The sequence below is a fragment of the Melitaea cinxia genome, chromosome 24 (assembly GCF_905220565.1).
Source record: "Melitaea cinxia chromosome 24, ilMelCinx1.1, whole genome shotgun sequence".
In the NCBI taxonomy this organism is placed as follows: Eukaryota; Metazoa; Arthropoda; class Insecta; order Lepidoptera; family Nymphalidae; genus Melitaea; species Melitaea cinxia.
The window spans coordinates 11,422,924-11,495,012 of record NC_059417.1 but is presented as its reverse complement, the minus strand read 5'-3'; the positions used below and the strand labels follow the sequence as shown (position 1 = coordinate 11,495,012).

Below are 72,089 nucleotides of genomic sequence, written 5' to 3'. Positions count from 1 at the left end.
CTGATGGTAAGCGATTACCGTAGCTTATAGACGCTTGCAACACCAGAAGCATCGCAAGCGCGTTTCCGACCCAATTCCCAATCCAGGGGAGCTCTGGTCACTAACAGGAACACAATACCGCTTGAAAACAATATTATTTAGCTGTGGTCGTCTGTAAGGTCGAGGTACTACCACACAGTACAGTCAGGGTGCTCCATGTTTTTAAACGGTTTTATTTAGCTCACCCCGTTTGTTTTATTTTTTATTTATTATTTATTCTTGGGTCAAATTTAGTAATTCAAATTTCACCCTCTTCCTGTCAACCGATTAATCTGAAATTTTGTATACACTTTGGATTTTGGTGACAATACAATTATGTTTATTCATTATCATTATAAATTCAAGATGGCCGCCGCTACAAAATGGCGGATAATTTATGTTTTATTAATCCCATCAATATGGGTATCAAATGAAAGGGCTCAACAAGCAGAATACAATATACTATAAAAAATTGAAATCCAAGATGGCGGCCGCTACAAAATGGCGGATAACGTAGGTTTTATCAATCCCATCAACATGGGTATCAAATGAAAGGGCTCAACAAGCAGAATACAATATACTGTTACGTGTTAGGGTTCGAAGGATTTGGAGAGAAAGACCTGCTGACTCTTTTCAAGACTTTATTCACTAGCACTAGGTCCAACACAAAGCACTAGGTTCAAACACTAAGCACTAAGTTCAAACACTAAGCACTCACAATGTCCTCAGTCGTAGCCAATGTCGTAGGTTTCGCTGGTACCACTCTTGATCACTAGTTTTCACTCTTGAAGTCGCCTCGAAGATCGCTCAAACTGAACTGCACTCGCTCGCCTCGCTGCGGCTATTTATATCGGCCGAGACGAGGCCCAGACCATTCTGGAAAGTTCGCGCATGTACCCGGTTTTCGAGACTATACTTCTATATAGTTCCACAATAGTACCTCTAACGCCATCTAGTATTGAGTAGAGAATTTCATGTTATCGCTGTCTTTGTGTGGTTTCGATGGTTACCGCTAGATGGCGCTAGTTTCTTTGTGTGTTCGTAACACTACTCCCCTCTTAGAGATGCTCGTCCCGAGCATCGTTGTTACTGCCATGGTAACGCGCCAGACGGTCTATGTGTACCACTTTGAATGTCCCTCTTGGTTGCTTTTGAATCCTGTAAGTCACATCATTCAGTCGGGTAACCACTTTGTATGGACCCTCCCACTTGGTCTGTAACTTTGGAGATTTCCCTTTCCGGCGGGTCGGGTTATGCAGCCACACCAGTGACCCTTCCTTGAAGCCGCTCGTGTTCGATTTCCGGTCGTATCGGGTTTTCATGTTCTCACTTGACTGTAAACCATTTTCCCGAACCAAGGCGTGTATATAGCGCAATTTTTTCCTTAAATCGCTGACATAGTCTTGTACGGTATTTGGTTCCTCCGGTGACCCTCCAGTCAATAGGTCTACTGGTATTCGTAATTCTCTACCGTAATTGACATACGCCGGGGTAGCTTTTATGCTCTCATGCTCGGCGGTTCGGTACGACAGAAGGAAGAGCGGTATATACTTGTCCCAATCTTTTTGTTTGTCGTCTACCAATTTCGCTAAATGCCTCTCAAGGGTCTGGTTAAATCTCTCAACCATTCCATCAGACTGTGGACGGTACGCGGTAGTCCTCGTCTTATGCATACCCAAAATTCTGCACACTTCCTGGAATACTTGCGATTCGAAGTTCCTGCCCTGATCAGAATGGATTTCTAGAGGTACACCAAAGCGACATATCACTTCTTCGACTAACTTAGAAGCGACTGTTGTAGCTTCTTGGTTTGGTATGGCGAACACTTCGGGCCATTTGGTGAAGTAGTCCATGACGACCATAAAATACTTGTTTCCTGATTCCGTTACAGGAAATGGCCCCGCTACGTCAACTGCAATTCGTTCCCACGGTGCACCGACGTTATACAACCGCAGGTTCCCACGGCTCCTGGTCTGAGGTCCTTTTACAGCAGCGCAAGTAGTACATTTGCGGCACCAATCCTGTACATCATCTCGACAATGCAACCAGTAGAATCGTTCTCGCACTTTTGTTAACGTCCTCTTGACACCTAGACCTCCTGATACGCCAACATGTATTTCACGGAGAACATCTGGTACTCTCGTTCTTGGGACAATTATCTGAAGGTGGAACTCTCTGCCGTTAGTCTTCTCCCATTTCCGGTAGAGTATTCCGTTTTGAAGTATCAGACTGTCCCATTGAGCCCAGTACGCCTTAGTGACAGCGCCAGTGGGTGCAACCTCACTCCAGATTGGTTTTACGTCACCCCGTTTCTTCCATGTGATGATGTGCCGAAGGTCGTCATCTCTTTCTTGAGCTTCCCTCATAGCATCACTCTCCCAGATACCCAAAGGACTTGTTCTTGTTAGCTTTAATGTTACTTCATTAGAATCCTGCTTAACACAATGTTTGCTGACTTCCGAACACTGCCTTCGTGAGAGTGCGTCGGCATTCCCACACAACTTTCCGCTGCGGTGTTTCGTCTTGAAGTCATACTCCTGATCCCGGGCAGGAGGCGAAGCCCTTTGCTTCTTCAGCTCCTCTATTTGTTCCTCGATCCTTTTCATCCTTGCTATCTGGGTCTTCTTTTGCGGACAGTTGAGCTGAAGATGGCCCCTCTCGCCGCACTTGTAGCACATGACTCCAGAACTTTTCTTCGTAGGAGCCTTAACTACCTTGACTTCCTCAGAGACCTCGCGGATCTTAGGGGTCTGCCGTATGTCAAGGCGAACAGCCTCGACCTCCAAAGCATGCGCCAATGCTTCCTTTAACGAGGTGTGGTGACGAAGCCTCACTGCAGCTCTGACCTCCAGGTCTTTGATTCCGTCGACAAATGCTTGAACAATATTCGTGTCTACCATCTTGGTGTCTGCTCCTGGGTGTGCCTTCCTGACGAGTTTCTCAATTTCCAATGCCCATTGTTGTAGTCCTTCTCCTGGGCGTTGAACTCTGTCACGCAGTTGGGCACGGAACACGTGCTCCAGATGTCGATCCCCGTATCGGGATTCAAGTGCTTCCATCAAGTCTTGGAACCCGTTTCCTGTATGTGGCAGTGCTTCCAAAACCGACAAAGCTTGCCCTCTGAGCGCAACAGTAAGAGCGGTCAGGCATTGCTCTTCCGTCCATCCGTTGGCAGTAGCAACCGTCTGGAATTGTTGACGATAAGCGTTCCACGGAGTAGTACCGTCGTATGGAGGCACTTTCACTCTTGGTCCTTGCGCCACTCCGGTACTTCCACTAGACACCGCGGCTCCCGTGGTTTCAAGGCGCACTACTTTCTTCTGTAATTCAGTGAGGCCGGTTTTCACATTTTCAAGATCCAATCCTAACCCGGTAACTCGTTCTTCCACTACGTCGACATCTTTACGAAGCTTGGTCACCGCGTCACTAACAACTTTTACAGCCCCAAGCGTTTTTTCTTGGAGCTCTTTTTGTTGCTCTTGTAATTCTTGCAAAGCACCACGAATTTCTGCCTTTTGTTGCTCTTGTGATTCTTGCAAAGCACCACGAATTTCAACCCTTTGCTGCTCTTGTGATTCTTGCAAGGCACGAATTTCAGCCCTTTGCAGCTCCATTAATTTAATTAAACTTCCTAATTGAAGAGCCACTTGAGAGTCTGTAGAAGTTACGGTATCACTGGTGGGCGCGGTAAGGTGGACGGGTCCAGTGGGCGGAGCTTGGTCCGCAGTAGGTGTGGCCTCCGCAGCTGGTTGTGCCCTTGTCCTGACGCCCTTGGAGTCTTCTCTCGGAGTCAATGGCATCTCCAAATCCCACTTCTGACACCAGTTGTTACGTGTTAGGGTTCGAAGGATTTGGAGAGAAAGACCTGCTGACTCTTTTCAAGACTTTATTCACTAGCACTAGGTCCAACACAAAGCACTAGGTTCAAACACTAAGCACTAAGTTCAAACACTAAGCACTCACAATGTCCTCAGTCGTAGCCAATGTCGTAGGTTTCGCTGGTACCACTCTTGATCACTAGTTTTCACTCTTGAAGTCGCCTCGAAGATCGCTCAAACTGAACTGCACTCGCTCGCCTCGCTGCGGCTATTTATATCGGCCGAGACGAGGCCCAGACCATTCTGGAAAGTTCGCGCATGTACCCGGTTTTCGAGACTATACTTCTATATAGTTCCACAATAGTACCTCTAACGCCATCTAGTATTGAGTAGAGAATTTCATGTTATCGCTGTCTTTGTGTGGTTTCGATGGTTACCGCTAGATGGCGCTAGTTTCTTTGTGTGTTCGTAACAATACTATAAAAAATTGAAATACAAGATGGCGGCCGCTACAAAATGGCGGATAACGTAGGTTTTATCGATCCCATCAATATGGGTATCAAATGAAAGTGCTCAACCAGTATAATCAATGTATTATATAAAATTAAAATCCAAGATGGCGGCCTCTACAAAATGGCGGATAACTTAGGTTTTATCAATCCCATCAACATGGGTATCAAATGAAAGGTCTCAACAAGTAGAATACAATTTACTATGCAAAATTGAAATCTAAGCTGGCCGCCGCTACCAAATGTCTGATAACAATTTTTTATCAATCCCACCAATATGGGTATCAAATAAAAGGGCTTGACAAGAAGAATACAGTGCACTATACAACCTCAATATTTAAGATGGGCCTTGCAATAATGAAGCACTAAATGAATTAAACAGAATGCGAAATAAAAACTAAAAACTAGAAAATAAAAATAGGTAAAAAAACTTTTTAAGTTAAACGGTTTTATGTTAAACATACATTGCAATGTTTAAGATAAATGTACTAAAAACCAAAAAATAATAAAATAGATACAGTCGTGGGAATTATAAACATATGCATAGACTAGACTAAAATAAAACCGTGGGGCACGTCAATTGTCTACAAATTATCGACTTAATGTGCGATAGAAGAATCGTTTAATTCGTCGTTAAAATAGGCAGTTGGCCCGCAGACGGTGAGGAAATTACTTACTATTTTCTTGCTCATGGAAATTGCAATAGTTATACACTCCATGTAAATAAAAGAGATGTTTCAACTAGTTTATCGTTGGACATTCACACTGCTGGCTGGCGAGGAATCGTTTCACTGCTCGTAGTTTGTCTTAAATCGACAAAACATATGATAAAAGTACTACTCGCTCACCACTATGAAACCCTAAAACTCGCTTATAATCGAGCTTGCTAGCTTGTTTCCACATTCTAGCCCTACTTATCACACGTCCATCGTTGTCGGTTGAACAACTGCCTAATTATAGTGTAACATTACAAAACAAACATTTTAATCAACGATTGTAGACAATTGACGTGCCCCACGGTTTTATTTTAGTCTAGTCTATGCATATGTTTATAATTCCCACGACTGTATCTATTTTATTATTTTTTGGTTTTTAGTACATTTATCTTAAACATTGCAATGTATGTTTAACATAAAACCGTTTAACTTAAAAAGTTTTTTTACCTATTTTTATTAGTAAGAAATTTCCTGCTGTGCCCTACCTCAGTTAAAAATTCTCTATGAAACCAGAAAATAAACACTACAGTTTAAAATAATGACTATGCAGCATATAATATTTAACATACAAATACAATTGTTATATTAAGAAATATCAATTGAATGAATACTTAATTTTGTTATAGTAAATTAATATCGAAAAAATAACACCGTTTCATCAAAATTCACTCAGTGGTTTAGGCATTAAAGTGTAACTGAGTGTACTTGAAAATATTTTCAATTTTCTCTAAAAGGTTCCGTTTTCGTTAAAGGCATCATAGGATAAATACTGAAGACATAAAATTAATGTTTCATCTACGTCAGAGACATAAAGAATTCTTACGCTTGCTTGCGTTTTTTAAATTCAATATCCATCCAATTACACACTTCATTTAACATTCTTTGATTGTAGTCTATCTAAAGTAATTAATTATGTATTCATATTAACTTTACTAAGACGATATTATCGTATTTTAATAACTGTGTTGTCAAAATCGAAACCATGCCCCGAAATTTATTGGCTGTTGTAATAGTGGGCACTATTTTCGGAATATGTGCTTGCAAAAATACTTACCTTGATCTAGAAAGGTTGCTAAAAGAAATACATTCTCAAGACGCATTGGGTAGAGATTTGGAATATATACAAAAGTTGAATACCCCACGGCATCACAAGCATCAATATAAAAGCCATCACGAACCGAGCAGACCCAATCTTATGAACATACAAACTATGAACTTATTTATGAAACCAAAAAAACACAACTCCGGTGATTTTCTCAGAATGGAGTCTGATAAGTGTGATTCAATTGGCAGATGCGGTTGCACAGGAACTAGATGTGGTGATGATAAGGAGAGAGCTGATGATGCAAGCAATGAAATTGATGAAATCATCAATGAAATAAATAAACAGATAGCAAGAGATAACATGAAATCTAGTGAAAATAGCAACGTAGCAGATAAAGAAGATATACTTGATTTACGTTGCGATGGAGATAGATGCGAATACAACAGATACAGAAATGACTATGATGATAAAAAAGATTTTAGTCGAGATGATAAAATTGATATTGTAGTTTTAGACGCAGAAAACTTAGAAAAACATGACAGAACGAAATTAGAAGATATTACAAAATCTTTACATCTTGATGAGACAAATGAGAAGAAGTATCCTCAAGAGTCTAATATTTTAGACTTAAAAGAAACTCCTGGAAAAGGCTTAAAAGCTCCGACACCTGACGAGTTCGTAAGTCACTACGAAATTGCCAGAAACGATGTAATACAACAAATAATGAACTACCTACAAAACGACGTACCTATACCCTTAAAACATTTACAGCCAACACAAAAACAACTGCTAAAATCCTTAAAAATTAAATATAAGCTAGGTCGAGTCCGAGAAGACGACTTGAAATCTCAAATTGTTGAAATAATTTTTGGAGAAAAGAGTGGTTCGAGAATTTATCCGCATTTAGAGAACAACGATAATATATACGTACCAAGATGGCATTACAACAGCCTATTACAGTATAAAAAAGATCTTAGAAAGAGAAAAAGTGTTCTGCCTTTAACTAATCAACAGAGACAAAGATTGTTGAAGAAAAATTTAAAACCTGCGCCTAAATCATCATCGCGCAGAAGTCAGGACGTTACCGTTCAACAATACGGTGTTCCATTTGAACTTGATGTTCACGGATTAGGTCAATTTAGTTCTTAATTATTTTCATTTGTGTGAAAATTGCTTGATATTAAATAAATAATTATAATTGCTTAATATTAAATAAATAATATTATAATACTAAATAAATAATTATTGCATTATACAATTTCTTATATAAATGAATATCTAGAAATTCGATATAAACACTTTAGAACTTTGCTTTAATTATGTTTAGATACAATTTTTGGTAAATTAATAATATTTGCCAGAACCCAGAGAGCAATTTTGAACGAATTACAAAATGTTAAATTACAGTGACACTTGACCGTACCTACTTTATGAAATATTGACGTTTGTTCGTTTTATTTTTATGAAAGTCTTATTGACATAGTAAAATACAATTTGTTTTCATTAACTTTGTATACACTGAAATCAAAATACCTTTCAATACTTGTATTAAAAATTAAAACAAAATGGCAACTGCAAACGATACACCTGAAAGCGATTTTTCAATCGAATGCTTTCAAAACTACTCTGCTCCAGAGGTGTTCGTGCAAGGTTTAGCTGGAATGGTTGATCAGACGGACGTGGAAATGATAATAAGAGCGCAAAAAACTATGTATGTTCTATATTTTTATACTTTTAAGTAATCAATTTCCCATTTTTGCTTTTAATGCCTACTAGAATTGATCACCATAATGTTGATACAGCATATTTACCTTAAAACCTACACCTCGAATTCTTCCTCTTCCAGACAACCGAAAATATGTATCCACAAGTAATACAAAAATATTCGAAACAATAATAAAAATCAAATTCATTTGCAATTTTATAAGTAGTGCAATCTTTCAACCATCAAAAGTTAATTTGTTTTTAAGCAACTATATTTTACATAAATATAGTAAGTTGTGTCCATAACGTTTCAGGCTACAACGCTTTGAAAAGACAACAGAAATGCTTACGAATTGCAACCAATTATCTGCAAGTCGTCTTCGCGCGGCTTCTGTTGAGTTTAAGAAGCACACTCAATTGCTGCTGGATATGAAGAAAGATTTGGAGTTTATTTTCAAAAAGATCAGAGCTATAAAAACTAAATTAAGGTATAATTTTTAATATTAATTGAATTCACCTTGAATTTTAGGAGATTATAAAAGTTTTAGACTACACATTCAATGAAAAATGTACTTAAAGTTAATTGTGAAATTCAATACAATTTAGCTTAAATCACAAAGCATCAAAATTACTGTTGAATGATTCCAGAGACTCATTACTTCACGACTTGACAAATATCTATTTTCACGAATTTTCTAATAGTTATATCACTGCAAAAAAAAACCTGAATTAGATCAAAAAATTTGTTACTTTTCCTGATAGCACATTAAAATTACAAAAAGGGTATATATAACTCGACTTATATCACTCATCACAGGAAGCACAGGATATTATTAATTTAGTTTAGTAGTTAGTTAGTTTAGGGTCAAAAAGTTCCTTATTTTGAATGAAATAAATAAAATAATAATAACATCTAAACATTAAAAACTAAATTCTTACAATACAATGATATGCTCGCATTTTGAAAACACTATTTAAATGTATTTAATCATAAGAATGAATAATTATTAATATACAATGTTTTCGAAAATTCCAGTACACAATACCCAGACGCATATAAAAGTGCAGTTGACGCAGCGGCAGATAGTAAAAAACCAATCGAAGAAGAGGGAGACTTCAAAACGGAAACTAAAATAGAATCTAAAATGGTTGCAACAGTATCGACAGAAACTTTAAAGCCAGCGAGCGTTGATGACAAAAAATCTAGAAAGAAGGTTAAACCAGCCATAGATATTAATTGCAATGAAGGTGAAACGTCTAGACCTAGAAAGGTGAAGAGTAGCAGTTCTTCGGAGACTGAAAGCGCTAGTTCCGGTGATGAGAGTAGTACAGACACTGGTTGAGATGAAAGAGTTTTTAGTTATGTTTGGTTATAATTATTATGATAATTTCAATTAACATTAGATAAAAGAGAGATTATAGTTCCAGAATATGAAAGTTGTCTAAAATGTCTATTTATTACAATTTAGCTTTTGACAATGACATCATAGATGTGTAATTTACAATATATTATATTTATAGTTTTTTTTAAATATATATAACTAGATTGGCAAACAAGCGTACGGCTCTCCTGGTGGTAAGCGATTACCATAGCCTATAGACGTCTGCAACAGCAGAACCCAAGCAACACCGACCCTATCCCCAATCCCCCCAGGAGTTCTGGTCACCTTACTCCTAAAGGAACACAACACTGCATGAAAGCAGTATTATGTAGCTGTGATTTTCTGTAAGGTCGAGGTACTACCCCAGTCGGCCTGCTCCATATTTTGAGCAGGAAATTTCCTGCTGTGCCCTACTAGTAGTTATAAATATATTGGCTTTGCTTAGCCATCCCTAATGCTTATTCAGAATCTACCAATCTAAGACAGATCATCTATCAGAATGACACTATCCTGCATTTGCCGAGACAGTCTTAATGCATCAAAATCAAATAGGTTTCAATGACATCCATGAGGTTATACTATTTTAAAATATTCGGGAATATAATTGTAAAGCAAAACATCTCTAGGCATCATTTTGGATTATTTTAATAAATTTTTAAAAAGACGGATAAATACTTAAGAAAATTTGTTTTTATTTTATGTTTTAAATTTTCTATTCTAAAAGAAAACTAACTTTATTTTAATTTTTTTTTTCATATCATTTATGTACAGATAATGGTAAAAATAAATAATTTTATTTATTTTATCTTATATTTTTCATGTGATTTTAGTTATACATATTATAAACATGTACATACATTGGTAATGAACCAGTAATAGATCTCTAAACAATTATGAAATTAATTTATTCTTGATTTATGTAACATAAAAGATTATTAATAAATTAATACATATATTAATAAAATGAATCTTTTATTTTTCTTTAACTGAAGTAAGTGGCTTACAAACGAATAAAAACTTCAATTACATGGACAAGTAATATGAATATGATGTAGTCAGTGAATTGGTCAATTAGGGATATCTCGAAAAGTACTCGTCAGATCTCAATTAAATTTGAAACGGACCAAATAACTAGTACCAGTACCATTTCAAAAACCATCAAAATCGATCCACACAGTAATATGAAGTGTGCAATTCACACACAACAGAAGTGAAACTTCTGAAAGTCGCCGTTGCGATTTCCTCTATCGACGATGGTCACCGTCTCGTGAAAAAGGTCGTAAGCGCCATGCAAAACGCGCCGATTGAACGTTAGCAGTAATTTATTCTATTTCATTGTTTCATATACATTTGTGTTTCTTTATCGTTACGCATTTTCGTTTCATCGAGTTTCAAATCACGATTCTAAAGAAGTTTCACTTAAAAAAAGAACAGTAATTGAGAACCTACTTGACAAAAAGTCAGTTGCTAAATTACTCACTACGCTCGTCATAATTAAATTAAAGAAAGAAAAAACATTTCACTTTTCTTAAATAATTTAATACAAAAATACCACATCTCTTCCTTTCTCCCTCTCTTCCTTTTTCTGGTATTTATCCTTAAAATCATGTTATATATCATAAAACAACTTATTTAACAATGAGTATAGCTACATACATAAATACAAAACTCGTATATATCTCCCTTAAATATCTAAATAAAATAGAACTATGAAACAAAATATACTGTGTATGTCTGTCTCTTTATTATTCAAAATTAACTAACAAACTTTGTACATCCACTTTTTTTGTAAAAATACCGTTTTTTTTTTTTTTCTTATATACTATAACTTTGACTTTTCTGACAGTAAAGACGTAAAAAAGTCTCAAAAAATAATATGAATCATAACATTTCATAAAACTTGTGTAATTTTAAACCAAGTTATATTATATGTGCTTCTTTAATTGTAAGCTAACCTTATAGTCTTAAACTTTATTTTGTTGATATTTAAAACTATTATGTTACAAGTTGACCCAAGTGATGTCTTGTCTTGCAAAGCGTTTAAACATGTGAAGTTTACCAAGAAAAAATTAGGTGATTATGGAGTTTATCTCGACAAATAAACCCTAAGCACTAGGCAGTTTGAAATATACGACATATTTTCATACCTACCAAATATGCACAAAAATATTATTATAAATTGATCTAGCCATTTCGAAGATAAAATGTAAAATGAGTTCGGAAAAACAATTGTTTTTGCTAAAAAAGTAAAATTTATCACATTCATTATTCCTATGAGTATCAAGCCAGACTTACAATTTAATATTATATTTATACAAAAATATTAACTTGAACCTTTTTTTATTTTTAAAATTCGACAAAACGAAAACAACCGGATACAACTTTTATAAAAAAAAAAAAAAAAAAAAATTGAAAAAAACCTAAAAAAATAAATAGAAAAAGAAAATGATTTGTAACAAATACTTGCAAATCTTTAAGTAGCTATTGTTGTAATAGATGATGAAAGATAAGATTTTATGTTTTATAGGAAACTACAAAAATTGTTTTATTTACATAAAAGCACAAAGCACCAAATGCAACTGAAAAATAAAATACTACGAGAAAGAAAAAATGTTGGTATAGACACAAAAAGTATTGGACATGTAACTGTGCATAATGCCAATTTTGTTTTTATATCTGTATTTACGCGAAGGAACATCACACATGTTCCATAAAAAATATTCTATAGAAAATTAAAAAGTTTGCCAGTTCTAAGAGAGCATATAGCAAAATTGAATTACAAACTCTTTTAACATTTTGGGTTATTATCAGCATATCATTTCAGATATGTTCATTTTGGACACATTCCACGTTCTGTACTGAAGTTGTGTACTGAAGTTGGCATTTCAATAATGCCACATTCAGAACTCATCGGAGATGAAGTATTTACTTATTATAACCAGTACTAATATTATAAAGATAAAACTATTAGATTTTTTGTGGTTTATAAAATTTAAAACTATTAAACTGATTTTAAAAACTTTTCACCACAATAATACCACATCAGTACTACTCAGTGATAACGTAGGCTTTATTATAACATGCAAAAAGGAATAGCCAAAAATTGGGTCTTCCTCATGTAAGACTGATAGGAAAAGTTATTATTAAATATCTTAAAATTAACATTCTTAGTTCACGTAAAATATTATATTTACAAACTTTTTTGTAACAAGATCAACCAACTGATTACACTGCATACTTTTTTGTATGGTTTCTGGCATTTTCTAGAAAACCCGAACGATCAAATTTGTACTCTAAAGCCAACTCCATCATGAGTGGATCATCGGTGTTCGGGTTTGCAAGGAGGCTTTGAATAGATATGATGAGTGTTTCAATTGTAATTGTCGGCAGCCAGGATCCTTTTGGTGGCATTTTTAACATATTCATGCATATTCTACCACCTGAAATGAGTTTTAATAAAACATTTATTAATAAGCAATTGAAAATAGATTATTAACTTTTTGAGTAATTTATTTACTCTGGATAGTCAATTGAAGAATAATAAATGTAGTTCAAAAAAAATTCAATTTGAAGATGATCACTTTTGAATATTAACTCCTAAACTATGATACTCATTACAACATTTTCTCACAAGTTGCAATTTTATCTAGATTGTTTAAGACTATTTATAAAATATAAACTAAAGATACAAGATACCAAAAAATAGCGAATGATGTATGAGTAGTGTAGTATTTTTTAATCACCTTTATCAAATTAATGATAAATTTAACAGTAGAACGCATCAAAGTTTACCTTTGTCAATATTAGGGTGGTACACAGGAGTAACGAACTTAACTTGTGGTGGTTCGAAGGGATATCTCTCAGGAACATTTATAATGAGGTCAAAACTTCCTCTTTCGTAAGGAGAGCCTTTTGGTCCTAACATTTTAATGTGGAGGACATTAAAAGATTCTTCCTCATCCTGACTGCATTTAACACCCCAAGGTGGTTTTGTTTCAAGATTCTTGATTTCACGCATCAGACGAGCATTACGCAGAGTTGCCATGGCAATGGTATTTCAATTTTCAATATTTGATAAACAGTTTTGGTATATATTTACTTTCTTTACTGCTACAAAAACAAAATTGTACGCGCCCTATAAAATGTCAATTACGCCAAACGAACCATACGTCATTTTGACACTTTTTGATAACATATAGGCTACGTTCCACTGAAAGAGTAAAATAACTTGTCTATCAACGTCCGCGGCGCCCATTCTGTCGTTCCACCATAACGCCCGTGATCGTCCGTTGTCGCAAGCGATCGCTTGATGTCATAGATGGCGCCACTGCTCACGACCACGTCGCTTACAAAATATAGGTGGGTCAAAGTTGGATTTCATTCAAACGTGCCAGCAATTTAAAAAAAAAACAACTGTCAATGTCTAGTTGTAAATGTTATCTCTCATTCGATACTGCAAAACGCAACGATAAATTTCCGGGAATTTATTTATAACTCAACACCAATAAATAGTACAACTACAAACACAAAATTAATAAAGTAAACATCTATCTAGATAACTGGCTACTTTTTACTTTTTTTGGTGTCCTTAATCCTTACTAAGAATATAGTCAACATCGAAATAAGTCAAATTAAAAATTGTCCATTTAGCATATAGTAATGAATATTCGAGATTAAATTCAGAAATTATTGTCAGAAACTAAATTATAAAAAGTAAATTAAAAAAAAACTGACGTCAAAAACATTTAAGAAAAGTAGACATTAACGGAATTTAGAAGATCGTCCAATTTCCATCCATGTTAAATTAAGTTTTACTCCAATCCATGCGAAATATTCACTCGCAACCTCCACAGCTGCATGTCTTCACCATGCCGCCACTCGTCATATTGCAAGCACACAGCTGACACCTGACAACGCCCAAATATGCGTTCCTTTTATAAAATTCGCCTACAAGTACAACGCCCGCGGAATTTTTTACTTTAGTGGAACCGCAATTTCAGGCTTCAGCGTTCGTGATCGACAGCATTACACATCATCATTGCAGCATCATCATGACATCATTGCAGCACAGGGTTTAGGTGGCACGCGCCCATAAATTCTGTTCGAATTTTCACTGTAAATTATAATAATAGCACTCTTTATTGTTCACCATTAAAAGAAACAACAAAAAAAACCCTAAAATGAAATTATGTACAAAAGGCGGTCTTATCGCTGAAAGAGCAATCTCTTCCAGATAACCTTTGGGTATTCAAATTTTTAAAAGGTGTAATTTGAAACGACGCGATTTTTTGCGCCTTTTTAACGTGACGTAGTAAAAAAAATTAGAAATAAAAGTTTATTAAGACGATTCCAGCTATATTATACAATTATACATATGTTCAACAATTATACTATGTAATAACAAAGATTAAAGGTCAATTATTGTTGATAGATGGGTTATTGAAAATATAATAAATCATGTATTACTTCCAATTTGATACCAAAGTAAGATAATATTGCAGAAAAACTTATGAATTAACAATATATTTATTATTTTGTCAAACATGACGGTAATTATTTAAAAAGAATAATATATTTATTTAAAGTTAGGGTTTAAATATAATTACATCTTACATTAATAAAATATACTATAGTCCTAACTAATGTGTAAATTCGGTTCAAAAATATATCAAATAATATTTTTAAACATCATCAGCATCATCACCATCACCATTTCAGCCTATCGCAGTACACTGCTGGATATAGGCCTCCTCTATAAGTTCATGCCAAAAACGGCGTGAACTCATATTTTTAAACGAAAATGTTAAATGTCAAATTGCGACACTAGCGCCATTTTCATTTCGCTCATCGGAAATCGAATGAACTAAATAGGTTCGAATATTTACAAGTTGCAGGCGGTAGTGTGTCGCGTGAACTGCTTAAAAAGAAAAATTAAATCGAACAGTGCAGAAAGGTCAACTCACTAATTACTTGTTCTCGTACATTCTCTACTTAATTCTAGATAATCTTTTGATCTTATTTAATAAATAAGTGCACGAATAATCACTAGTACAGATTGAATAGAAGTAACACAGTGAAAATTTTCATGTTACAGCATCAACGTTGATGAAGAGGTAAGTAATTTTGCTAGTTTTATTACTGAAAATATTAACTAAGTAGGTTTTTAATTAATGAAACCTTATAATTGCATGACATGTCTAAGTTATGAAAACTGCTTAAAATCAATATACACGTTGCTGGATTGATACATCGAGTTTCTTATATTTAATAAATTAATTATGTGTATAAATGATTACAATAATGCTTTGAATTCAATCTCGATTAATTGTATCTCATTTATGTGTATATTTTTTAATGATTAGTTATAGTTTCCATCTTACTGGAAACCCGGTTGACGTCGCTTCTAAGAACTATCGTATTTACCAAACATGGAACATCGACTGTTTAACACTATAAATATCTTAAAACTCTAATATGTTAGAATTGTCTACAAATATTTGAATAATAACCACGTAAATTATACTACACTAGATATTTTTCGCGGTTTCTTTCGAGTTCTTATTTTTTGCTTAATATTACGTTACTTGATGTGGGGGCGTGATGTAATATAGCCTTTATTATCTTACAATAATGTAGTTTTTTAACTGTAAAAGAATTGTTCCAATTGTTTCAGTAGTTTCTGGTTAAAATGAAATACAAAATACATATAATTTTAGAATATTTGTCTAAATTTTAATATGAAATAACACAAAATTATATATATCACACCTTATTATCACAATTATCTAAACACTATAAAAATATGTTAAACTCTGTCTATCATGCAAGTGCTAATAAATAACTTAAATATTTGATTCTAAGATAACTCTGTGTTTTGATGGTAATTTTTTAAGATCATGAATACCATAGGAGTAAAGAATAATTTTGAAACAGATATATTATGTATAATTGAAACTGAAATCATTTTTTTTTTTAATTTGAAATAATAGACAACTGATAAAATAACACATGATTGTAGGTCTAAACTAAACAAATACACAAATATATGAAAAAAAAAACATTCCTCAAATAATAAACATAGATATAATATAAAAGTTGGTCAAGCCAGAGTTGACAGGTACAGAGAACAATACCATGAACATACATAAATAAATTTAAAAAAAAAAAACACCCATAAATCAGTACCCATACGCCCGAAGCCCGAGTAATCTGAGTATGTTTTTTAAATGATTAAAATAGTTAACACACTTACAGACTTATATAATAATATATAAATAGTATGTTATCTACTAAGATACACACAAGATGCATAAAATAAAGAACGCATGATATACCATATAGGAAGACTTATAATTGTTTGTGGTTTTACTGTGATAATATTATAACAATGTTGTGATTTTATATTTAAAAAAAAAATAGGTTCTGTCTGTAATATTAGATGTTAGTAAGAATTATGTAACAAAAATGTATCTATGTAGTCAGATATAGCTAAGAAATACAGAAAGAGTTACAAAAATTAGTCAAAGCCATAAAAATTATCACACACGCAATCATGTATAAGCCATAATAATTATCCTACCACAGCACATTCATTCAATAAACTTTCTCTTTGTAATATCAACATCCTTGGTACAATATTTTATAAATGTCAAGATTGTTTTATTATAATAAATGTAATGTAATATTATAAATAAAATCTTGGAGATAATGAATATAGTAAACTTATTAATTACATGCATATTCAAGATTTTTTTTACAAAACATACAAATATTTTTTTATGAATGTTACTGATAGTGTAAATCTTTAGTAATATTAGACAAAACTGAGAAGTTTTATAATATGAGATTTTTTTTAATAAATTAATTTCAATATTCAATATGATTAAATATAAAAATGGATATGTTAAAAAAGTCTGGTTAATAAAGATTAAAAGCCGTGAAACTTTTTCAAGATTGCGAAGATTAATGAATTTTTTTAAGTGCACTATTGAAGTGAAACTTCTTTGATGAGACGAGACAGAGATGAGAGCGTTACGAAAAGTCCGATCGGGCGAGGCGAACCGAAGTTGAAAGGGAGATATAAGTTAGTGAAAATAGAAAGAGAGAGAGTTACGTTTCGTATATTACTGTAGGAGCTAAAGAATTTTTACTTCAATCGTGTGGTCTAAAGTACACACGTTTTATTTTCAAAATTAGATGTTCAAATGTGAATCCAATGTTACAAAAGCCTGTTTATCGAAGTCTAACGGCTATAAAACATCACACTACATCTTAATTAGCAGTTATTATAACACTAAATATCATATTGATTGGTATCATTAATGATAAAATGTATACTCGTACATCAAATGTCTGTCATGGTCTTTGCCTTTTTTATGCGCTTCCCGTACCCTTGGCACAGAATTTTCATTCTTTTAAAGCAAATTAAAATAAGGATTAATATATTCACAAGAAACAACTAATAAAAAAAAAAACTAAATATTAGTTATTAAATAATAGTCGAGTTCGAAAAGAATGTAAAAAAAAATCTCTTATAATCCAAAAACTCGCCGCGGTATATCTTCGACAGAAAGGGCGTTTAAAATTAAGGCCCGATCATAAATTATAGTGCTGATCTCAGGTCGTTCTCGGTCCGATCCCGATCCGATAAACAAGGAACAATAGACGAATCTTTGCATAAGTATGATTTGATCGGAACTTGACTGTTATTGATAGTATGAAAACAATATTTCTCGTTTAAAAATGTTTTACCGGATCGAGATCGGACCGAGAGCGAACTGAGATCAAAACTAAAATGTTGATTGGGCCTAACGGACAGATAATCGACGGCTAGTAAGGAATTCCTTACCTAGAAGAAGTAGTAGAGTTGATCAATTGCAAAAAAAAAAAAAAAAAACGATAAACCGATAAGTACGATCGACGACCGTATGCGTATCTTAAAGATATTTTATTATTTATAATACAGTTAGTAAGTCAATTCGGTGAACTTCGTACCGCTGTATATTTAGTTGTACTAGTGGTCGCCTAGAGATCGAAATTCGACCATAATTAAAAATTTAAATTAAAGAAAACCAAAAAATAATAAAAATAAAGAACCTTTTTTAAATTTTTCAATTTGACAGACTTTGACAATCAATAAAAGAGTATAATAATATACATGTATTTGTGTGTCAAATACATTGTAGTGTGTGTAGTTTTTTATTTTATTGATTTAATATATTTTTATGCTTAATTTAAAAAAAAAAGCATGCTGCGCTCCTACTCTATATAAACTAGTGTACAAAATTTCAAACTCCTCCGTCCGTGCAATTTTCGTAAAAAAGTGTACAAAGTTTTTGCTTCACGTATTTATATATAGATTATACAAACCTTGTCGAAAAAAAATAACCATCCAATTTGGTTCAAATCGTTTGAAAGTTTTGCTCGTACATACATATCGGCGATTGATTTTTATATATCTAGATAAATCATCTATACTAATGTTATAAAGCTGAAGAGTTTGTTTGTTTGCTTGAGTGCGCCAAACTCAGGAACTACTGGTCCGGTTTGAAATTGTTTTTAGTGTTAAATATCCAATTTATCGAGGACTATACGCTTTATATTATCACGTTAAGACCAATAGGAGCGGGGCAATAATGAAGAATGTTTCAGAATCGGTTTTTTTTTTCCTTTTGACAGCTTCCGCTACGTGCGCTGCGTAAACAGTTTCGCAAAAGTCATGTATAACAGAATTGAACTTAAAAAGTTCTAAAAAAAAGTCCGCAACAGCATATGTCTATCTTTTAATGTCTCACTATAACCTTTTTTAACCAAATTTGTTCTAAAATAATGCGTTATTTGCGAAGGTGATTTTATATACATGATATTAATTTGTTTACCACACCACGCGGACGAAGTCGTCGGCAGAAGCTAGTAAAATAATATATATCAAAGAAGGAAAATTTACTTGTTATTACCTACATCTCACGTTACTTCATGTTATGTAGAATTATTATGTACTTATATTTGTATTTTCCATACAATAAAGCCTAGAAAATTCTTTTAATATATATAATTACTGTGTATTATGTACCAACTACTATGTACTCGTAATGTGTTTGGTGATTAATATCTGTTATATTACAAGTAATTATATTTTTTTGCCTTGTTGTGACCTTCGTCGAATTTAATTTGACTGCAATGATTTTTATATAAATTACAGGGTTGGCTATGATCGAAATATAACTCTAGATATGATTTATTTATAAGACTAACTTTTTTAACTGAGGTAGGGCACAGCAGGAATTTCCTGCTCAAAATATGGAGCAGCCCGACTGGGGTAGTACCTCGACCTTACAAAACATCACAGCAAAATAATACTGTTTTCAAGCAGTATTGTGTTCCTGTTGGTGAGTAAGGTGACCAGAGCTCCTGGGGGGATTGGGGATTGAGTCGGCAACGCGCTTGCGATGCTTCTGGTGTTGCAGGCGTCTATAAGCTACGGTAATCTCTTACCATCAGGTGAGCCGTACGCTTGTTTACCGACCTAGTGACATTAAAAAAAGACTAGGGTGGTAAAACTTTATACAACCATACCACCTGATGGTAAGCGATTATCGTAGCTTATAGATGCTTGCAACACCAAAAGCAGCTCAAGCGCGTTGCCGACTCTTAAAAGGTAGAGACTTTTTAAGTTAGGACGTAGCACAAAAAATCTAGAACAGTCGGGACTGTGATTTGAATTCCTAATGTTTTTAAGGTAGCCCGAGCTTCTGGGGAGGACTTAGTATCAGGAAGGCCGTATGTGGCTTGCGACCTTAGAAATATTAAATAATAAAAAACCCCTCCACCCCTCAACAGATCTGGTCACCGTACTCACCACAAGACCACAACACTACTTGATGTAGTATGCATTGTAAATTGCAGTATTATTCGGCTGTGATCTAATATCTTGTGGTGTAATTGTAGCGTCAGGTTTTTAGATATATATTGCGTCTGGATAACGTAGCTTTCTGATCGTAAAAGGACTGCTATAATTGGTTCAATAGTTTTGTGTTTTTTGATTACAAATATAGTAATAAATATATTCTCTTGATAATATTAATTTAACTTAGGTAGAGCACAGCAGAACATTTCCTGCTCAAAATATGGAGCAGCCCGACTGGGGAAGTACCTCACCTTAGGTATATAGTTTATTGCACTTAAAAACAGAATATACAGAAAATTACATGTATAGTTGATGGCAAAGGTGGACTTGAAGTCGCTTACCATCAGGTGAGCCGTATGCTTGTACGCCGTGCGTAAAAAAAAATAGTGTTGGTGACACTAAAAATAAAAGGATTTTAATAAATTCTGTACTATTAATGTTAATACTAGAAAAATAACCGTAAAAGTGATGCTTTAAAAACAATTTGTTAGTCTGTATATTTTGTCAAGATGCACAACCCTACTCAGTTTTAAAAATATATTCTTGTAAAGTGAACGTTCTTGTATGGCATTGAAGTTTGTATCTATTAATAATCATTTGAGTTCAGCTTTCGTTATCATTTTAGTAAGTTATTACAAAGGTAGGAACAATAATGTTTTATAACTTTACTAGGACAGTCAAATTATTTTTATACATATTTATTACTAGCGACCCGCCTCAGCTTCGCACGGTTGCAAAAACTATCAATATTCATCTACTATTTACTATGCATGTATTATACATATAAACCTTCCTCTGGAATCACTCTATTTACTAAAGAAAACCGCATCAAAATCCGTTGCGAAGTTTTAAAGATCTAAGTATATGGACAGCGGGAAGCGACTTTGTTTTATACTATGTAATGATTATTAATTATAAATCAAAATAGGATCGAATAAAAAGAATCAAGAATCAAGACGTGATATTTTTCCTTCACAAATAAAATGAAATAAATAAAGTGAGTCGTAAATATGTAAAAGGTTCTTGTTTCGCGTATAGGTCTTTCGTATCTCCCATGACAATTGTTTGTTTAGTCCATATGTGTGTTTGTCGTGATCTGGACGTTTGTTTGTGTTACGTGTGCCAGATTTTATTTCACTCTCTTATATGTCGACACAGGAGAAATCATTTAAAGACAGATTCAAAGACTCGTACTGGCCACCTCTGGTGTGTTCGTTCGTCACGCCTGGGCCGAATCACAGGTGCACTATATAAGTTAGGACATAGCGTGAAATATCCTTCTCAAAATCAGCAGCAGCCCGCTCGGGGAAGTACCTCGACCTTACAGAAGATCACAGCTAAAAAACTGTCCTTAAGTAGTGTTCACAGTAGTTCTTGTAGTGTAGAGTGGTCAGAGCTCATGTGGGGAATTCGGGGTGGGATCGGCAACGTGCTTGCGATGCTTCTGGTGTTGCAGGCATCTATAGGCTACCCGACCCTCGCCAGGAGGTCTGGCTACATTACTCACCACAGAAACATCATTTGAGCCTAATACAGTCCACCGCTGGACATAGGCCTCCACAAGTTCGCGAAAAAAATGGAGTGAACTCATGTATTTTGCCCATAGTCACTCACGTCTTCGACCTGTGTATTTCAAAGCCAGCAGTTGGATGATTATCCCGCCATCGGTCGGCTTTTTAAGTTCCAAGGTGGAAGTGCGTTATCTCTCAGTCGCCTCTTACGACACCCACGGGAAGAAAGGGGGTGGCTATATTCTTTGATGCCGTAGTAACTAAACTATCGGTGTTCATCTACTATTTATTATGCATGTATTACACATATAAACCTTCCTCTGGAATCACTCTATTTACTAAAGAAAACCGCACGCGCCTTAGTTTTAAAGATCTAAGCATACGGACAGTGGGAAGCGACTTTGTTTTATACTATGTAATGATTATTAATTATAAATCAAAATAGGATCGAATAGGGGATAGGAATAGGGGAGAATAACGGAAAAATATTACTTAAAAGCAGTGTTATTTGGGTATGTTCGTCTGTAAGGTTGAGGTTCTTCCCCAGTCAGGCTGCTCTGGAGTGTCAAGCAAGATACATCTGCCCTGCCCTACCTCAATAAATATTGCTATTGAATAAATATTTTAAAATACGCACCAAAGTTGATATTTGTTGCAAGTCGTAAATACATAAAGAGATTAGATACAGACCAGATGACGTGATTGCGCAATGATTTGCAATTTTTTTTTCCTTTGCTTGTAGAATGTTCCAGAACACTTACAGTAAACGATAAACACTAGGATTAGTTTAATAGATCTTACTTTAGAATGTCTGCTCAATAAAACTGTAATAGTAACAGTCAGTTACTGACATTAACTAAATTTACTAACAGCACAAAATTTAAAACGGAGTTGATATAAAAAATAGATAAAGCTATTTTCTCATATAACGTATTGATTGCTTTAACCTACTACATCCCACTGCTGGGCTAATATCTTTTTCTTATGTAGGAGACGTTTTGGCGCTTAATAACTTATTAGTTTATATATAAAAAGAGCTTTAACTAAAAAAAACTCAAAAAGATTAAGTAATGACACCGTTCAAATCAAAATCAAAAATAACTAATCAAATAGTGTTCAAAAGCACTTTCGAATCGATATTTTATACATATATTAGATTCTGCAGAGAAGAATCAGCAAGAAACTCTGCAGTTACTCTTTTGAAAATAATTCATAAACTGTGTTTTCGTACAAAATTAGTAATATCTTGCATGGAATATAGCCTCACTAACTAATTTTGACACCCCGTTGGCGCAGTTTGTAGTGGCCCTTTGTTCTGGTCTAGTCTGGGTGTAATATTTGTATTTATTTATTTATGTATTATTTCTATGTAAATGTAGATTAAGTCGGCACATCTTTATCATCTATGTAATCCTTCACCGAATAATAATATTTATTTATTAATTTCTTTTTAATAAATGTTTTAAATTTGGACAGTGGTTAAGACAACTGGTCGCTAAGTCAATCTTCGTTTAGCTAAGTCAGTCAGTTGGGTTAATTAATTAACCTAAAATTTTGGGCTACTGTTGTAGTAACACTGTAACAGGTCATATTATGTATATTTAAAATATTTTTTTTTAGACCGACGATCTACGTAAGATCGCCGGTGTAGGCTGGGTGAGGATTGCGGAAAACCGGAATGTCTGGCGCGAACTTGGGGAGGCCTATGTCCAGCAGTGGACTGCAATAGGCTGAGCTGATGATGATGATGATGAAAATATTTTTAATCGAATGTATACAAGAATCGTCGAAATGTGTGTACGCTCACCCTGCGTCTGCACCAAGTTTTTGAAACTTACTCCATAAGAATCGATTTTCATATAAGGCCACTTGTATGAAAAAAATATGAGGAGTACAATCTACCGAACGAATGAGCTCGTTACGTTTCTCGTAACGCCATCTATCGGAACCCAATAGGCGTCCGATAGTTAGCGTTATTTGATTTGTTTATTTACCATATGGTAATAATCTTTTTCTTAGACAAGTAAGCCTTTTTTGTTCATATTTAGACAGTCGATTTGAAGAAGTAATCTCCAGTCGTGCGTCGGAGCTGTTTTGTTTAAAAAGTTTACTACAAAAAAAATATGTTCACGAAAAAAAATAATGTGGTGGCAAGTAGGTTCCCCGACCTGAGTTTTTTGTTTGTTGGAGGGTACTCGAATAATGATGCTGTAGTTTTTAATTTTTGTCAAGGGGACAGTAGACTCTTCCAGTATTTCGGCCGCTCGTGCCAAAACGTATAACTGAAACTTGGCATGATTTGAGTGGACTAAGAATTAGGACATTGAATACTTTTTATACAATATATATTATAGACACCTGCAACACCAGAAGCATCGCAAGCGCGTTGCTGACCCAATCCCCAATCCCTCCAGGAGCTATGGTCACCTTACTCACCAACAGGAACACAATACTGCTTGAAAACAGTATTATTTAGCTGTGATCTTCTGTAAGGTCGAGGTACTACCCCAGTCGGGCTGCTCCATATTTTGAGCAGGAAATTCCTGCTGTGCCCTACCTCAGTTAAAAATGATCCCCAAGTTATTAAGTTTCTGATAAACTATCAATTACTTATGCTACTGATATTTCATTAGTACCTAACTGTATAGTTTCTACCTTTTACACGAAGAAAGAGGCTTATGCCCAGCAGTGAGATGTTACAGGCTGAATCATTTTCGTATAGTTTCTTACCAATTCTTCTAAGCAAAGTCTTAATTCCGAATCGGCAGTATTTTCAAACAAACTAAGGGTATGATCAATTTAAAATAATGATTCAGAAACGCCTTTAAAGCCAATTTAACTTGTGAAGTTTTCAAGTTATTTTTTTTTTATTTTTTTTTTCTACACAATACACACACGGTCGTTATTCCTAAAGTAAGCAACTTAATGATTTTGTAAATAGGTGACAGCCGACTTTTTATTTTTTTCGATAAATATACTTATAAATAATACATATATGAATACATAAATAAATATTTATATTACACCCAGACTCGGGGTGGAAATCGAACCCACAACCCTCGGAGCAGAAAGCAGGGTCACTACAAACTGCGCCAACGGGCTAGTCAGATCAGTAATAAAAATAGGTTTTACTTAAAATTAAATTTAATTTTATCCATAAAGTAACAGCAGTAAATAACATGTAATAATTAAATTACTAAGTAAGACCAGTAATAAATTTCTATAACCCATTTACATTGTAATTTTAATCGAAAACACGGAAAGCGTTTACGTTTCTTAACACGGTGTAAATGTATACATTAAATTATATTCATGGCATTTTCACCTTTAAAACTAACTCTATAAAGGTTAATTTACCATTGTGCGGTACGAGTGTGGCAAGTGTCCAATTTAATAACAAACGATGTTATGATTTCCAACGTCTACAAGGACTCATTTTTTGATAAAAAGAAAATGTTCAGAAAGTGTATGTTATGTAAGAGTTATATGTGTAGGAATTTCTCAATAAATATCCATCTTCTATATAAATATAATCCTTGTGGGTCTCCCCACCCTGTCTCGGAAAGCACGTTAAGCGGTCGGTCCTTGTTATCATAAATACCTGATAGCGATTGTTACTCATAGTAGGGAACATATCCGTTAACCTGCAGTGGAGCTGCGTGGTGGAATAAGCTCCCTAGCCCTATGCCCAGCTGTGGAATATTACACGCTGAATGCATCCACGCAAAATGTGTAATGTATTTACAAAACAAAAAAAAAATCATTCAAGGTTTGTGTCCGAGTGTCCAACATATACCATAAACGAAGTCTCATACTCAATTGAATATCATACACTATGCCCTATTGTCAGCTAAGTATCTAAGCATACGAATGTAGCCTAAGTTGACCTATGAGTCATTCGAATGCTACAGCCCTAAAATTTGGCAAAGCTAGAGGAAAACGACCCATTTCACTGTCTACATCTCTGCGTTAAATCTCCGCGGAGTCTCGTTCCAAAGTAACTCCCAACACCGTAACATTTTGCCAGCTAAGTCCAGTAAAAATGTATCATATATTATTAATATGCTATATATAATATTATACGCTAAGGAGGAAAAATCCTCATAATTACTCTACATTAATTATATATAATTTTATAGATAATTGCTTGCTCTACCGGAATCTACAATTTTTTTTTTTTTTATTGTTTCCGTAAATTAATTAATTATTAAAATTATTTCTATAGCGGCTTTAATTTTGAAACAACGTCAACATGATTGACAGTCTGTAAATTTACTGCTTATTTAGTGCGAATTATTCGCACGGGTACTGCTAGTATTTATCATCTTAGTTCGCATATGAATCATAATAATGACGAGGCCTTAAAATCTTGCAAAGGTTGATATATTTGTGACCTAGTTAAATACTTAGATCTGCAGGTCTGTTCTGTTATTGATCGAGAGTAGTATGTTAACCTGAAACTTGGTTCTGCGCCAATTCACGGCTTGATCTTCAACTCCACGTCGTAGACAGTTATGCTGTTTCCTAAAAGTCGTAAATGATTCATCGGTGTTTTCCTGATCTTAGTAATATTATGTTATGAAAAGAACCGTGAAGTGATTAAAGAAATAGACCAACCATTTCGTCAAAAATTGATTAAAAACTTTGATAAAACAATCGACATAATTATGTTGTAAGGATGGGTGTAGAGAGAGAAATTAAAGGATGTTACTATCCACGGTCGCTTAGACCGAATATAAAATCATCCTATCAAAAATTTCGATTCAGCGGTTACATCGTTCCATAGCTTAATTGGCTATAGCACCGACACGGTACTAGTGCACCGGTCAGATTTATTATACTCTAAATACATGGGATATTACAACTTGATACTAAGACAAACATAATAGTTACTATAAATGTATCACTACACTACAATGTAACGAAGTTCTTGTTGAAAAACCCTATATAACACCATTGTTCAGATTCTAACAAGAACTGTGAATAGGCCCTGCAAATTCTACATCTCAGTTTTTTATATCATAATAATGTTATGATATATATATATATATATATATATATATATATATATATATAACAAATCGTAGAACTGCAGATAAACCTTTAATAACTCTTTTACGAAATTCAAAATAGATCTTTAAAAGCTTAAAACAGTGAGTATTGACTTATTCTACTGCTACTTTTAAACAGTAAAATTCGTTTCCTTGGAATCTGATATCACCAATAAAAATTTCTGTTCAGTTTACCAATCATGTACCTACGTCATAAATCCATAAAACATATTACAATTTTACTTAGAATAATAAAAAAAAACGTAATAAATTATACCGAATGAATATTTAATAGTGTTGGTCTTATACATCGATAACATCGATTATCTAACCTTGGAAAAACGCCTAGTCATCCAACAACGATAACTATGGTAACATGACACAACATACGAGTACATTGACGTTAATGATACAGCACTAACGGAAGAGGAAAAATTAGTTACACGTGTTGTTCTTTCATAAAATACTGAAGTTATTTTGGACGGTAAATAGAATGGGCGTACCCAGAATTTCGTTTCACGACAAACCCAAAAAGCTCAACTCGATTAGTTGAAGAAAAACGAGTGTGCTTTAGACCACACGACTGAAGTAAAACTTGGTACACAATAGACCTGAATTGTGTCTTAGATATACGAAACATAATATAAACATTAGTGTTACTAATATTTTTTTGTGTATTTTCATATTCCTGTGAATTCTAAGTTAAGAACGACTTGATATTTTAAAATGTTTGTCTAAAAACCTATTCAAATATTATAATTCAGATTTTGTAAAACCCATTTTATGTATGTGGGAAGTAGATGTATTTTTGTTTCTTGATTACTTTTTTAACCGACTTCCAAAAAAGGAGGAGGTTCTCAATTTGACTGCATTTTTTTTATGTATGTTTCATCAGAACTTTTGACCGGGTGGACCGATTTCGACAAAAATTTTTTTAATCGAAAGGTGGTGTGTGTCAATTGGTCCCATTTAAATTTGTTTCAGATCTAACAACTACTTTTCGAGTTATATCTAATAATGCGTTTTTACTTGACGCTTTTTTCGTCGACCTACGTTGTATTATACCGCATAACTTTTTACTGGGTGTACCGATTTTGATAATTCTCTTTTGTTGAAAAGGAGATATCCCTAGTTTTGTACCATGATAAGAACACCAGGATTTGTTGATGAGATCCCAGAGAAATCGAGGGAAACTCTCGAAAATCCGCATAACTTTTTACTGGGTGTACTAATTTTGCTAATTTTTAATTTAATCAAAAGCTGATGTTTATCATGTGGTCACCATGTCACATATAAATTTTATCGAGATCTGATAACTACTTTTTGAGTAATCTTTGATAACGCGTAGTTACTTGACTATTTTTTCGTCGATCTACGTTGTATTACTTGTCGATGTAATTGAAGTCGGTTTTTTTTCGTTTGCCTGCAAACACAATTATTTTTGTCTAGAATAAGCTCCACTTATTCTCGTATACCCAGCATTGAGACTAACTCGAAATAAAAAAAAAAAATTCAAATAGGCTTCAAAAGCAACTTCGAATCGTTAATTTACAAATTGTTTTTTTTTTTAATTATCGTTAAAGGCTAACACAGATTCCGAATGAACGTTCCGCAGAGAAGAATCTCTTTTAATATTTCCTTTATCGTATCCATTCAAAAAGAAGTTTCAGAACGAAAAAATACACACTTAAAAAAACATAACTCTAATCACAAAACTTTTAAATAAAAAAATATAATTGTACGTAAGTAATGTAACGTTATCTTATAATAAATATTAAAAACAATTCATAAAAAAATAACATATCACGTGGAATCGTAAGAACATTTATCAATTGTATTCAGAACTAGCTGTTCCCGCAACATCGTCCACGTGGATTTTAACAAAAAAAAATATTGATCAATTCGTAGTTATAAAATAAATAAATTTCTAAAATAAAAGTAATCTGAGTTACTCTTTATTACATCAGCTATCTGCCAGTGAAAGTCCCGTCAAAATCGTCCCAGCCGTTTCAGAGATAAAAAAAGCTAGTATAAAAAGACAGAGAGATATTGAAAAAAAAAATATTTTGGTAAATGTACCGTGTATTCTTCATCCATATGCATTTAGTAAGAAAAATTATTTTAATATTACAAACAGACACTCCAATTTTATTTATATGTATAGATTTACAATTAGTACGTTTATGAATAAAATTAATATTAATAGAGTTACGTTGGAATTTTTTACGCAAGCTTTTACGCTAAATTCACACTGGGTGGAGGACGCGCGCTCGATAAAGCTAGTATGATGCGATACAATTCAGCTTGTAACTTCTATATATAACTCGGTGCCGGTTGCTAGTAGAGAATACGAGTATATCTTGAGTATGTCCACCAACCCGCAGCTGAGCAGCGTGGTGGATTAAGCTCTGATCCTTTTCCCGCATGGGAGAAAAGGCCCACGCCCAGCTGTGGGATGTTACAGGTTGAAACATCGTGTATCTGTATAAAAGTGCGTATTTTATATTATACCGGTGGTTTAAGCGAAAGCTAAGCTTGAGTTCGCGCCATAATGTCTGGTGCGAACTAGTGGAGGCCCATGTCCAGCAGTGGACTGCAATAGGGATGATGATGATGAAGGAAAAGCTATTCCCGTACTTTTCATTTTGTGAGAATAAAGCACAGCCTCTTTGGGGGCGTGCTATAAAAAAATAGATATTCACAAAAAAAAATGATGGTAAGAAATTTGCCGAAGTATTCTAATATATATATACATATATATATATATATATATATACAAGTATACAGCTCATAGTGTTAAAAGATAACTGCGGTAAAACCCACCGTTAACATGTGGTGAAGACGAGCGAGATGTAATTATAAACACGTTTGAACTCCGGTGCCGAGAGAAAAAAAAACTAAAGTAGTGATTTATGGTATAAGGATGACATGTAAAAAATTTTAGTTGTACATAATTTACCGTCCGATGCATTGGATGTTTGTGCAACCGCTCATTATGCAGATACATATTTTTTTTATCTCCTAACTTATATATCATACTAGTTGTTCCCGCGGTTTTACAAAAAAAATCGTAATAGCCACTGGTTCGAATTTTACCATTTACGACTATTATAGACTATATAATGATCATCATCATCATCAATTAACTGGGGTAAATCTGGAGCATCCCGACTATGGTAGTACAGTACATCGACCTTACAGATCACAAAGATCACGGAAGATCACAGCTAAATAATGCTGATTTCAAGCAGTGTTGTGTTCCTATTGGTGAGTAAGTTGAACAGAGCTTCTGGGGGGATAGAGTCGGCAACGCGCTTGCGATGCTTCTGGTGTTGCAGACGTTTATAAGCTACGGTAATCGCTTACCATGCCGGGGCGAGGTGGCGAATGCTAGCGCGACCCCATCTCGTCTCACCCAGGCGGACGACTGCTCACACGTGGTGGTTTTTTAGTCAGACGTGTCTGACATAACATGATGGATTTTACCCCCGTAAAAAAAATCGCTTACCATCAGGTGAGCCGTACGCTTGTTTGCCGACCTAACTGTATAAAAAAAGTTAATACGTTATTTCCTCAAATGAATGTGAGTGAAAACGCGGGGCAGATAGTGTAAAAATAAATGTATGTTTTATGTTACAAGCTATTGTTATATTCTTCTGATTTATTAGTTAAATGAACTGAAGAGAAAACTTATCACAGAATTGTGAACGGCCTTGTCGTTTCATTGTAATATTTCATTTAATGACAGTATTGATTGATGTTTATTATCAATATATATCATAAAAATGTAACGGGTCGTTGTCTGTACATAGAAGATATATGAGAAAAAATATTATTAGGACCTTTATTAACGCAAGTAGCACCCAAAACAATGATTGTTAGAATTTTTGTCTCTTTGTCTGTGCGTTTGTGCACGCTAATCTCAGAAACGGCTTATCTGATTTAGATGTGGTTTTCACTAATATATTGTGGCAAGCTTAGCTTAATATTTAGTGCTTGTTGCATATCAATCGGCTCATAAATAAAAAATTTATGCCAATTTAAAGAATCACGTTGAACATGTAAAGTCACTAACTATCTCATGCGGACGAAGTCGCGAGCACAGCTTGTAAACAATAAATTACAAAATAAGTTTATGTTGGTATTTATTTGTAAATTATAAAATTTATTATGCATTGTTTTATTATTAATTATTATATGTAATTTCTATATACTACCAAACCGCCTGCCCAGCGTGGTGACTATAAGCAAAACACATGAATTCACGTTATTTTTGGCGTAAACTTGTGAAGGCCTATGTCCAGCAGTGGACTGTATAGGCTGTAATGATGAATTTCTATATACTATGTATTACGCAAAACATAAACGCTTCATACTCATCAGCCTCCAGAGTGTCTAGTGCGAGTTTTGTTTAATCCGTCTCGCAATGGCTCAGTTCGCGTAATATCTTTCAAGCTATCCTGACCTGGACCGGACCGGGTCCTGATCCAGTATGCCTTACCATACTTGATTATATTTTACATCAGGCTGTCCTTATCTCGACTGGGCCGGGTCCTGATCCAGTATGCCTTACCCTACTTGATTATATTTTACATCAGGCTATCCTTGTCTGGACCAGACCTGGTCCTGATAGAGCTTGCCGGATCTGGCACGCCTCATTCTATCCTGATTCGGTCCAGATACATGATCTGGTTGAGCCTGACCTTTTTTCTAGTCGGGACCGTGAGTGTCATGTCAGACGCCATGGTCGCGGGCGACTTATTGTTTGATTGAGATCGCACATAGATGAGACGTTCCGATATTTTTGATAGATATTTTGGCATCTTTAGATGTTTAGACCGTTACAAAGTATTAAATGCTCATATTAATATTTAGTTCAAGTTGTACCAAATGATGCTAAGGTAGCACTGTGAAAAATTGATTTACGCCTTTTATAATTTTTATACTAATTATTTTATGGAAACGTTGTTTTGCCAATAAACTACCTACTATAAGTGTTCGGGGATTTACTTAATAGAAAATAGGGGTTGATCGTAGAGCGGTAGAAAATTAAGAGTAATATAATTTTTTTCATGTCATGACAAAATAAGAATAAATATCTTGCCAAAAAAATTAAAGTTTATAATTAACCAATAAAATATAGGGGTTGATCGTAGAGGGTTGAAAATTTAGGGTTGTGTGTATTTTTTAATGTTGTATCATAAAAAAATAAAAAATAAGTAATTTATCAAAAAAAATAGAGGTGGACTACCCTTAACATTTAGGGGGGTGAAAAATAGATGTTCGATTCTCAGACCTACTCAATATGTATATTATATTGTAAGTAGTATATTATTTAACGTTGGTCGTTTTGGACGATATCCCTAAAACTTCTAAACGGGTTTTGGAAATTACTTTACCAGCGGTAATTTATTTTTGTAACTATGAGTTTTTCAAAAAAAAGGCGCAATTAATTCCACTTACTATGACATTATGTTAAATGATGTGTTTATATTATACTACGGCATTTGATCTATAAAAGAGGAAGTACATAATAAATTAATAAATTAATCTTGTGTTCAAGATCGATAGTTATCATTTAACCTCGAAAACTAATTAATTGCGTTGAATCAAAATAAAAAACAAGCATAATAAAAATATGTAAAAATTTATAATTTCACTAGTGTTCTACAATTTTTTTCGTTAACTTTATAAGCTGAATGAAACATGTAAGAAGTGCTACTGTCTAAATATTTTAGTGTTCTCTATAGAAGGATTTACAAACAGAATTTAAAAAATGGACAGTCCTGGGGGACTTGGGGATAGAGTCGACAACGCGCTTGTGATGCTTCTGGTGTTGCAGTCGTCTATAAGCTACGGTAATCGCTTACCATCAGGTGAACCGTACGCTTCGTTCGTTGCCGACTTAGTTGTATAAAAAAAGTTCTTGCCAGCAAAGCTACCAAATTATTTAGGTCAATGTAACTATTTTTCTTTTTTTTTGTTTTAATTTCTTCAATGTTGTGGCAATGAGCTAAGTCTCCGGTTCTCAAATTTAAAAAGAAAATTTTAAATTTTTAAACGTTCCTTACGTCTAAGTAATAGTTTTGGTTATAGAGTTCAACAGTACCAGGCTCACAGACTCATAGAATATCTATGAATGACAAATGGTCCTCGAATACTTTGCATCTAAATCTTTTTTGTTGAGTCCAATTATACCAGGGTCACAGACACATAAAGCGTGTAGAGCTAAACGAAAACTGTTCGCAGTACCTCTTTGTGTTTATATCATTTTGGTGAAGTACCAGGCTCACAGAACACATAGAATATGTATAGCTGAATGTCAAATGTTCCTCGAATAACTTTACATATTTCGTCGAGTTCAATAGTACCAGGCTCACAGATATATAAAGGATGTAGAGCTAAACGAAAACTGTTCGCAGTACTGCTTTGTGTTTATATCATTTTGGTGAAGTACCAGGCTCACAGAACACATAGAATATGTATAGCTGAATGTCAAATGTTCCTCGAATAACTTTACCTATTTCGTCGAGTTCAATAGTACCAGGCTCGGAGACATATAAAGGATGTAGAGCTAAACGAAAACTGTTCCAAGTACTACTTTGTGTTTATATAATTTAGGTGAAGTATCAAGCTCCATAGAATATGTATGTATAGCTTGAATGACAAATGTTGCTAGAATAACTTTGTATCGAAATATCTTTCGTGGAGTTCAATTGTACCAGGCTCACAGACACTTAGAGGATGTAGAGCAAAATGACAACGGCTCCCAGTACACCTTTGAGTCTAAATCTCTTTGATGGGCTCAAACTGTACCAGGTTCACAGTAATATAGAGGATGTGTGTTGGCTAAATATAAACATTTTACGGTACGGAGGATCCATAGTTAAATGACAACTGTTCCCAGTTCGATTAGATCCAGGGCCAGTTTTACAGTTAGCTGATATAAAGCTATCTGAAAACAGCATCCAACAGATAAACGTCTATATATTTTTCTTTTTGTCCATCAAACTACTTTATTCCTAAGGTATTCAAAACCCGGGAACCAAAACTTATAATTTTAATTATAAAGCAGGTCACTTGGCCTGTTTACCTCTTGCTGATAAACTCAAACAGTAGGTTATATAAAATGTACTAGAAAAAAAGATCGTTTTTATACAGCTATTGCAGCTGCAATTACGATGAGTCAAGGTTTGAGACTTGTTAAAAATAATTTAGATAAGGTAACACGTTAGCACACGCCCATATCATTTGAATATTTATCAGTACATAATCGTAACGTAGACATCTACATCTTGATAGTGACGCTTGAAAAAAACATTGCGAAATTCTTTAGGATTACAAAAAAAAAATGAAATAACGAATATTTATAATCATTTTTATTTGATCGAACGTTATTATCAAGTTTTTAATAATAATATGCAGGAAGTGAATGTTTATTTGAGATATTTATTATATCTTCTCTACAATGACTCGTCATTTTTTACGCTGCTAAGAAAAAGCCTGCTTTATAGTAGAGTCAATAAACAAGCAACTTGAAATTTTACACTGAAGTACTAACTGACACTTTTTACAAGAACACGCTATGACTCATAAGTTCTAATATCCATTATTCATAGACATCAAACAAGTAAAAAAGTATTAAAACTTAAAGCCATCGAAATCGTACGGTTCTTGTATTAACGTAAAAATTTTCTAGCACTAAAATTAAAAATTAATTGATACTTTCTAAGAAAAGCTGTACGAGTTTTATCTTATAACTTACAATCTTACAAAACAAATGTGAATAGCGACATCCCAATATCCCATTACAGTAAAATTAGAGGAAAACTGTCACAACTAACACACACATACACACACACACAAACACTACCTCAAATCAAAGCCCACATCATCATTACGTGCATAAAAAACTTCATTTAAAAAAAAAAAAAGAATCTATTAAACTTTATCCTTGACGGTAGTTAACAATAATCTCGTAGCCATGGCTACGTGGATTGACGTCACGAATTATTGCACAATGTATTAATTTTATATTTAAATGTTTTCTATATTAAAATTATGTTCCTTTTTTAAATAAATAATCAAAAAGTAAAGATGATTCTTAAAAAGTTGAATGTACTATTTATATATAGAACGAAACTAAGCTACCTAGGAGATATTCAAATATAAATTACAATTTTAAATTCGTCTGTCAAGTGTCGTACTTGTGATTAGTTGCTACCACGGGATAAGAAAATGTAGAAATGGCATCAGTTTATTAGCCTTAATAAGAATATACAACCATTGATAGACATATTCTTACATATTTCAAAATTAATCTTTATATTTGAAAAGTGTGTATTTTCTCGTACTATTAAATTCTATTACCGAATTCATAATTTCAAAAGAATGTAATTTTATTTTCAATTTCACACTGTGGCGATTAGATTAATAGCATATGTATAATGATATACAATAAAAATTTAAATGTAAATAAACGTTTTTTTTTAGTTCGGTCGCCCAGCCAAATGTCAAGCCTGCCGTAAGGAACTTCGTTCTAACGACCGTACTATACTTATTAGTATAATTAACTCATAATCCGTTGAAAAAAACGTATTGGTTCTAACCATCATCTCTTTAATATTAAACAAGACGACGGTCATAACGTGATATATTATAGCCTATAAAATTATCAATAAACAATATCTAACGTAAAAGAACTGATACGTTGAAATTAAATCGGTAGATCCCGAGAATCCTTCCTTTTTCTTTATTTTCATTCTTCTCGGCATAGGCCTCTTTTCCCATGTAGGAGAAGGATCAGAGTTTAATCCACCACGCTGCTCTAATGCAGGTTGGCGGCTTCTTCCTTATATCCTACCCATATATGGAGAAAGATGTTACAGGTTGAATCGTGATATCCCGAGATTAAATCTTCAGTTTAAGTAAATAATAAACAGTCATTAGTATAATATAACAGTCATCATCTTCATTAGTATATTTAGCGTTGATTGATGTCATTTGTAAAACAATCTGTTCCGTGGGCGACGGACACGATGAAAATATTCAGTATTCAGTAATATTGAGTTCAGTTGTCGTGCGAGCGTGTCGCAGCGCGGATGTGTGGTTTGTTGTATTGTCTGTTTTACGTTATTTAAGTGTTTTATTACTTGAGCACTGATTTAAAGGTAAATATATTTTTTTCTTCTTTTATTGTAAGATATTTTAAGGTATTTTTTTTTATGAATGTATTTTTTTTTTCCTATAAATTTCATGTTAGTTAGTTTCGAGTTACAAGGAAAGAAAGAATTTTATTTTAAAAAATAATTTATTTATTAAATTTATATTAATATTTTGTTAAAAAAATAAATTAATTTTCAAAGAAAAAAACGATTTTTAGCGAATTATAAAAGCGACGGCTTTTTGACATATAAGAATAATCAAATTTAGGTTATCTAAAATTTAAAAAGTAATTACAGTTACAAACAATAATAAATATATCATAATTATTAAGTAGAAAAAAAGTGTGTGTCTTTATGTACGCACGTAAGAAGTTACACTTGGTTGGCTAGCTAAATTCACGTTGCTAGCTTTTTCGTTGACTAGCTAACTTCATGGTGTCGGTTTTTTTGTGACGGTATGCGCACATATCGTAAACATTTACTCATAGTTTTCCCTAACGCGCCCAAAAAAAGGTCTTCAAATAAAATTAAACTATAAAAATATAAATTTATAAGCATTCAAATCGTTTCATTGTACAATTTTTAACTTGCTTAACGTTAAGTTAACTTTATGTCTATAAATAATGTAAAACTATTTTATTTTCTTATATGTTAATTCTTATGTATATTTAATTAAACTAGAAAGTAGTAAATAATTCGTAATTCTTTTTTTAATGATGATGGCTTCTATTCAAATGAGTAGATTTTTTTTTGTAATTATTTTGACGTTTATATTTTATATACATAGTATGAATATTTCTTTTGTACGTTATCATCGTCATCATCATCACTTCAGCCTATCGTAGTCCACTGCTGGACATAGGCCTCCCTAAGTTCGCGCCAAACAACATGGCGCGAACTCATGTGTTTTGCCCATAGTCACCACGCTGGGCAGGCGGGTTGGTGACCGCAGGGCTGGTTTTGTCGCACTAAATACGCTGGTGTCCATCTTCGGCCACTGTATTTAAAATTCAGCAGTTAGATGGTTATCCCGCCATCGGTCACCTTTATAAGTTTCAAGGTAGTGGTGGAACTGTGTTATCCCTTAGTCTTTTGTACGTATGTATATCAAATCCTAATTGTTAAAATCTAAAGGTCGACATTAATCAAAAGTCTGTATATGTCTGTACTCTTAGTGCTTTAGATATAAAATTAGCCATTAATTATTATTATTGTAAATAAATACAATTTTATCGGACAATAACGTCTACTGAGTTCGATAATAATAAATCATTAAAATAAATTAATTTTATTTTATTTAGGCGGTTGTGAAGTATAAATATTAAAATATATTCTTGTTAAGTGTAATTTATTTTTGTATGCTATGTTTTATATATATAGAAATTAAAATAAATTACTGAGGTAGGCAGCAATATTTCCTCCTTAATATATAGAGCTGCCCGACTGGGGAAGTACCTCGATTTTACAGAAGATCACAGCTAAATAAAACTGCTTTCAAGCTGTGTTGTGTTCCAGTGATGAGTAAGAAGAACTCCTGAGGGGAATTGGAAATAGGGTTGGCAAAGCGCTTGCGATGCTCCTGGTGTTGCAGAAGTCTATAAGCTACGGTAATCGCTTACCATCAGGTGAGCCGTACGCTTGTGTGCCGACCTACATATATATATATACTTTACCAACCACTACTGGGCATAGGCCTCTTTCTCTACGTAGGATTGGAGCTTAATCCACCACGCTGTTCCACTGCGAGTTGGCGGATATGTTCCTTACTATGAGTAACGATCGCTATCATGTGTACATGATAATAACCGGAACCGACGGCTTAGCGTGCTCTCCGAGCCACGATGGGGAGACCCACGAGGACTGCACAAACACCCAGACCATGCCAAAAATCTGTGTGTCCAATACAAATCTTTGTCATATGCGGGGATCGAACCCGCAACCGCCAGCGCAACAGCCACAAACCATGCTGTGACCATGCGTCAAAAAGTCCAAAAGTCAAAAAGTATATTTATCAGGTCTCAAACCAATTTTTCGTCGTCCGTCGTTGTATTTACACCTCATAACTTTTGATTGGGTCAACCGATTTCGATGATTAGTTTGTTTAATCGATATTTGGTGCTTGTCGCATATTCCCATTTAAATTTCGTCGAGATCATATTAGCGCTTTTTTAATAATCTTTGATAATGCTTATTTACTTGACAATTTTTTCATTTACCTACGTTGTACTTGTCGAGGTAATTGAAGTCGGTTTTTTTGTCGTTTGTGAGCAAACAAGTATTTTGAAGTCAGATAAAAAAAACCGTCATATATCCGACACGAACTTAGCCAATTTCCTAAGTACAAAATAATGTAAATATGAATATTATGGAAGCGCATAATTTAATTAAAGGTTAAAGAAAATCCTTTACGAAAATTTGCAAGATAATCATAACAAATATTGTGAAATTAGCAATTTAATAAATATCTATATTCCGTTTTTTTGGAAGAGTCCTAAATGGTAAACAAACCCCTGTCAATCGTATTTCACGTTTTTTTCTGCATTTATCACTCACTTTCACAACATATTAGCTAACGGACACATGTAAAACTCCATTTACTATTTATTTCACTAAAAACCAATATCAATTTATGATTTTAAACACATAAAAATTATTAAAATACGGATTTCGAGCGTACAGATAATTAATATTTTCGAAAATGACATTTTAATATCTTTTTTTGTGACGCAAATAGGGATGTGGTCATAATATTTTTAGAGGTGAATGAGAGAATGAACGGCATGAGCGATAAAATGGGCCGTGTTTTTTACTTATATTTTAAATTTTCACGAATCATAATTTGATAGTAAGTTATAAAACAATGTTACCGTAAAGCGATTTGTTATTATGTTTTAGATATTGTTTTTTTTTTTTTTTTTTAATTATGTTGAGCGTAAAAAATGCTGACAAAATTTTATAAATGTCAATCTTTTATAGTAAAGTGTTTATTGTAAAGGTTTTATTTTATATTATGAATGTTTCTGAATATCAATTTCACTCTGAAAAGGAGATGGGGACTTTTGGGCCAAAATGTAATGAGTAGAGATATTGTTTAAAAAATTGGTCACATTTTTTTATTTTAAAATATAAAATATCAGCTCAATTCTGAATCTAGAAGCGGAGAAAATTGAAAAAGATAGTTTTCATCAAATTATTTGGGTATCGATTCAACTATAATCGATTACAGAATTCAAAAAGAAAATGTCTGCACTAGTTAATTAACTCAAGATATTTAGATGCACAATTAAAGCTATAAACAATAAAGAACATTTAAATAAAGTTACATTAATATCGAAAATATCAATTAATATCTGATAAACCAAAATGATTATCGATTTCGTATCGATTTAAAATAAATCATATTTTTACAGTAATACTGTGTCCGTCACTCGTTTCATGTTTACTGTTTTCCGATGCATTCTGAGTCCATTCCTGATATTTATTAATGGTTTCAAGTGTATATCAATATTTGTAAAGAGTTTTCAAACAGTCTTCACTAAATTTAACAAACATTAATGCTACAAGAACTTAGTGATCGGGATTTTGTATAGACATTGTAACATAACCTCACTTTTACAAAAAGTCTAATAACTCCACTCTCAGATAGCCAAAATATAGATAATTTTCAGCAAGGAATCAATAAGCCTAAATGCATTAATTGATACCATTTTCATTTCATTACATTTTGGCCCAAGAATGTATGGAATCGTATCCATCTCTTTTTTTAACGCTATCTCATATAATATAAAAGCACATAGCATTGGCATAAAAGTTTATTGTAGTTCACAGGAAAATTTTGTGGGACTTTAGTATGAGACTTAGGGTTACCCAATGAGAGCTACGTGAGCAACAGTGTTATTAATCCTTTTGTTTACATGTTATAGAGTGTGCCGCCGGCGCAAGGCTCTATATTTATAGTGAATACAAATAATGTGACAATAATACTAATAGGGTCAACTTTTTTTTCTAGACACAGGCGGCCCTATTTTGTTGTAAATTTTATTTTTGACGTCTTTTTTACCGACCATTTTACATAAACGAAATATAAATTTGTGGCCTTTTATGCTCGATGCTCGATTAATATATATATATATTTTTTTTTTCGTAATTCTGTACCTTTACTAATTCTTAGAAAAAATATTCAATATATTATTAGGTTTTGAAACAATTTTAGCAATATGTTAGCGTTAAATATTTGAACATAAAATGAATTTTACTTTCGTCTATGGCTTATTAATATTGTTCATTCATTTGCTCTTTGTGTCACTTTACTATACTTACAATATTTTTTTTTTTTTTTTTTTTTTTTTTTTTTTTTTTTTTTTTTTTTTTTTTTTTTTTTTTTTTTTTTTTTTTGATATCGCAGGGTAACCCATTTACGGGTGATATCCAGGATGCCCGGGTAGGCATTCATAGACCGTATGTCGGCTTAGCACTTGGGGGTGCACTACCGACCAAAACCCCTGCGGGAGCCTTCAGCCGCTTTAATTGGAGGGTCCCGGAACTGCAGGCAACAGGATCCCTCCAGCGACAGGCTGGCCTCGGCGAAAAGACCAGACTTCTCCTCCATGGGACTGTCCGGCTCACCTCTGAACAATCCCGACGACGCCATGTCTAGCTGGACCGGGTTCCCATCCCGGCCCGACATGGGCACAGGGGCGTTACTGGAGACGCATTAAGTAGCGCCTCCTACGCACCCCCGTTCGTCGCCTGCGGACGGAGGCCTCGTCGGCGGCCCCCTCTCTCATCCGCTCGTCGTTCTCCTTCTGCGACATTACTGTCTCGCAGAAGGAGACCATCGCCTTCCAGGACTCGTCGTCACCGAGCATCGCGGTGATAACGCTCGGCAGTGACAAGTCCCCTCCGAGGACTGTCGTCAGATCGCGACGTAGCGCCGCCCATCTCGGGCACACCTCGAGGGTGTGCTGGGCAGAGTCCACCTCCGCGCCACAATCGTGACATTCAGTCGTCGGCTCCCTTTGGGCCGTCCGACACAAGTATTCACCAAAGCAGCCGTGCCCGGTGAGAACCTGCGTCAGACGGAAGGTGAGGGGTTTGCGCTTACGGCGCATCCACCGCTCAAGGACAGGGCGCAAGGCAGCCGTTACGCGTGTGCCATACGGCTGCTCCACCAGGTCCTCCCCCCACCTCCGCATTAATGCTTCTTGCCCCATCCGGCGCACCCGTAGGATCCCGTCCAACGTGAGGTTCTCACCGAGAGCCCTCCTACCCGAGACGTATGAGTAGGTCTCGGCAAGGACCTCCGCCACGAGCTCCCACGGGGGGTCGCCAGCTAGAGCAGTAGCTGCAGCCCACGATACCGTACGATACCCCCGAATCACCCTCACCGCGATGATCTTCTGCGCCGACCGCAGTGCGGCCTTATTCTTCGCAGTGAGGCGATCCGCCCAAACCGGGGCACCGTACGTCGCCATACTCCGGCAGACTCCGGAATATAGCTGCCTGCAGGCGGCGCTGGGTCCTCCGAGGTTCGGGAGGAGTCTGCCCAGTGCACTCGCCACCTTCACGACCTTCGGTCCCACCATAGCGAAGTGTGGACCGAAGGTCCACCCTCCGTCAAGGATGAGCCCTAAATATTTCATTTGGGAGCTCATCCTGACCCTCCCCTCTCCGATCTGCAGGGTAGCCCCCGGTGGAGGTCCCTTGCGTCCGGTCCCACGAAAGAGGAGGGCTTCGGTCTTTTCAATTCTGACACGAAGCCCCAAACTCTTTATGCGGCTGATCACGAGGTCGAGTCCGACCTCAGCCAGCCGCGCCGCCTCCTTATAGTCTCGTCCCCGGGAGTAAACGAGAGTGTCATCCGCGTAGCAAATGACACCCATCCCGGGGAGGAGACGGCCTCGCAGGACCCAGTCGTATCCGATGTCCCACAGGATCGGGCCCAGCACCGATCCCTGTGGGACACCGCAGCCGACCCGCCGCCACTCCACGGACCCCGACCGATTTTCGAGGCCTACTTTGCGATCGGAGAGGTACGCCTCCAGCAGCCGCCCTAGATACGGGGGTACTCCGAAGAATTTGAGTGCCTCCCGAATCACTGCATGCGGGAGGCTGTTGAAGGCGTTCGCGATGTCCAACGACACCGCGAGCACCACCTCCCTCTTGTGTTCCGCTTCACCCGTCACCGCCCGTAAGCGTTTGAGGGCGTCGATGGTCGACCGGCGCGCTCGAAACCCGAATTGGGATTCCGAGAGTCCGGGTCCCGAGCCCTCCTCCAGGTGCTGAACGAGCCGGGAATACTTACAATATTACTCTATTATCTGTGGTCGGAAGTACGCCATATTTGTTTACTATTTAGGACTCTTCCAAAAAAATAGAATATACTTAGGTAGTTAGGTATCACTTGAACGGCTTGATACGTTATGACACGATACGTTATGATAATATAATAAGTGTTATGACGTGGTTGTTATATGAAATTGCATGACTCGGCAGATATCTAATCTAAGATTATATTTGTCGATCTGCTATAAATAACTTTATAAGCATTCACGCTTACTATTGAATAATTTTTAACTGATTTCAAAGAAAAGGAGTAGGTTCTCAAGATGACGACGACAAGTTTCTTTTTTCTTTTTAGTTACTATGACCTCATAACTTTTGCTGGGAGTACCGATTTTGATGATTCTCGTTTTAGGTGAAAGCTGATGTTGGTCTTGTAGTCTCATTCATTTTGGCATTCAAAATTTAAATGCCATTTGTATAATTTCTACCTTCTAGTAAATTCTCTTTACTAAGGTCATAACCATTTAAGTACGACAAAAAAGACTATAAGCTTAAATATATCATATGATTTAAAGCAGGGGCTCCCAAACTTATTTTGTCTACTGCCCACTTTGAGAATAAATTATTGTATGGTGCCCCCATTTTTTCACCAACTTAAAACCACTATAACCTCAAATTAAATTAATTATTGCGAACTATATTAGCGGAGATTAAACATTAATTATAAACGAGATTTTTACTATAACCCTCAAGATTTAACTTGAGACCTGAGCGCAGTAGGTAGTGTAGTACACAGCGACGCTCTGAGTGCCTAGTGCGAGTTTTGTTTAATCCGTCTCGCAAAAACGGGCGTAAACTTTAACTTCGTTTTGTATGGGAAATTCGGCATTTCAACCTAGTTCTCGCGTTTGCCGCTAGATGACTCTGTATCGATTGTACCGTATACTATTCTTTATCGTCTAGGCTGCAGTGCTTAAATTCCCATGCAAAATAATATTCATGTATAAACGCGTTTCTCTCATGTTTTTGTGAATAAAACTGGCACTAGGCACTCGGGTCTCAAGTTAACTCTTACGGGCTACGCCTGCCAATGAGAATGCTTATTGAAACTCCACTTTATAGTATTTAGACAGAGTATCTTTTATTCAAAATAAAACAAACATAATCGATTTTAATATAAAAAATAATATGAAGGATGATTTAAACACCCCCCCCCCCTCCCAAGCCTCTACTCAACGCTACCATTTTTTTCTGGGTCTCTTACCTTTACCCCCTGCAGCGCCCACAAGGGGGCGTTATCGCCCACTTTGGAAAAGGCTGGTTTAAAGGAATGTATTTCTTTTATCGAAACCCGTTTCGAAGTACTGGTTGTATTTAATAATGTTCTTAAAGAGTGACTCTCATTTTTTACTTCGAAATTCCACTTAAATTTGGACAGTTTTATAATGAAAGCATTTTAAACTCGTTGATAGTAATTATAGTTTTAAACTGTTGAAGTTAAATTTTGAAATAATCATTGATGGCTGTAGCGTGATCTTCTGAGGTTAGGGCACAGCAGGTTTCCTATTCAAAACATGGAGCAGCCCGCCTGGGGTAGTACCTACACCTTACAGAAGATCACAGCTAAATAATATTGTTTTCAAGTAGTGTTGTGTTTCTGTTGGTGGGTAAGGTGACCAGAGCTCCTGAGGGGAATTAGGGTATAGAATAAACTTGTCGATGTAATTGAAGTTGGTTTGTTTTCATTTGCAAGCAAAAACAATTATTTAAATAAAATGTAACTCTTCTATGTATGTATTATCTGTGCATTTCTCAACTGTTTTGTAAGTCTGTCATATCAAGTTGTAACATACGGAGACATAATAAAGTACACAACTACACACATCTTTTCCAGTCTAGATACTTTGTGTGTTTTATCCCAGTACGATTTACCGTATAAAGATATATATAAACAAAAAAGACAGAGTGATTTATGTGTGTGTTGCACAGACGGAATGTGGATCCGAGACTTGTTAATTGATGAACTTGCACGGCTGAACGTACAGTGTAATGTTTTACCACGTATTTATTATATTTTATTAAACCGTGAAGAAAAAATTTTGTACCCCTTTTTACGAAAATTGCACGAACGGAGGAGTATGAAATTTCGTACACTTATAGTTGATATAGAGAAGGAGTGCAGAATGCTAATATTTTTTTGATTGTGCATAAAAATAGATTAAATCAATTACAAAAAAAAAAAAACATCACACACACCATGTATTCGATTCACATACGCACTCTTTTATTTATTATTGTAGAAGTATAGTCTTTGACAAGAGAAACCTTTATAATGTTCAAAGTTATAATTTGATTTAATTATGGTCAAATTTCGACCACTGGGCGACCAGAAGTTGAAGAGATTTATATTTAATCATTATCAGAATACTATATATAGACTAGGATGTAAAAGGGTCGCAGTAATGTTTTTGATTCAATGCGTTTCCTATTTACTAGAACAGGCTTGTAACGATAACGGACTTCCTTAAGAGTGTATGCTACCTCAAATTGCTTATTTTCCACTCGGCAGGATGTCCATATCTTCCAAACTACTGAATATTTAAGTTTGAAATTTATGTATGGTAAAGTTCAGGACATAAACTATCTTTCATATGTTTCGAAAACACGATTCCATAAATTTTTCTCGATACAAAAAAATCGTAAAATTGTCTCTATTTTTGTATTGAAACCTTAATATCTCAGTAAATATAGAAGTTATGGACTTGAGATTAAAGCATGGTAATTAAAATAAGTATGAAGAACATTTTATATGTTGCGTTTTTTAAAAAATAACTATTGATAATGTTTGTGGGGAGAAAATACATATAATTCGCGCGATGAACAACCAAGCGCTCTCAATTCTCATGTGTTTTTAGTATGGGTGAAATCTGAATTCGAGCTGAGGTAGTGTAGCCCCTTAAGTTAGACATTATATACAAGCTGACCCAGAGACTGACGAAGGGACTGGTCCACAAGTTTAAAATCGCTCAACGTACAATGGAACGGGCTATGCTTGGGGTTTCTCTCAAAGATAGGATTAGAAATGAGACTATCCGCGAGAGAACGAAAATAACCGACACAGCCCACAGAATTAGCAAGTTGAAGTGGCAGTGGGCTAGTCATCTGTGTCACAGGACCGATGGCCGTTGGAGTAGACGGGTCCTGGAGTGGAGACCGCGTCTTGGCAAACGCAGTGTGGGACTTCCTCCGGCCCGTTGGACTGACGATCTACGTAAGGTTGCCGGTGTAGGCTGGATGAGGATTGCGGAAAACCGGGTTGTCTGGCGCGAATTTGGGGAGACATATGTCCAGCAGTGGACTGCCATAGGCTAAAGTGATGATGATGAGTACGCCCAGAGAATTTCATCATATGTTTCTAGTAAAACTTCTTTACGCACGCTCGACTTGGAAAGTAAGCTGGTGAATGAGTGACGAGAGCATAACGAGAAAAATTGATGGGGCGAAGCGAACGAAAATTGAGAGGAAGATATAAGTTGGATGGAGTTGAAGAAGTTTTACTTCTGTCGTGTGGTCTAAGCATACACATTATTATTATTATTTTTTATTTTTTTATACTTTATTGTACACCACAAATATATTACAAACAAAGCATAAAGATCGGTCACCAACCCGCCTGCCCAGCGTGGTGACTATGGGCAAAGCACATGAGTTCACGCTATTTTTGGCGTAAACTTATGGAGGCCTATGTCCAGCAGTGGACTGTGATAGGCTGTAATGATGAAAGCATAAAGATAGTTACAGACAGTGAAGTACAATGGGCGGACTTATGGCTAATTAGCCATTTCTTCCAGACAACCCATACATAATAAGGAAACTTATTATCTAAATTGGGTTGGTGGTTTTTTTTTTTTTTTTTTGTTATTATAGCGTGCTTTTTTTCCAGTCCTGTTTGTGTCCGATTAGGTGCAGTCGTGTGGGAGCCATACTGGTTCATACATTTCGGCGATTAACTTTTATTTACATAAATACATTCTTGTATGTATATAAAAACTTAAAAAAGGACAAATAAATGTGACGCTTAACAGAAACTCGAGGATTCCCAACTTAAAAACAAGATGTTTCCTGCTGTGCACTCAATAAAATCATTCTTAGTATCAAATATCTATTAAAATCAGTTGAGTGGTTTTAGAGCTTGACAATTTCAAATATTCAATTCCTAATAAAATAAACATAAGTACCAATTTTCTTCGTTAACTGAGTTAGGGTACAGCAGTAATTTCCTGCTCAAAATATGGAGCAGCCCGACTTGGGTAGTACCTCGACTTTACAGAAGATCACAGCTAGATAATAAGTACTGTTTTCAAGCAGTGTTGTGTTCCTTTTCGTGAGTAAGGTGATCGGAGCACCTAGGGGGGAATTGGGGGTAGTGTAGCTAATGCGATTGTAATAATTCTGGTCTTGCAGGCGTCTATAAGCTACTGTAATAGCTTACCATCAAGTGAGCCGTACGTTTGTTTGACGACCTATTAATACATATAAAACAAGTTATAAATATAAATATTTATATAATTTACAATCAATTTATATACTCTATCTCTGATTTAATTTACTTAAGGTAATATCATAAAACGTACATTTCATACAAATTGTATCAGAAATCTATTACAAGCCAGCAAACATAGATAAACTCCGATAACGTAATTATCTAATCGCTGTAACTATTAATTATATATAAAAAAAGTTATATCCATAAATTTGTATCCATTTTGAAGGTTATTTGAATAAATAATTTATGAGATAATGTCTATGACACGCGAAAAATACGCGCGAAAAAAAATCGTTTCCTCGTGTCGTAGGCGCGTTGGGTTATTTATATTTTACCAAAAGCCCTTTGCTTGCGTCATCGCATCGTCTCAAGACTGCGGAAATAGCGTAATGACATAATTCAGTTGTTAGTACTAATTGTGTTTGGCCAAATTGAAATGGGCCAGTGTATTGTAGTCATTGTAGATTAATTTAATGAGCCTTCTGATTTATTTTACTATGTTAGCCGTTAAACTTGTTATTTTAGAAATAAGTATTTTTTTTAATTATAATCTCAATAATTGTGTTTGCGGGCAAACGAAAAAAAAACCGACTTCAATTATATCGAAAAGGAATACCACGTAGGTAGACGAAATTAGTCAAGTAAATACGCATTTTAAAAAGATTACTCCAAAAGTTATAATCAGATCTCGATGAAATTTAAATATTACCACACGATAAACATCAGCTTTCGATTAAATTAAAAATCATCAAAATCGGTACACCCAGTAAAAAGTTATGCGGTATAATACAACGTAGGTCGACGAAAAAATTGTCAAGTAATAACGCATTATTAGATATAACTCGAAAAATTGTTGTTAGATCTCAAATAAATTTAAATGGGGTTTAATTGACACACACCACCTTTCGATTAAAAAAAAAATTGTCGAAATCGGTCCACCCAGTCAAAAGTTTTGAAGTAACATACATAAAAAAATACAGTCGAATTGAGAACCTCCTCCTTTTTTGGAAGTCGGTTAAGAACATATATTTATCAAAGTATTTATAATATTGTTTTCTAATGTTTACGCAATATTCACTCATTATAATGAAACAACTTTTTCGGATATTATCGTTGTTTATTAAATTTTTTAGATGCCCGACGTTTCGCTTACTTTACAGCAACCATGGTCACAGGCGTCCTCCCGCGATAAAATCCGAAAAAGTTGTTTAATTATAGTATTTATAATGTTCATCTCGCGAGTTACCGTATCGAAAACGGTTTTCTTATTATTATTTTTTAACCGACTTCCAAAAAAGGAGGAGGTTCTCAATTCGCTGTATTTTTTTTTAATGTATGTTACATCAGAACTTTTGCCCGTGTGGACCGATTTCGACAATTTTTTTTTTAATCGAATGGTGGTGTGTGTCAATTGGTCCCATTTAAATTTATTTGAGATCTAACAACAATTTTTCGAGTTATATCTAATAATGCGTTTTTACTTGACTATTTTTTCGTTGACCTACGTTGTATTATACCGCATAACTTTCTACTGGATGTACCGATTTTGATATTTCTTTTATTGTTAGAAAGAAGATATCCCTAGTTTAGTACCATGATAAGGAAACCAGGATCTGATGATAGGATACCAGAGAAATCGAGGGAAACTCTTGAAAATCCGCAATAACTTTTTACTGGGTGTACTTATTTTGATAATTCTTTTTTTTGTTGGAAAGAAGATATCCCTAGTTTAGTAACATGATAAGGAAACCAGGATCTGATGATGGGATCCCAGAGAAATCGAGGGAAACTCTTGAAAATCCGCAATAACGTTTTACTGGGTGTACCGATTTTAATAATTTTTAATTTAATGAAAGTTGATGTTTGTCATGTAGTCACATATAAATTTTATCAAGATCTGATAACTACTTTTTGAGTAATCTTTAATAACGCGTATTTACTTGGCTATTTTTTCGTCGATCTACGTTGTATTACTCGTCGATGTAATTGAAGTCGGTTTTTTTTCGTTTGCGAGCAAACACAATTATTATTTTGCAAAATATGTTCTCAAGTCTACAATGTATATAAAAACTCTTATTCTTGTGATTTTTTTGTGATACTTCGTATCTATCGAGGTCAATTTCGCGAGATATCGTATTGTGTCAAGATAAAACCTAAGAAAAATTTAGGTGAAATCTCGCGAAATAGAGATTTTAGTCTCAGCCAGGCAAGTTACTATACATTTCAACGCTGCTAATCTAATATCATATGTAGCATATATTTTTAATAGCGCCTGGTTTCGTTCCTGCTGATGTATAATAGCACAGTTATGCATTAGCGTTGCTATTTACTTTTTCTAGGCGACTGATTTAATTTTGGAATACCCTCGTATTGTATTACGTCGCGGTTCACCTTAGGGGGTAGTTGTGTCGCGACGCGCGGGGTATGCTAGGGTATATAAGCCTCAGGGCGAGTGTTTGCGGCCTCTTTTTCCCTTTTTGCTCTTTTCTTTTTTTTTTTGGGTTGGTTTCTCTCGCCGTCATGGGATCTGAGTGCAATTAATTGTGGGTGAGTCATTGTAGTTCTTATAGGTTTCAGTTTTGCTTTAGTGTAAGGTGATTTTGTGTGTTTTGAAAAAAAAAATTAAGATTTCTGTAGGATTTTTTTTACTCTCTCTCTTGTTGTCTCGTGTTAGGAATTGTGGGTGACTCTCTAACCCAACGAACAATTTTTTAACACGTAGCACTGGCGCCCAGCGTAAATTCTCTAATATTTAAAATTATTTGTTTGTCGGTGAATTATTTTAATTATTTTGTTGTGTAGGGTATTGCATTGGCACTCAATTTTCTTTTTCTTATTCCTAGCAAGTGTTTTCTCTGGGTATGGAAAGGGTCTTGTTCTTGTGTCTTTGTGTGTTTTGTGTTTTGTGAATTGTGTTAAATTATTACTTTTCATTTTTATTAATTAAATTTGATTACTGTTTCGTTTAGGTTGTGTATTTATATTAGTATGTTTAAAATTTAAAGTTAATATTTAAAAGTTTTTATTTGAATTTAAAAGATTTGTACGAACGTAGTCACGGTTTTTGCATTGTTAATCGTTCCTTGATAAAAAATTTCAGTTACCTACTTTTTGTATTAATTATTTCTTGCTCAATAATTTTTGCCGTAACTAAATTTTTTTTGACTACCCTCTATTAACGAATATTTTTGCTTACTTTGTATTTCTTTGTTACATTTTAACATTAATTTAAATCGAACTTTTTTTGTACTTTTTGTTTCGTTTAAATTTTATTATTGTGCTACGATGACTCACTTAATAAAATTCGTATCCCTGCCTAAGGCTGAGTTAGAATATGAGGTGGTTGTTCGGAATGAGAAGCCAGCTGCCACGGTTTTAGCTTTACGTAAACAAATATTACAATTATCGGAATTGTTACCGTCAGAGGAGATTTTGGTCAGTCCGTTGGATATTATAACCGATTTGGGCGGTATTAGTGACACCTTGATAAAAGTGAAATCAATTATTAATTCTAATTCGAATTTTAATAGTTTATTGAGGGCAGAGAATTTGTTGGCTCATTTGTATCATAGGATTGGCAGATTGGATGAGGATGAGGTTAAGAAGAATAGGGACACTTACGATTTGTGTGTTGATCAATTTAATAATTATTGTGGGGTAGTTAATAAATTAAAATCGTCTAATACATCTCCATTTCTTACAGTTTCTTCGTTATCATCTAGTAATCCCTTGAATGTAACGGTTCATTGTGATCATAACAGTTTAGGAGATTTAAGTAAAATTAAATTCGACGGTAAATCTTGCGTACGCTCTTTTATACGCCGGGTTACGGAACATTGTACTATTCATCGCATTGCGGATGACAAAGTTCTATCTTTTGCGTTACAGCTGTTTGTTGGCGATGCTTTAAAATGGTATAGGAGTGTGTGTGCTGGGGTTTCAGATTGGAAAATAGTTTTAGAATATTTGCGTAGGGACTTCGATAAACCAGATTTTGATTACAAATTATTAAGGGAAATTCAAAATAGAACTCAGGGGGTGAATGAGTCTATTGTAATTTATTTGGCTGTTATGGATGAAATGTTTAACAGATTGACTACTCCTCCTGAGGAAAAATTTAAATTAGAAATTTTATTACACAACGTTAGACCTTGTTACGCAGGGATGTTAGCGTCATCAGATATAACGTCAATTGATCAGCTTAGGAATGTGTGTCGTAATTATGAGAATGTTCAAAGTAGACTTTTAGATTTTCACGAACCACAGAATGTCTCGGATGATTTAGTTGCACCTGATTTAGCTTATAATACTGGCGTTAAAAACGTTTTTAAAAGTTCATTTAAAAAATTTAATTATTCGAATAATTTTAATAATCAGGGGTATAAAAATAATCGTTTTAATTCTGATCGTTTTGTTCCTTCAGCGCATAAATTCTCTCGTCAATTTTCGTCTCCTACTAACTCGTCTTACAATAATTCTCATACATCATTGCCGACTCAGCGTAAACATTCTGTGCCTAGTAATAATAGCAATAGTAAAATTCAGCCGAGCATTAATTCCATCGGTGATCGCGCGGCGAACCGTACTGTTTATTGTCAACGTTGTAAATCGTTTTCTCACTCTTATGCCGATTGTTTTAAGGATCGGAATGTTGTGTTTTGTTTTGGTTGCGGAGAGCCTAATGTTAAGCGTCCCGATTGTGTTAAATGTAAATCGAAATATAATAATGGGGTTAAAGATTCAAAAAACGAGTAAGTTGGAACCGAGTTAAAACTAGTAATAATGTTAATTTTTCAAAATCTGATTGGGATTCTTGGCTTAAAACAATTTCAATTTATTTTTTATCGTATAAATTAAACTCGGTTCTGTGTAATGATAATGGTATTGAAAATAGGCCTTATGCCGTTATACATATAGATGACATTAAGTTGTCGGGTCTCTTAGACACTGGTGCGTCTATATCAATTTTGGGGGGTAATTTTTATAAGGATTTCTTACAACGAGGTTATACTCTTTTTAAAGATAACATTATTTCTGCGGTTGTGGCTAACGGGAACAAGTTGTTTTCTCTTGGTTACTTGTGTTTACCGGTTGCGTTCGAAGATCAACTTCATTTTATAATTTTTTTTGTTTTTCCGGAAATTAATTCAGATATCATTTTAGGCATTGACTTTTGGAAAATATTCAAAATTTGTCCGAAATATATTAATTCAGTTAGTTTTAAACAAGAATCTATTTTGTGTAATAATTCGGATGACGTCATTACGAGTTATGAACATTTAAATAGCGATCAGCGTTCAATTGTTGATAGCATTATTAATCAGTTTCGTTCTGTTTCTTTTGAGCGTAAAGGTTTAGGGTTGACTACCGTGGTTACTCATAGAATTGATACTGGGGATGCTGTTCCCATTAAGCAAAGATATTATCGGATGTCTCCTGAGAAACAACGAATTCTTTCGGAGGAGGTTGATAAGATGCTTGAGTTGGATGTCATCGAACCCTGTCAGAGTGAGTGGAGTTCTCCGGTACTTTTGGTTCCTAAGGGAAAGGATACGGGTAGCTATCGGTTATGTTTGGATAGTCGGAAACTGAATGCGGTAACCAAAAAGGATGCATATAGTTTGCCTTATATATCAGAAATTTTAGATAATCTTAGGGATGCTCATTATTTGTCAACAATCGATTTTTGTAGTGCCTTCTTTCAAACTCAGATTCAGGAATCGGATAGGGATAAAACGGCTTTTTATATTCCGTCACGTGGTACATTCAGGTTTAAACGTATGGCGTTTGGTTTAACTAACGCACCTGCCACTCAACAGAGATTAGTAGATAAGTTGTTTGGAAACCGTTTCGGGGTTAAAGTTTGTTGTTATGTTGATGATTTAATAATTGCAACCGCGGATTTCAATGAACATGTTTCTATTTTATTACAAATATTGGAAATTTTAAAAGAATGTAATCTTACTATTAATTTTGATAAATGTCGTTTTTTTAGGAGTCAGTTGAAATATTTGGGGTATGTAATCGATAAACACGGGTTGCGTACGGACCCGGATAAGGTTTCTGCAATAGTTAATTTTCCCACTCCAACCAATGTTAAGGGTTTAAAACGTTTTTTAGGGACAGCGTCGTGGTATCGTCGTTTCATTAAGAATTTCAGTACTTTGGCGGCACCGTTAAATAAATTAACTTCTACTCGTAAGGGTGCACCTCCATTTAAATGGACGGAGGAGGCGGATTGTTCTTTTAGAAAGCTTAAGGAGTGTTTGGTCTCTGCTCCTGTTCTCAGGTGTCCTAATTATAACGAACCTTTTGAAGTTCACACGGATGCGAGTAGTTATGGGATTGGTGCGATGCTCTCTCAGACCTTTGAAGGGAAAGAACATCCTGTCGCATATATGAGTAGGTCATTTACCAAGCCGGAACAAAATTATGGTATTACGGAACGGGAAACATTGGCGGTTTTGGCAGCGGTCGAACATTGGCGTTGTTATCTCGATAATGGTAAAAAATTTACAGTTTACACGGATCATAGTGCCCTCAAGTGGTTTTTATCATTGTCAAACCCGTCGGGTCGTCGTACTAGGTTATCAGAGTTTAACTTTGAGATTAAACATCGTAAAGGTTGTGATAATGTTATTCCTGACGCGTTGAGTCGTTCGGTTCCCGTGCGTAGTATATTTTCAATTTCAAATTATAAAGGTAATGATAAATGGTTTCGTAATATTTTTAATGGCTGCGCTAATAAGCCAGCATCGTTTGAAAATTATTGTATTAAAAATGATAAATTATTTAGATTGTCTAAAAATAAAAATTATTTAACATCGGAGTTTGATTGGAAGGAGGTGATTCCTATGGAACATCGTTCGGAAATAATATCAATTAATCATGATGTACCCACTGCAGGTCATTTGGGTATGTTTAAAACTCTTAAAAGATTAAATTTAAAATACTTTTGGCCGAAAATGTACAAAGATGTTTTAAATTATGTCAATAATTGTTCTAAGTGTCTAGAATATAAAGCTCAAAATCATTTGACATTAGGTGTCATGGGTCGTCCTAAGAATTGTGTCCGTCCTTGGCAGGTTATTTCAATTGACATTATGGGTCCATTGCCTATAAGTAGAAAACAAAATAATTATATATTGGTTGTAACTTGTTGTTTTTCAAAATTTTGTTTAATTTTCCCTATGAAGCGCGCAACTTCCAAAGTAATAATTAAGTTAATTGAGGATAATGTTTTCTTAGTTCATGGTATTCCACAGTCGGTAATATTGGATAATGGTACGCAATTCATTAGTAATGAGTGTATCAATTTTTTTAAAAGTTATAATGTTCCTAATGTTCATTTTACTCCACGTTATACTCCACAGGTTAATCCGGTTGAGAGATATAATCGTACTATTTTAACTTGTATTGCATCCTTTGTCGATGAGGATCATAGATCGTGGGATAGGTACTTACCTCAAATTCAATTTGCAATTAACAGCGCGGTAAATGAAACTACGGGTTTCACTCCGTCCTTTTTAGTTTTCGGTAGGGAGTTAGTGTCGTGTGGTTCGCATTATTTGGACTCTGATAGTATAGAAAATATGATTTTTACTCCTCGTGACTGTTATGCGGAGAACTTAGGTCAGTTGGCGAGTATTTTCGATAAAGTTCAATTTCGGTTGTATGCCGCTCATTTAAAAAATACTTCAAGTTATAATTTGCGTCGTAGGACTGCGGAATTTAATGTTGGTGATCTTGTTTATAAGAAAACTTACTTCTTGAGTGATAAAGATAAATACTTTTCTAAGAAATTAGCGCCTAAATTTATCAAATGTCGAATTGTTGGTAAAAGATCTCCTCTTGTATACGTATTACAGGATATGAATGGTAAAGATCTTGGGGTTTGGCATATTAAAGATTTGAAGTTAACAGGAAGTTCTGGTAGTAAGGGTAATTGATATTGTGTTTTCTTTTTGTTTTAAATCTATATTACGTATTCCATTTTTGAGACGGGTGATGATCTCATTTTTTTATTTTGTGCTTATACAAGTACATGACTTATGATAGTTGTGTGTTGGGTACATCTCTAATGTACTTTTGGTGTTTATTTTTGTTGAGTTATTCCACTGAGCAATAACTTAATTTGTGTGTGTTGGGTGCATCTTTAACGTATCTGCTCACTCATATTATTTTGTTTAAAGCCTACGCCATAAGTTGTTGTCGTTGTTGTGTTACAACTTAACTCTGGAACGGGTGGCGATTCCACATATTATTTTATTCTATCGAATATATATTCGATTCTAATTGTGTTATGCACATTCTAAAGCCTACATCGGGAATACGGTATTAAATATGGATTAAAAAAAAAAAAAATTGTTAAATTAAAAATTTTAAGTAGCTGCTGAGTGGTGCTCATTTATAGACCGTCACTCTGAGTGTCAGGGCGTTAATTGTCTAGGTCGGTTAACGCACATTGATAGTTGAATTTCAGGATGTTGTATGTTAGTGACGTATGATTGGGTCGTAAGACAGTGTTGCAGTGAATTCAAAATTATATGTGGTGTTTTTGTAATTCGATTATCTCTCATGATTAATCTATCAAAAAAATTTTTTTTTCTCTTAGTATGGAGTTAAATTTTATAATCCCTTCCTGAGCTTACCAGATTCTCTCCTTACATTAGTTTTTTTTTTAGAATTTTGCCAGAGATGCAAAATTCTTCTCTGTCGGGGGGGGTATTGTAGCATATATTTTTAATAGCGCCTGGTTTCGTTCCTGCTGATGTATAATAGCACAGTTATGCATTAGCGTTGCTATTTACTTTTTCTAGGCGACTGATTTAATTTTGGAATACCCTCGTATTGTATTACGTCGCGGTTCACCTTAGGGGGTAGTTGTGTCGCGACGCGCGGGGTATGCTAGGGTATATAAGCCTCAGGGCGAGTGTTTGCGGCCTCTTTTTCCCTTTTTGCTCTTTTCTTTTTTTTTTTGGGTTGGTTTCTCTCGCCGTCATGGGATCTGAGTGCAATTAATTGTGGGTGAGTCATTGTAGTTCTTATAGGTTTCAGTTTTGCTTTAGTGTAAGGTGATTTTGTGTGTTTTGAAAAAAAAAATTAAGATTTCTGTAGGATTTTTTTTACTCTCTCTCTTGTTGTCTCGTGTTAGGAATTGTGGGTGACTCTCTAACCCAACGAACAATTTTTTAACACGTAGCACATATAAGGGAACAATTTATTCAATTAATAAAAAAAAGTTTGAGGTTTTTGTCGGTACTTCTCAGTAGGTTTCATTTTTAATCTGCTGATAGCTTTGCTATATTATGTATGTTATGCAATTGTACATAGCATACATACTAGCTGACCCCGCAAACGTTATTTTGCTATATATGTTATTAACTTCCTCATACCCCCCCCCCCCCCAGTTATAACTTAGGGGGATGAAAAATAAATGTTGTTCGATTCTCAGACCTACCCAATATGCACACAAAATTTCATGAGAATCGGTCAAGCCGTTTCGGAGGAGTTTAACTATAAACACCGCGACACGAGAATTTTATATATTAGACTAGCTGTGCCCACGGCTTCGCCCGCGTTGAAATCAGTGTTTCGCAAAGTTTTCCCGGCAAACTTCCAGTGAAACTCTCATAAAAATAGGCTTAGCCGTTCCATAAACCTTCCTCTTGAAGCCCTCTCTCCATTGGTGAAACCGCATGAAAATCCGTTCAGTAGATTTTGAGGGAATCGATCACATACGCTTTTGGAGATTTTGTTTTATAATACACTAACTGTTGCCCGCGAGACTACGCCCGCGTGGTTATAAAGATATGCATTACTATTAAAATGCTTAACGCAAATTATTTTTTTATTTCAGTCACTTGAAATGCTTATCACTCTGAGTAACTTTTTCAAAGGCACAATTTAGTATAATTTAATAGTTATTTTCAGGCTGTATATGTTTCATACAAACTATCAACCCCAATTAAACCCCGTTAGCGGTGGAATATCGTAAAATCCTTTCTTAGCGGACGTCTGCTAACTATAATCTACCTCCCAGCCAAATTTTATGTTTGTCCAACCTGGATGGATAGACCATCCAGCGGTTTTTGAGTTCTTTTGTATGTATAGGTTACGATGCATTATTTGGACACCTTTTCACCATCTATAGAGCATATATTTTAAATTTCAAGTCTCTTACTTCAAAAACATAAGACTTTCATACAAACTTCCGACCCCCGTTTTATCCACTTAGGGGACGATATTCGTAAAATCAGTTCTTAGCGGATGTCTACGCCCTATAAGGAACCTACCCGCCAAATTTAAAGTTTATAGCTGTTATAGTTTCGGAGGTTTCGTGATGAGTGAGTCAACCTACCATCCCCCGTTTTAACTCCAAAAGAGAGTTGATTTCTAAAGATAGGTTATTTGGTTACCTTTCTACCATTTATAGAGCATACATTTTAAATTTCAAGTCTCTTACTTCAAAAACATAGGACCTTCATACAAACTTGCAACCCCCGTTTTACTCCCTTAGGGGTTGAATTTCGTAAAAGCCGTTCTTAGCGGATGTCTACGTCCTATAAGGATCCTACCTGCCAAATTTCAAGTTTGTGTAGGTGTTATAGTTTCAGAGATTTCGTGATGAGTGAGTGACCTTTCGCTTTTATATATATTATATTATATATAAAAATATTATATAAATTGTATAAAAAGTTCTATCCTTTAATAAAATTAAGAACACATGAACATTTATGAAACTAATAAAGTTTGAAATACAGTAATTATAATGCTTGACATATATAGTAATGTAATATAATAACAAATGATAAGAAGGTAATTTAAAGAGTCAATAATTGTTTGCTCGCTAACGTAAAACAAAACGACTTCAATTACATCGACAAGTAATACAACGTAAGTTGACGAAAAAAATTAACAAACACACTAGTCGTCACTACGATTTTCTAGGGTTCCCCTCGATTTCTCTGGAATCCCATCATCAGATCCTGGTTTCTTTATCATGGTACCACCCCTGGAATATATCCTTTCCAATAAAAAAAGAATTATCAAAATCGGTTCATAACTCCTTTTTTGAAGTCGGTTAAAAAAGTATTTAATTGTTGTTCTAGTTGTAAGCGAGTCCTTGACTCGAGTTCGTAGTGTCACTCATATGTCACTGGAATTTGGGTTATATTAGATTGATGACTTGTTTCTGCTTATATACGGGGACATCCATTATCATATCCGAGGGGGGATAATCGAAAATCTCACATCAACTTCAAAAAATATAAAATAATACAGACAGAAAGAAAATTTTTTTAAGTGTCCAAATTGCCCGCTAAAATAAATCTCATAATCATTAAGTTTTTGCTTTGAACTTTATTTAATTTAAATAAATTAATTATAGTATACTTGAACAATTTATTATTTCCCGTCGATCTCACGTAAGGGGAGGGGGGGGTCCAGGCAAATCTCACTAAATCTCACCTAAGAGGGGTCTAAACTGATCGGAAATAGGCTCACGTAATTAATGGATGCCCCCCTAATACAACTATCAAGTAGTGTCGTGCTCCTGTGGGTGAGTGGGGAGGGTCGGTGCAGTAATACGCTAGGGATGGTTCTGTTATCGCGTCTATACGCTAAGGTTACGTTTACCGTACGCATCATACACTTGTTTGATACCCCAGTGATATACAAAAAGGTGCTGTGTGGCTACGGCACCAAAGAATATAGCCACCCCCTCTCTTCCCGTACGTGTCCTAAGAGGCGACTAGGGCATAACAAAGTTCCACTACCACCTTGGAACTTAAGAAGCCGACCGATGGCGGGATAACCATCTAACCGCTGGCTTTGAAACACACGGGTCGACGACGGACAGCAGCGTCTTATGTGTGACAAAGCCAGCCCTGCGGTCACCAACCCGCCTGCCCAGCGTGGTGACTATGGGCAAAACACATGAGTTCACGCATTTTTGGCGCGAACTTGTGGAGGCCTATGTCCAGCAGTGGACTGCGATAGGCTGAAATGATGATGATGATGATGATGATGATAATACAAAAAGGTGTAGGATACTATGATTAAAATTTCATGGATAAAAATCTATATATGAATGTCTGTCTGTATATCCTTTATAGAACCGTAAACTATGCATTTGAGCATGTCATGATTTTTAACAAAGTGTTGTGCATGAGCCTACACAGATTTCTGAGTTTGTACGACCAAAAAAATAAATAAAAAAAAGTTTAGCAACGCGCGCACGGTATGCTCGTTAATTAATAAATTATAATATATATTTACCGTCAAATATATAGATATGATACATGATATAATAACGAGTCGTTCAAATAATCAGCAATAAACTGTTGTGCCAGCGATCGATTCCCGTTTATGACGGATCTTTGTGTGGAGTTGTAGACCATACAGATATTTGCAGAGGTTATGGCATTTATGTTTGTATTGTGTGTGTGTCTGGATTCCCGACACAGGGCTTTAAACCCTCGAACATTGGGCTCTTCTATATTTATTTTTTAACCGACTTCCAAGGAAAAAAGGAGGAGGTTCTCAATTCGACTGTATTTTTTTTTTTTTATGTATGTTACATCAGAACTTTTGACTGGCTGAAGCGATTTCGACAAATTTTCTTTTAATCGAAAGGTGATGTGTGCCAATTGGTCCCATTTAAATTTATTTGAGATCTAACAACTACTTTTCGAGCTATATCTAATAATGCGTTTTTACTTGACGCTTTTTTCGTCGACCTACGTTGTATTTATACCGCATAACTTTCTACTGGGTGTACCGATTTTGATAATTCTTTTTCTGTTCGAAAGGAGATATCCCTAGTTTGGTATCATGATAAGGAAACCAGGATCTGATAATGGGATCCCAGAGAAATTGATGGAAATTCTTGAAAATCCGCAATAACTTTTTACTGGGTGTACCGATTTTAATAATTTTTAATTTAATCGAAAGCTGATGTTTGTCATGTAGTCACATACAAATTTTATTGAGATCTGATAACTACTTTTTGAGTAATCTTTGATAACACGCAGTTACTTGACTATTTTTTCGTCGATCTACGTTGTATTACTGTGCTTCTTGCCTAGCTAAGCCGTTGACCTTAATTTTTAATCTTTCTTTAAACGTTTTTGGCACTTTTCCTAGTATCTGGAAAGAAGCGTTAGTTATACCCATTCATAAAAGTGGTTCCCGTGGTCGGATTGAGAATTATCGGCCAATCTCAAAATTAAACTTATTTTGTAAAGTCTTCGAAAAATTAGTATACCAATCTATAAGTCCGTTAATTCTCTCTTCGATCCCGGATGAGCAACATGGATTTATGAAGAGGCATTCTACTGTAAGCAATTTAATGGTATTCACAGATTACATCTTTCGCTCAATGGATAGTGGTATTCAAGTTGACGCTATATACACAGATTTTGAAAAGGCGTTCGACAGGGTTGATCACGTAATTCTGTTACACAAGTTGCATGCCCTGGGTATAAGAGGTGACCTTTTTAGATGGATAAGCTCGTACGTAACAAATAGCAGTCAAGCCATAACCTTGGGAAGAGTGCAAAGTTCTTACGTTTCAGTTATTTCTGGAGTTCCTCAGGGGTCTATACTGGGTCCATTACTCTTCAATGCGTATCTCTACGATATTGGTTCATGTTTAACTTACTCTAAATTTATAATATTTGCTGACGACAAGAAGATTTATTTAAAAATTAATAACATCACTGATTGCCACAAAATACAATGTGACCTAAATAATCTATACATATATTATTTAACTAATCGTATCACTGTAAACACAGCTAAATGTCATCAAATTACTTTCACTCGTAAAAAGAATCCTATATTATATACTTATGCTATTAACAATGTCCCCATCGTAAAAGTCGATTCTGTTCGAGACCTAGGGGTGATACTAGATTCCAAAATGACTTTTGTAAATAATATCGATACAATAATTTCTAAAGCATATAGTCAACTAGGTTTCATATCACGAGTTTGCAACACATTTAAAAATACAGGTTGTATCAAAATTTTATACTTCTGCTTCGTTCGAACTATACTGGAATACGCTTGTAGTATATGGGCCCCTGTATACAATGTACACATCGACAGGATTGAATCACTCCAGAAAAATTTTTATAAAACTTTTAAATTTCAAAAGTTACAGAATCTGTCCCACCTATGTTGATTCATGTAAACACTACCAAATAGAATCCCTATCCCAACGTCGTAAGCAGTACGATATTATCCTATTGCATGATATCGTGAGTGGGAAAATAGATTGCAGTGAGCTTTTATCCCAGATTGAATTCCGAATACCATCAAGACGCTCTAGACATATTAAACCATTGTTCCATACACCTCTAGTAAGAACTAATTACGCACGTAACTCGGTCCTCTGCCGTATTGTCAATACGTATAACACGCACTATCCAAACTTAGACCTGTTTTACCTAAGAACGAAGACGGCACTTAAAAAAGAAATCAAAATGATGCATTTTTCGTAGTATTATCAAAAATATTCAAAACCAGCACCTACAGATTTATACACAAACCCACACTAATACACCTTCGTCTTACATGCACACACCTACACGAACACGCATTCACCTTTTCATGTCTTACACTCACCTCTAACTGCAGTGGAGGAGACGGAACATAGCCGTTTACTTTTCATTACTTTCTGTTATTTTTTAAATATAGTGTCTAGTTATGTAATTTATAAAGAATAATATTTTTATATATCAGTGTGATCCTATTTTGGCCATATTTGTAAATTATATTGTAACATACTATTGTAACATAACGCTGTCGGATTGCCTATAAAATAAATAAATAAATAAATTACTCTTCGATGTGATTGAAGTCGGTTTTTTTTTTGTTTGCGAGCAAACACAATTATAGTCAAACAAATTGAAAAACCCGTCTCGAGTTGAATAATATGGGTATAGTTAATAATATTATGTTTAAAAGGCTATTTATTGGCTAAATAGGCTGTAAAACATCACGCTGGAATAATAATATAAAAAGGACAATTAATAAAAGTCTGAACATAATCACAAATATCGTCTAGTATTTATATACGTGTATAGTAATGAAAGGGCGTGTATCGATACATCTATAGATCACGTGCTGAAGTATTAACGCCTGTCGTGTTGACACGTGCGCGTGGGCGGGTGGGGTTAATCCCCCCCACCCCCCTCTTTATTCGTACAAGGTTAATTTCTTATAGTTACTAGATATATGTACCTTACGTGAAATGAAAGTAGTTCAATAGAAATATTAAATTACGTTGTTAATTTTAGTTGTTTTTATATCAATAGCCTCGTTGCATTTTAAATGTTTATGGTTAGTACACGATAAGAATGATTATTATATTGCTTAAATAAAGTATTATCTATAGTAATGTAAGTAAGAAAATTTGTAGTTTTTTATTTGGTCCATAAACTCAAATTAATTTTCACTGTTAATTTTCTATTATTTATTTGTTATTACATATTGTAGGCTATTTAACATCACGGTCGTTTGTAGTGAAACAGCAGCCTTAAATGTTTTAGTATTTGATTTAATTTTCAAATTATTATTTAATATTTTTTTAGGAATTTTAATACATTTAATTTATATCGATGTTGAACACAGATGTTAAGTTATTATCATTTTTATTGCATAGTTTTACATTAATTACTATTAATTTATTTTGTTCTATATTGGCGTAGATGTTTGTGGCTCTCCGGTAGTAGGTTGACACCGTGAGTCCGAGCGTAACGTTTATTTTTATACCTATGTATATATGTATAATATATACTTATATAATATTTAAAAATATATGTATGTATCAGTCGGCTGTTTCCTATTACATGGCCGTTTTAATGCCTATCTTACGACCGTGTGACATGTCAAAGATATTCATTTATTGAAATAAGACCTATAATAATCAGTATTAGTATTCTAGACGAATTTAATCATTTATATTTACTACTGCTCAGTCTTTATATCCTTAGCTAGATGTTATATAGCCAGTTATATCACAATAAACAGACTTGCCATAAATCCTAATGTAACATTAATATACCTCTGAAATTTCAATACTTACACAGATTTATCGCATACAATAAAATTAATATTACATCATACAATGACAAACACATACACTTATCGGCTTATGTAAATAACACACGCTAGGTATCTCATAATTATCTAATCTATTAATATCACTTGAAGCATCGCTTTCGTTATATCAAACTAAATTTCCGGGAAAGCAAATATTTGTTGGGGACCAATGGGGGTGCAATGTGTGATATGGTACGTTCTTAAACATCACACATTTTTAAAAATGATTATAAGAACACACATATACAAAATGAACATATTAAATCAAGTGCCTATGACAGTTATGATCTGCTTGTTATTGACAGCAGGACGAGACGTCAAGTGAACATGAAGAAAACACGTGCAATAACGAACGACGCGACATATGAATTGATTGAGTACTCTCTCATGCCATGATTCAATCATATTTTATTATACGGTAACTACCATAAAATGAGAGCATACACAAACTAGTACTCACGCACACTCGGACCCACGCTTGCACGCACGCACTTACACACATACGAACGCACAACACGCGCGCGTGTCCTCGCACACACTTGCACACGCACGGAAAATGAGCGTCCGTACAAACGAACTTGCACTAAATCTCAGTCTGTGATCAAGGACGTCGTAGTCGGTAATTATATATAGGTAGGTATCCATCACATTTTATCTTCGTATACTAACGTATACTAACTACCGCATGCAGTTCTGACACTATTTCGTCTAAAATCCTTTGACACATAAGCTACATTACAATTTTACGAGTAACTTCAAAGATTTATCTTAATATTTCAGTGACTGTACTTGTGTACGGAAGTTCCCTTACTGCCGATTGTCGGTATATTTGTAATTGTATAAATATTTGTATCTGGTTTTGGCGTTTTTATTGGATGTTTATCTGAGCATACAATATCATTAATCCGCCGGTTGTTATCATAAGCACCCGATAACGATCAGTATAACATCATTGAGTGCTCGGTGGCAGAGTGGGGATCGCTTTGCGCGTTACAGTTTTGTCAACAAAATTTAAAATAAATAAAATGTAAGCATTAACTACTAATTACATATACCACTTCAAGTGATACCTATTGCAGTCCATTGCTGGACATAGGCTTCCCTAAGTTCGCGCCAAACATCCCGGTTTTCCGCAGTCCTGTCGGGAACTGAGGGCCGAAATTTCTCTCGGCGAATCTATGGTACAATCTTCAAATCTATATGAACATAATTGTGTTTGCTCGCAAACGAAAAAAAAACCGACTTCAATTACATCGACGAGTAATACAACGTAGATCGACGAAAAAATAGTCAAGTAACTACGTGTTATCAAAGATTACTCAAAAAGTAGTTATCAGATCTCGATAAAATTTAAATGTGACCACATGATAAACACCCGCTTTCGATAAAATTAAAAATTATCAAAATCGGTACACCCAGTAATAAGTTATTGCGGATTTTCGAGAGTTTCCCTCGATTTCTCTGGGATCCCATCATCAGATCCTGGTTTCCTTATCATGGTACCAAACTAGGAATATCTCCTTCCTAACAAAAAAAAGAAATATCAAAATCGGTACATCCAGTAGAAAGTTATGCGGTATAATACAACGTAGTCGACGAAAAAAGCGTCAAGTAAAAACGCATTATTAGATATAACTCGAAAACTAGTTGTTAGATCTCAAATAAATTTAAATGGGACCATTTAATAAAACACTTTTTCGGATTTTATCGCGGTTTATTGTTAACTTTTGATTCCCGACGTTTCGGATACTTTACAGCAACCATGGTCACGGGAGGACTGAGGTGTCAGACGTCCCAACGTTACAAAGTTATTCGAAACTACCCGACATACATCAATATCTTATATAGTCCTATCTACGCAGAATGTGCTAATTGAGTCTTTAATCTGTGGTGAATTATGCTTGGTTTTTGATTTAATTATATTAATAATGGGGTCCCAAGCAGGTGGTAATTGCCAGCCATCTTCTCTATTGAAATTTGGATGTTTTTTAATTTCAATAGCCTCACGGATCATCCTTGGTTGGAATCGGTGTTCTTTTGCGAGGATCTGTGGTTTATCGAATCTAATATATTAGCACATTCTGCGTAGATAGGACTATATAAGATATTGATGTATGTCGGGTAGTTTCGAATAACTTTGTAACGTTGGGACGTCTGACACCTCAGTCCTCCCGTGACCATGGTTGCTGTAAAGTATCCGAAACGTCGGGAATCAAAAGTTAACAATAAACCGCGATAAAATCCGAAAAAAGTGTTTTATTAAATGAGTAAAATTCGCGTAAACATTAGAAAACATTAAATGGGACCAATTGACACACACCACCTTTCGATTAAAAAAAAAATTGTCGAAATCCACCCGGTCAAAAGTGTAACATACATAAAAATAAAAAAAAATACAGTCGAATGAGAACCTCCTCCTTTTTTGGAAGTCGGTTAAAAACGAGTGTGCTTTAGACCACACGACTGAAGTAAAACATGAAAAAAAAATCGATACTATTAACGAAAAAAGAATATATATATGGCGATATGAACGTCGCGGGCTCAGTTAGTTTAAAATTTTATTTCATTTTATTGAAGAAGGTAAAACTTCTTTACGCACGCTTCACTTGGGGAGTAAGCTGGTGAATGCGTGACGAAAAGTGTGGTCAGGCGAGGCGAACGTAAGTTAAGAGGGAGATAGATATAAGTTACTGAAGATAGAAAGAGAGAGAGAGTTACGTTTCGTAAGTTTTACTTCAGTCGTGTGGTCCACATCACATCATCACCATCATCATTCCAGCCTATTGCAGTCCACTGCTGGACATAGGCCTCCACAAGTTCGCGCCAAAAATGCGTGAACTTATGTGTGTGGCCCATAGTCACCACGCTGGGCAGGCGGGTTGGTGACCGCAGGGCTAGCTTTGTCGCACCTAAGACGCTGCTGCCCGTCCTTGGCCCGTGTGTTTCAAAGCCAGCGTTGAGATGGTTGGATGGCCATCGGTCGGCTTCTTAAGTTCCAAGGTTGTAGTGGAACTGTGTTATCCCTTAGTCGCCTCGTCGCCACCCACGGGAAGAGAGAGGGTGGCTATATTCTTTGGTGCCGTAGCCACACAGCACTAAAGCAAACGTTTTTTTCATCGGTACACTTACAATACAGAAAAAAAACAAAATCTCACTCACTGATATGCATATCATCAACAAAACGTACACAATTTTTGTAATACCTTACCTCAGTAAATAAATAAAAGATATGTAATCAATTTTTTATCTACACGTAAATCTACATAATTCATACAAATGTATGCACAAAGAACATACTAGCAAATACATTGAATGTAAACATTGTGGCGACGTAATTTAACATTATTTATATCATACAATTTATTTAATAGTCTATCACTGTCTTGTAGTTAGGTTTCCGTTTCACCGCGCGGTGATAGCGTTGCTATAATATCACTTAACAAATATAAAGAGGTAGATAGCAATAAAATTATGTGCGGGTGCTAAGTAATTCAAAATAGGATCTCTTGTACGGTTTCTTAAAACAAAAACTGTATTTATGTATATATTTTTGTTTTAGAATATCAGTCATCAAAGGAATTGTTTTAAAATAAGGTAGTCTTAATATATACGGACTTTTTTTAAATCGATAAAACGAAACGGGTCTCAATAATTAAGTTATCAATAAAAAGTCCCATTATCTAGGATTTACTTAGGCTATAAAGCTACATTATATACCATACCATACCGAAACAGAACACTAGCTATGAATGTTGAAGCGAATGACACAGCGAAGGAAGTCATTTAGCATAGAATATTTTTTATAACATTAATGAGACGTTTTTATTATTATTTGACAATCATCAATCTACAAAATTAAAAAAAATCGACCTGGTTATTTAGTTAGTCTTTTTGAACTAATCTATAATAACAACACAATAGGTACAATTACTTTGCATAATTAATGGGTCGTAATGTCAAACACGTGTTAATGTCACTCGACCTCTACATACGTCGCTTTAATTATAAATTTATCTGCCCCATGACATTTACAAAATGATTGATAACAATTTTGTCACGTTTTTTCTATGTTCAACATCAAATAAAATAAATTATTCATAAATAATTCATTTATAAATGTATCTAGTAAATATTTTAGTTCAATTGTGTCAAATTATTATTTCTTTTTGGCTGATGTCTTTTTTATATAGGTTAGAAATAGTTTATGGTATAATAATGTGTTTTAAATTATTGTAATACTATTATCTCACCTTGTATAAATAGGAACAGTAGTTGAAGTTCTGTGTTAAGTATATATTGTGCTTTAATTATTCAAATAAAACTTTTATTATGTTTGTATGTTGCCTCGAAATCGTATATAGTATATATATAGTTACTAAGCAACTATATGGTGACTAGGGGATAACACAGTTCCACTATCCCTTAGTCGCCTCTTACGACACACACGGGAAGAGAGGGGGTGGCTATATTCTTTAGTACCGTAGCCACACAGTACCTATTAGAATACAGACAAAGTATTTCTTTAGGATATAGCTTCCGCGTGATAGCGTCTCGCCAATGTAATGAAAACCCCTCAAAACTTTCTTCAAAAAACGAAAAGTGGACTCATGTTAAGCAGTATTGCTAAATATCCTTACTATATTTATATATCATTGCAAGTACCATGGTCAGGGATACAATCTTATTAAAACTATATATTCAGTATATTTTTTATCTTTTAGCTATAGCCGATCGAAGAAAACAAACCTATTTTATCTATTTATTGTATCAATGATTGTTATCTACGTGTGGTTGCAATGTGGTCGACTGACCCCTACATATAAACACTATAAATAATATTATTTACAATGTAGACGATTGCAATATACTGTAGTCTTACTGGGATTTTCCACGTATTATAGTAAAACAAAAATTACTGTAATACATTTGTTATTTTTCATTAAACTTCTCTCAAGAAGCATCGCTTTGACTTGAGTTTTTCTACTTTCATTGTATTTATTTATGGTTAGTGTTCCACTATATTATTCCTTGATTAAATACTTTTCTCAATGTGATAAAATAACTCATTCTGTTTGTTAGTTTCAAATATCATACGTGCAAACACAATTCTTATAATTACATTAAAAAAGGTTTAATAAAAAAAAAAAATAATTGTAATTGTATTATCGCTTGAAATATTTCGTTGCTATAAAATTCCATTTATAATACTAATAAATAATCGATAAAGTAGTTATATTGCAATTTTATGCATGTATACGTAATTAACTGAGGTATGGCACAGCACGAAATATCCTGCTCAAAATATGGAGCAGGGGTAGTACCTCGACATTACAGAAGATCACAGCTAAATAATACTGCTTTCAAGTAGTATTGTGTTCCTGTTGGTAAGTAAGGTGACCAGAGCTCCTAGGGAGGGTCAAGGAAAGGGTCGACAATGCGCTTGCGATGCTTCTGGTGTTACAGGCGTCTATAGGCGACAGTATTTGCTTACTATCAGATGAGCTGTAGTACGCTTGTTTGACGACCTGGTTATATAAAAAATATGCGCTCATTTAGTACGGATTCAATTAATGCGTTCCTTAAATAAACAAATAATGAAATATTTAATAAAGCTTAAAGAGTTAAACTTAGTGTTTCAAGGTCTATCTAATGTCGAAATATCATTTTATGTCATTGATAATCATGGCTATCATTATTAACTTTTAATTTTCCTTTCTTATAAATTGAGCTCAGACAAATTAGTTTGTGTTATAATTTTTAATCACTTGGTAATATATCGCTATGTTACTTGTGTTATAAATGCCTTCCTAGTGTACATAATAGCCATTATCATGTACACCAGGCAGACTAATATTTAATTCATATGAACATTTGTCACACTATGTACCTAATGGAGTTTTACATTTGTTTCAGATACACGCACTGCAAACCCACGCATCACATCAAGACTACATCGAGCTAGCATCTAACTTATTAGTACTATTTAATAAAACCTAGACTAGTCCGTAAGACTTTAAACTGCGTGTGATATAATTTAACTTAACGCATTTAAAATTAGAATTCTAAATTCAAATATTTAAATACTCGACGGTGATTGGTATTGTGTTTACTAACGCCATCTATGATATAAACTGTGAAGATGAGGGACGGTATTAAATCTTGCCAGCACACGGTTTCAGACGACGTTATCTACAAAGATGTGGTTATTATTGGTAAGATTTTTTTTATACAAGCACCTTTTGATATCATTTAAAAATCAATCAAATTTTATCGATTTATAAATAAAGTCATTTTGGATTTTAAAAATTATGGTCTTAATTAACTTCAATGTTTGTACAAATACCTCTGAGTAGCAACCCTTTGAAATATTAAACAAATGTCCAATACTATTAAGTTTGTAAACATGCATTGCTCGTTTTATTGCTTATTACGTGGAAACTCGTTAGTGTGTCGTCTGAGCGACTATAATAAGCTATGCATTGTTATGCATTCTAGGACATACCTAACACTATAGCTCTACATATAGCTGGATTGAGATGAAAATAACAAAAGTTAGAGCTCTTTGATTATTGAATGAGTTATTAAAAGTTTTTCTTAGTTCCAAAAATAATTGTTGCTTATAAAACTTCAGATAGTTATATCATCAGATAGTTATCTATTCTATCAATAAGATTTGGTATTTTTGTGTTTTCGTTATTTAGGGCATTATTGCATTCATATATCGTTACTAAGGCGCTTGCAACGGTGCTGAAAAATAAAACCTCATAAATAAATATAGGCATTTGGATGTTTGTTATAAAATTAAAAAAAAAAAAACGACTTTACATACGCATTGTTAGATATATCTCAAACCTACTCGTCTGATCTCGCTCAATTTTGATTCGGACTATAAGATAAACACCACCTTTTAAATAAAATAAAAAATCATCAAAATCGGTACAACCAAAAATTTGAGGTAAAACAACAAAAAATTTCAATCGAATTGAGAAAGGACTCCTTTTTTTTAATGTAGTTAAATATACAATTAAACTAATAAATATTTAAACATCATTAAAAAATAGCGTTTGAATTGTAGCTAAATAAATCTTACAGCTTAGTCAGCGCAATGAAACACCAACCTTATTACGTAACAATTTATTGTTGACCTCTCAATGATCAAATTGACCGTAGAACAATAATTTATCTGCGTATCATATTCGTTCATTTATACTAACTCTATACGTGGTTTCGCTTGCATTATTTCTTTTACTTATCTTTAGCTAGTATAAAATCGTTTCCGAATGTTGCATAAAGGAAAAAGTTTGGTACCTAGTGGAAATGCTCAGAATATAACCCTCCAAACAAATACGGTTATTCCAAGAATAGCTGCTTAGTAAGAAGTATAAATAATTACAGGAAAAAGTGAACATTAAAAACAAGAAAAAATAAAGTATTTTTTTTTATAAACAATATATGTTTAGCGTAATCAGAAACTTCTACTTTTTTTTCTAAAGTCATGTTTAGTTTTAGTAGTTATGACAATTTTTTAATATCATATCAAAAATCAACCGTTCCAGCGGGGATCGAACCTGCATCTCCGACTGACCGTGTCGGTGCTCTAGCCAATTAAACTATGAAACGATGTACCCGTTAGATCGAAATTTTTGATATGATGATTTTTATTTTCGGTTTAAGCGAACCGTGGCGCCGTCTATATAGTGAGTTCTTTACAGAGACCCGTAACTATTCAAAGTTTCATATTACAATGAAAATCTTTGACAGGAGACGACACCATGCTATTTTTAATATGTACGATATTATTTATTAGTTATGACAAGTTAATTAATGGTATGTGTAATTCACACACCTGATCGTTAGTCACAGTAGAGAGTGTAGCGGCGTGGTGGATTAAACTCCGATCCTTCTCCTATATGGAGAAGAGGCCTACGCCCAACAGTGGGATGTTATAGGCTGAATCGTGACCATGTATTGTATGGATGAGTGAAATCTTCTGGCAGAAGTATTGTTATACCTAGTTTTAAAGAATATTTCTAACTACTTTTGTAATTTCGGTTAATTTCGATGTTGAAATAAAGTGTTTTAGTTTAAATTAGTTACAAACTTTACTCTTCAATTTCACGGGCGATTAGATTTTTTGGCCTTCATCCCTTTCTTTCAAGGGTAGCTCGTCTCAAGTGTAGACTTAGGTCTAGTCAATCCATTTAGTAATTTCATTGTGATGTTAAATCAAAATACAGAAAAAAGGACAGAGGAAAATGAAATAAAATTCAATTTTGATATCAATATGGACTGAATTATAATTTTCTAAGTAATAATAATAATAGCTTTATTTAAAATATTAATTATATTTTAATATTAATAACATTTTAAACAAATGGTAACAATTACAAAAATTCACTTATGCATAATGTTAAATACACAAAATTTTTTGAGTTCAGACTAATCATCCTATATGGATTATAGATATAATCTGTATTAAGAATGATCAGCCAACCTCCCCTATGCTACAATTTTGGCACAAGTTCTATAAGAAAGTAAGACATATTTACCACAGATTGTGTTTTCTAAAGTGTATTTTCTAAGTTATCTCCCAATGTACAAAGATGGACCTGTTTTTATAACAAACTAGCTGAACCCGCATTTGCCATATATGTTTTCAACCCCCTTAATCCCCCCCCCCCACTTATAACTTAAGGGTATGAAAAATAGATGTTGGTCGATTCTCAGACCTACTTTATATGCACACAAAATTTCATAAAAATCTATCCAGCTGTTTCGAAGGAGTATTGTAACTAATATTGTAACACGAAAATTTTATATATAACATATGGACAGCTGTATAACACCCGGTGTTGACAGGTCAAAACGAGGGATGCAACAAGGGTTGTAAATAAATAAAAAACCTTGTGCATCAACGGTATATTTTAAGGGTATACAAATTTTACATTCCACCAAATTTAATAAGACTTGTTACATTTGGCATAATGTAAGCGCGATGTAAAAGACAGACATCGCCATCTATTAATAAATCTTAGAACTAGCATTAGCTTTTAAAATACCAATAACGCCATCTATTAAAACCTCAGAACTTAAGTTTGAATTTGTACAACAGCTATGTGCAATAAGACTAAGTTATGAGTTAATAATGTGTCTCTGCGTAACGCCACGGGTGTTTATGGATATACTAATATTATAGGACAATATTTATACTAAAAAATAAATATATTTATAGGTAATGGTCCCAGCGGTATGGTGACGTCCTTCATGTTGGCGGGAAATGTTCCTTACCTAAAGCAAATACCAGATGACCTGCCCATAGACGAA

General features: G+C 34.6%; 2 protein-coding genes and 1 long non-coding RNA gene across 3 annotated transcripts; 1 reads left to right on the top strand and 2 right to left on the bottom strand.

The window, feature by feature from the left end:
• Positions 1-7,523: 7,523 nt before the first annotated feature.
• On the top strand, positions 7,524-9,333 carry LOC123665629 (kxDL motif-containing protein CG10681). Its single transcript, XM_045599904.1, has 3 exons — positions 7,524-7,817; positions 8,125-8,298; positions 8,847-9,333. The coding sequence occupies exons 1-3, from the start codon at positions 7,672-7,674 to the stop codon at positions 9,151-9,153; spliced, it is 627 nt and encodes a 208-aa protein (XP_045455860.1). The 5' UTR covers positions 7,524-7,671; the 3' UTR covers positions 9,154-9,333.
• A 1,376-nt stretch (positions 9,334-10,709) lies between these two features.
• LOC123665581 (ubiquitin-conjugating enzyme E2 T-like) lies at positions 10,710-13,404 on the bottom strand. Its single transcript, XM_045599866.1, has 2 exons — positions 12,985-13,404; positions 10,710-12,632 (listed from the first exon to the last, which is right to left on the bottom strand). The coding sequence occupies exons 1-2, from the start codon at positions 13,235-13,237 to the stop codon at positions 12,418-12,420; spliced, it is 468 nt and encodes a 155-aa protein (XP_045455822.1). The 5' UTR covers positions 13,238-13,404; the 3' UTR covers positions 10,710-12,417.
• A 26,216-nt stretch (positions 13,405-39,620) lies between these two features.
• Positions 39,621-65,568, bottom strand: LOC123665664. Its single transcript, XR_006745096.1, has 2 exons — positions 65,531-65,568; positions 39,621-39,680 (listed from the first exon to the last, which is right to left on the bottom strand). It is a non-coding gene; the product is annotated as an uncharacterized LOC123665664 (long non-coding RNA).
• Positions 65,569-72,089: the final 6,521 nt, after the last annotated feature.

Bases quoted from the DNA above. Each gene is read 5' to 3' on its own strand.
- LOC123665581 (XM_045599866.1), bottom strand. From the start codon at position 13,237: ATGGCAACTCTGCGTAATGCTCGTCTGATGCGTGAAATCAAGAATCTT. The intron at 12,633-12,984 runs GTAAACTTTGAT...AACTCATTTCAG, and splicing joins CCACCCTAATATTGACAAAG to GTGGTAGAATATGCATGAAT.
- LOC123665629 (XM_045599904.1), top strand. From the start codon at position 7,672: ATGGCAACTGCAAACGATACACCTGAAAGCGATTTTTCAATCGAATGC. The intron at 7,818-8,124 runs GTATGTTCTATA...ATAACGTTTCAG, and splicing joins ATAAGAGCGCAAAAAACTAT to GCTACAACGCTTTGAAAAGA. The intron at 8,299-8,846 runs GTATAATTTTTA...CGAAAATTCCAG, and splicing joins GCTATAAAAACTAAATTAAG to TACACAATACCCAGACGCAT.